Source organism: Lactuca sativa, chromosome 5 (genome assembly GCF_002870075.4).
Source record: "Lactuca sativa cultivar Salinas chromosome 5, Lsat_Salinas_v11, whole genome shotgun sequence".
Taxonomy (NCBI): Eukaryota; Viridiplantae; Streptophyta; class Magnoliopsida; order Asterales; family Asteraceae; genus Lactuca; species Lactuca sativa.
The window spans coordinates 356588253-356660341 of record NC_056627.2 but is presented as its reverse complement, the minus strand read 5'-3'; the positions used below and the strand labels follow the sequence as shown (position 1 = coordinate 356660341).

The 72089-nt window shown below is 35.9% G+C and overlaps 2 protein-coding genes and 1 pseudogene across 2 annotated transcripts; all 3 read right to left on the bottom strand.

Annotated features, from left to right (window-relative positions):
* Positions 1 to 29362: 29362 nt before the first annotated feature.
* LOC111880978 (protein FAR-RED ELONGATED HYPOCOTYL 3-like) lies at positions 29363 to 30873 on the bottom strand. The gene is made up of 4 exons (XM_023877382.1): positions 30708 to 30873; positions 30198 to 30629; positions 30055 to 30119; positions 29363 to 29863 (listed from the first exon to the last, which is right to left on the bottom strand). The coding sequence occupies exons 1-4, from the start codon at positions 30871 to 30873 to the stop codon at positions 29363 to 29365; spliced, it is 1164 nt and encodes a 387-aa protein (XP_023733150.1).
* A 147-nt stretch (positions 30874 to 31020) lies between these two features.
* Positions 31021 to 32320, bottom strand: LOC111880977 (uncharacterized). Its single transcript, XM_052763926.1, has 4 exons — positions 32233 to 32320; positions 31444 to 31925; positions 31136 to 31212; positions 31021 to 31036 (listed from the first exon to the last, which is right to left on the bottom strand). The coding sequence occupies exons 1-4, from the start codon at positions 32318 to 32320 to the stop codon at positions 31021 to 31023; spliced, it is 663 nt and encodes a 220-aa protein (XP_052619886.1).
* Positions 32321 to 37874: 5554 nt separating this feature from the next.
* Positions 37875 to 39470, bottom strand: LOC111880975 (photosystem I reaction center subunit IV A, chloroplastic-like; annotated as a pseudogene).
* Positions 39471 to 72089: the final 32619 nt, after the last annotated feature.

The window sequence follows — 72089 nt, the reverse complement described above, 5'->3', positions numbered from 1 at the left end:
TGGACAAAGAACAACTATTGAAATGTAAACACAAAATCAAATCTTGTTCACATAAATCATATATGATTAAATATATATAATAAAATGTGATTGAGTATATAATCACATGTGATTAAATATATGAGAACAAGTATTGAATCGAGAACGTGAAAAAAAAAGAATATTGTCCATATAAATCATATGTGATTATATATATATATATATATATATATATATATATATATATATATATATATATATATATATATATAATTGATGGGTTTTATGTACTCTAACATCCCTATGGTGCACATACAACCCAAATGCTTTGGATCTAAGTTTTTTCTAATTATACATGAAATATCGTTTTTCCCAAGCATGAAGCCTAAAGTAGCATACAACTTGACATATGAATCATAAAAATTAGTTAGAAGATTACCTCTTGTTGTAGCTTGTTTGTATTTGGCCTTTAAGAGCTTAGCACCCCAAGTATGATGCCTCAAATGTTTCACAACGCACTAAGAACAAGAGGAGGCTTGTGAGAGAGAGGCTAGGAAGTACAAATCGACTAGTATTCTCTTTTAGAATGCATGAACCAATTTTAGGGAGTTAGGGGTTACTTTTATAACCTAGGGTTTCATCCATGAAAAACCTAATTCACCATGACCCTTCACATTTCATAGGCCTTTTAGGCTAAACCTTCATGGACTCTCATAAAGGTTTAGTCCAATCCTAATCAACATGGATCATTGGTCCACACTACAAGTATTTCTGATTTACCTAATCAGTCCTCGAAAATTTAATCAGTCTCTTTTGATCACAAATTAATTTTTGATCAATACTAATTAAATAATGTGATTTCTCAATTAATATATTATACTTATAATATATTAATAAATCACAAATAACCTCTTTCTCAAATATCCATCCTATCAAATTGTTCCAGTGAATTGCAACCCAAATGGAACATGCTACTTTCGGGTCAAGTACATACCAAGTATAGTTATGGGCTTAGACGCCTAATCCAACAGTCTTCCACTTGAATAAGTCTAATAACTATAATTGCAAATGCAACTTCAAAATCCGATTAGCAATCGTAGCTCTTTAAAGCTGATGTCGAATCCTAACGCACCATTTAGATAAGGGATCATATAATCCTCTGTTTTTCAAGATATCATGTAGACAAATACATGGAACATAGTCATAATTATTGTACAACAGTTTGGTTCCCAATTTCCGATTTGTTTAACATAGAACTTAATTGAATATATCAATTAAGTCCTGATCGGGCCTGTCACATACATTAAAACAAAATCATCGAGGGGCCCAAGATACCACTTTTATTCCTCTTAGGATAAAAGGAACAGATAAACTTCGACTTATATGTTTGTACTAATTGCTTGTTAAATCATACACAATAGCACGTTTGATAACATCAAGTTACTGATGTAGTTTCGCTTTATTAGTGTACAACCAACTCATATATCAACAAATTCCAACTTTCCATTCACACCATAATCATACCATTATAGTTTATTAGGTTAATTAAGGAAGGATATATTACCTTTTCATGTAGTTAAAGGTTCATTCTAGCACTCTTGTGCTCCTATCGCATCAATACGTCCTTTTATATTTGAAATCACCCATATAGAGCTTTAGAGCCACATTGGGGGTGTTTTGGTCTTGAAAATGCACTTCAACAAATTAATATCTATTTTAAGACATGTGAAACCGTGCCGCAGTAGAGGATTTAATATAGCATCCAACTTTTAAATTCATGCAGCAGCCAAAGTTCGTTATCTTTGACTTACGTCAAAAATCAAAGCCAATTACCATCATAGAATACATGTTGCGGTTTCTATAGTTTTGGTTTTTTCCTTTTAAGGATGATCTATTCCCATAATTTGATCTCTATGAATGTGCAGGTTAATAAATCTTATATAGCCACATACTGCCAATGTTTTTATACCAAAATGTTGATATGAAACTAAACATTAACCAACATGACTCCACTTTTCGCATAATTCTTCTATGGTAGCAAAATATGTACCCTTTTATATTAAGACAACATATATACACATAATGTTCATATATCTTTTAATTCTAGGGTAGACACAACATTACCATATATTATTTACTTATATAATACCACATTATATATTTTAACACTAACTTTTCACACAACTAATAACTTTGACCATTTTACCCTTTAACACCATCTTACTTTCATTACAGTAAGCTAGTAAAAATTTCAGGTTGTTATACTGAAGCCGACTAGAAATGTTACATCCCTGTCTGGTGGCGGAAACGTCGGGCGGTGCGACGTAGGGCAAATTGGATCGAGGCATACAGATATATATGTATATTACAAAAGTATATCATAAACGATACTTTTATTTATTATAATTTATTTGGGATTACATTGTTTCTATGTATTTTTGAAAGCCAACAAGCTTCCTTGAAAACCTCCTCCTCGACGCACTCATCTCCCTAAGAATACATGTATTTTTGAAAGCGTCAACATAATGATGGTGAGTGAACATGTTTTTATAGTTTATTTGGTTGTATTAAATTAAGAATCATTTTTCTTTTAGAAAAAACTTTCTCAAAGTAGTTTATCAACCCTAGCTTACTATCTTCTTAGGATATCTAACGATCCTATCTTATTATCTTTTAGGATATTTTATTAATCATAACTTACTATCTTTGTAGGATATTTTGTTGGATTAGTGTCTAAGTCCATAGCTATTTTTGGTATGTACTTGACCCGATGGTGCATGGTCCTTTTGGGTTGCCTTCACCAAAGCAACTTGATAGGATGAATTATGGAGAGAAAGGATTAAATATGATTTATTAATATATTATGAGAATAATATATTAAATGAGAAATCATATTGTTTAATTAATATTAGTCAATAATTAATAAGAATTAAGTTTGTGGCTAAAAGACATTAATTAAACTTAAGGGACTAGAACTGTCAATTGTGTGATAGTTGAATATTGAGCTAATGGACTCCATATTAAAGGGGTGGATGAATTCTATGGGGAAACCCATTAGAAATCGTCCAAAGGCCTTTAAGGAGAGAGCCCATGGGTTGCTTAGGGCTTAAGCATCCAAATTAGGGTTTCCTTGTTAGATAACCCTAATAGCCTCACTATTTAAGGAACCTTATCCCCCAAAAACGTGAACTAATTGGTTAGGCTTTCCACACGTTTTTGGGTAGCCTCCTTCTCTTCTCCTCTTCATCCTTTTGATCTTGGTGTTTGTGAACCATTAGAGGAGTGACATTTGTGACTTTAAGCTTTCTAAAGTCAATACAAGAAGGATTTGAGATTGTTATTGCTACATAACAATCAAGGTATGATCTAAACCCTAATTCATATGTTATATTGATTATCATATATTAGATATAGGGTTTATAGTCTTGGATGAATTGCATGTACAATAGAGAAACCTAGATCCAAGCATTAAGGTTTGTATGAGCACATAGGATGTTCTTATGGCTAAAACCCATCAGTGGTATCAGAGCCATGACTGGTTTATATTGTATTAATGCCTTGTTTGTTTGTTCAAGCTTCAAAAATCGATTTTTTGGACCCCAGTCTGATGAACTCGGCGAGTTCCAATGTGGACTCGGCGAGTAGCTTCAACTCGGCGAGTCCATATAGGAACTCGACGAGTTCGAGCGTTAGAAGGAGGCTGTTTCGGGATTTTTGCCTATTTTGACTTAGGATAATTGTCATAATTGTTTAAAATTAATAAAATTAATAAAATTCGAATTTTATTGATTCCTTATGATTATCCTTGTCAAAATAAAAGATTTTGGTCATCTAATTAGACAATTGTTACCTTATTTGATAAATGTTAAGTTATGGAAATTATTTGATCATTATCTTGCAAGAATTTGAACTATATCTAATTAGATAACCACCAATTATAGTTAATTGCCTTATTTGAATTATGTGATCTAGAATATTCTTGACAAAGTTTGGAAAAGTTTCAAATTAATCCCTTTAGGTTTTATAGTTTAAATTAGAACTCAAAAGTTTTGTTTTGAAATTTAAATAGTTGAAACCCTAATGTTTTGAAAAAGGTTTCAAAACTTGCCCTCAAGTTTTGGAATTTAAATTTTGATTGAAAAGTTTGATTTCGAAATATTTAAATTCTAAACCCTAATGTTTTGAATTGTTTCAAAACTTGCCCTCAAGTTTTGGAATTTAAAAGTTGATTAAAAGTTTAATTTAGAAATGTTAAATTCTAAAACCCTAGTATAGTTTTGAAAAAGTTCAAATCACACCCTTATGGTTTTATTAATTAATTAAAGTGTATAATTAAAAGAGATTTAATAAATCCATAATGTTTTGGTTTACAATTTAATTGAATTAAAAGTATAATTGTTAAATTTGACCACCTAGTATTTTAAAAGTGTAAAATACACCTTATATTATATATAACATTAAAAGTCTAACATTATATATATGTGTGAGTAAAAGTCAGTCTTACCGTTAGTAGGCCTCATTCACGAAGATGGTCTATAAGGGGTGTTTAAGGAAATTGCCTATAAAATGAGGATTGAATGGGTATCCACTCTTACCCACCGCACTCTTGACTAGTGGAGGGTCGTTAGCCGAACGGGTAGGATAGGACAGAAACCTTCCATTATAAATATAATGAAATATAAAAGTAACTAAATGTTTTCATAAAATTCCCAATCTTAGTTACTTTAGGCAAAAGTGAATTGATGCTATTCCATGAAATTACACTTTGTGCCCTTGCGAAGACGTTAGTGGAGCGTGTGTGGTTAACCGCAACACTAAATGGTTCCAAGCAAAGGTAGCAAATGGTGACTTAATGTTTGTCATAGTTCGGTGGAGCGTGTGTGGTTTACCGGCACATTGAATATGTGATTGTAACATGTGAGGGCACCATGTAGATTTGCATGGTTATTCACACCCGCTTTGTGATCCTCGGCATCCCAGTCACAAACTAGAGGGGCATATCGAGATTTAAACATGCCATTGAAAAGTTCAATGAATATCAAAGGATCTATGAGTTTTCACATTTAAAACTTCATTTTTTTTCGTTTTTCATGGTGGAAATTAGCGAATCGTCATTCGCTTACCTTCAAATATTCTACAACTAGATTACGGCATCCCTTTTCTAGGTTGTAGTGTATTATGTTGGGTCCTAGCCTTAATATCTCATTTGGGTGATTTATTAAGGACTCAATCAATCAACTAACTTGAATTTGTTTTCTCTCGTTTTGTAGATGTCGAAGTTCGACAACTATGGTCTTCCCTAATCCCGTGGAACAAGCATTCCACATGAAGATGATATTCCACGATTCGATCGAGGAACAAGAAATCATGTTTCACTTCCTCCTCCTCCTCCCGTTGTTCTCCCTAACCCACAAGATCGAAGAATTGAAAGGTTCAATGTTACTAAAGCCCTATTGGAAATGAAACATGAAGATGGTAAACCCGTGTGTGCCCATGTTCTAGGAATGAAATCACACATCGATAGGTTGATAATGTTGGGTGCGTCATTCCCAGATAAGTTGGTTGTGAACTGGGTTCTGCAGTCACTTCGTGAATCATATAATGAGTTCAAAAGAAAGTATTATATGATGGATCATGACGAAAACCTCATTGACCTAACTTACATGCTCATTGCTGCTGAATCAGAAATGATTTGGCAAAGCAATGGGGCATATTTGTTGGGAAAGTCAACCAACCATGCTTCCGAGGACGTTCTATGAGAACCGACTTGCGTTTGCTGCCAAGAGAAAGGGCGTTGGATGCAAGTCTTCCCTAAGAGCCTGAAGAGTCCAGAAGATGGGAGAGTCAAAGAGTATGGTTGTGCTTCAGGTAAAATCCACTATCTAACTCCATTAAGTTCCTATTCATTGATTCTTAATACATAATGTGATAAGATTGCATTTGAATGTTTTGCAGAATCAGTGAAAAGAGAGGAAGCTTGATGAAAGAGCATGATGAGTCTAATCACGAAGAAATGGATCTCGATCGCATGGATTCGAAGATTAGATTTTGAGCTTAGAAAGTTTTGATAGAGTAGTTAGGAATATTTAATTACAGAGTTTTCAGTTGATTTTGCATTATAAGGACAAATGTTTTCCGCTGCTTTTAATGAATAAAATAAATTTTGATTTGACTCATTCGTTTATTTATTTATTTCCTTGCAATGAAATCATTATGAAAAAATGATGTTTGCATATTTCTACAACGAATGGATGTGATTCTTAATCATGTTAATTGCGGAAATGTCAAGAATTTACCAAATAGGGAGAGTTTCTCATCGCCCAAGTTTCAATTGGACAGAAACTTGGAATCATGCAACTTGGTTGCACGATGAATGAGAAATTTCATATTTGGAAATTAGACTAAGTCGTTGACAAAGTGTCAAGTGAAGGACTAGGAGACCGAGTACACAAAGTTGTGTGTTGATCAAGTCCACCACAAGGGTAACAAAGATATTCGTCATGATTCACTAAAGGATTAGTAAATATGATTATGCTTATAAGATTAAGTGTAATTCTGAATTGATTAAAAAAGGTTTAAATCAATAGCAGAACGAATAAGAAGAATCAAGTAGGCAGAAAGATAAAGTTTCTCTATTCTAAGAAGAAGGGAGAGTACCTTTTATGCTTTATGATATGACTTAATGATTAAGAACCATATCTCAATTGATCCTCTAAATAAATATTAGTACAAGTGTATGTATAAGAAGAGGAATCAAGAATTGAAGAAATGGTTAAATCAAGAAGTCAATCATACTTCATTCCAAAACAAGTCTTAGAGTTAAGATTGTGACATTAAGTGACAAGTCTTAGAAAGGTTTATAACATTCATCAAATGTAGAATTTGGAAAAAAAAAGGCTTTCCTATTCTCACACATTTGAAATTGGAAAATGTGATGTCTTGGATAAGACAAAGACCAACTAGAACCAATTTTATGAAATGTTTTATCTTGATAAAGGCTACACTAACTCTTGAATATTTGTTTGTCAAGAAATGTTTATTGACAAGAGAAACTTATATGTCAAGGAGTCAGTGGGAGTCTTAATGGTCTTGAAAGGTTTCAAGAAAAAATCAAGAATAAACCTTATCGATCATTACTAGCACACGAGTAGAGGCTTACAACCAATCGTGTTGACATTACCTTGTTTCTGTGTCGTTCCAATTGAGTTAATTATGCATGTGAGCCCTATGAGTTCTCATTTGAATGCATAAAAGGCATGGACCTTGATCAATTGAAAGTATATTGATAGGAAAGGGTGAGCTGCTTAACTACTTGGAAGACATGGTAGGCAGTCGTGTTACCATAAGGCAAGAAATCAAGATTGAGAAGGTTCGGTCCATATGAGTTTGGATTTGTCGCAAACTTTGGTTTTGAAAAATTCACATGGATAGGAACACATACACCATTAAAATCTAAGTGTCATAAGATTCCCTCCTTCATGAAAATGACTGTGAGGAATTGTTTTCACTAAGGAAGATTTTAAGAAGATAGTGATTGTGAAAATTGTATTCTCGAAATCGATTATGGTTATGGTATCCCTTTCCATGATTTGAATTATGAGATTTGGCAATTAGTCTGAATTGTTTAAGACACACATATGAGCTATCTAAGGCAAAGGTGTATAAGTTTAAGAAGCATTGATAAAAGATTATCAAGGCATTGGGTATTAGAAATATGAACCTAAAGAAATTCAATAGGCATTGTTTTTCTGAAAGTTAAGTTGTTTATGAATACATGTCAAAGCTAGTAGGAGCATAAGTGTTATGTTTATAATAATCATCGTGATAGTAGGAGCATAAATGTTATGATTGCATGATTATTAAGGCAAGTATTGCAAGTTAGCAATATTAATTATAGAAAACAAGAGTTATACTTTGCAAAGTCACAATGGTTGTAAAGTTGTTTTGCTATAATTAAGGGAGAGAATATTATGTTTCATTTCAAATCTAAAGGCTTAGGTTATGGAATGTTAATAAATTTAGTTAATGAAACATAGTGCGTTTTTTTGAAATTCGATTATGATTACGGCATTCCTCTTCATAATTCGAATTGTGAGAACGTAGCACATAAAATATTATGGCAGAAGATTGATAAAGTATCGAATCTTTATGTAAGACATTATGCATCGTGTCCCATACGCTTCGGGTATAGGATCGATTGAAAATGCTATAATATTTGACCATTCTTAAATTTTCCAAATGTCTAGTGCATTTAGAAGGAAAAGGACAAGAATCAGTTTTGACTAAGATAATTAGACAACTATCAAAGGACAATCCAAAGTTCGCCGAAGTTTGGTCGCTTGTGAGTAGTTGGAAGCATGATATTGGATGGACCATATCGACATTATTATGAATAGATAAGATTCTATTGAGAATGAGTTGTCATATGGTAAGTATGGAAAGGTTTCCATATTGGGAGTTGGATATTAAGAGTCTATGTCTAGATTAGAAATTTTATGCAAAAGGATGTTCAAAGGAATGTACTTTGAGTGAGAAACATCACGTCTATGGAATTGTATTGTAACAATCTCTGATAGAAGACTTTGTAATTCCATTGGCAATAGTCATTGTGACTTTTGTGCTATGGCATTACGAAAGGATCATTGCATAAAATGTTAGAATCTAGCATATTCCATAAGTGGCAAGAATTTGATATTCTTTCATTTGTGAAAAGGATTAGGAGTTGTGAAATGAGTATGATTGGAAATGTGTTCATTTGATGTATTTCACAAAGTAAGAACCATAGGTTAGCATTGTGTGCATGCTGAGAGCATGGGACAAGTGTAGTTGTAATTCAAGTAAGAAGTTGATTACCAGAAACAACAAATAAGGAGTAATCGATATGGTGATAAATAAAAGGTGTTTTATTTATACTCAAAGGTTTGAGGCCATATGGGATTAGTATTATTCTTGTGCTTCACTTTGCATGTTTTGACTTCCTGAATAATTTAATTGGTTGAGAACAGTCAAATTATTCAAACGGGCCATAGTCGTTCATATGTTGGAAGTAGATATGAATGAAGACTGTCGTGAATTGGTGTGTGGATTGTCTAAATAGCATTAGACATAAGCAAATGTTTGCTACAACGTTCATGAGTGCTTATGAATATGATTTGAGCATTGGATTAAACCCACGCTCACTTGGATCACTTCATGGATTGTATCACGAGTGATTGGTGAGACGATAACATCTTATATTCTTGAAACCGAGATGTGTGAGTTGTATCTTGCAAGTCGGTTGCACATTGATAATATGTAAACGCGCCAGTAACTTGGTGTTATAAAATACATTGTTGTGTGTGATTTGGTGAGTGAGTGCAAGCGAGCATTGAGTCAAAGTTTATCCGTTCCTTTTATCCAAAGTAGGAAAAAGCGATATCTGTGGGCCCCTCGATGATTTAGTGATGGCATCTAAGCGCTTGGCCAAGCCGGGACTAAATTGATGTGTTCAATTGTAGTCTGTTATCAGTCGTCATAAATCTGAATTCGGGAAACAGCACATAGATAGAGAGAATGATTTAGATCCATGTCTCAGTCTATACGATATCTAGAATGGAGGAATATATGATCCCTTATCTAAAGGACACGCGTATCTGATAAGATCAGAGCTGACAGCGGCTTTAGAAAGCTATGATTTCCAATCAGGATCTGAAGTCATACGCAGAATAGTTATTAGACTTATCCAAGTGGGAGACTGTTGGATTAGTGTCTAAGTCCAAAACTATTTTTGGTATGTACTTGACCCGATGGTGCATGGTCCTTTTGGGTTGCCTTCACCAAAGCAACTTGATAGGATGAATTATGGAGAGAAAGGATTAAATATTATTTATTAATATATTATGAGAATAATATATTAAAGGAGAAATCATATTGTTTAATTAATATTAGTCAAGAATTAATAAGAATTAAGTTTGTGGCTAAAAGACATTAATTAAACTTAAGGGACTAGAACTGTCAATTGTGTGATAGTTGAATATTGAGCTAATGGACTCCATATTAAAGGGGTGGACGAATTCTATGGGGAAACCCATTAGAAATCGTCCAAAGGTCTTTAAGGAGAGAGCCCATGGGTTGCTTAGGGCTTAAGCATCCAAATTAGGGTTTCCTTGTTAGATAACCCTAATAGCCTCACTATTTAAGGAACCCTTATGCCCCAAAAACATGAACTAATTGGTTAGGGTTTCCACACGTTTTTGGGTAGCCTCCTTTTCTTCTCCTCTTCATCCTTTTGCTCTTGGTGTTTGTGAACCATTAGAGGAGTGACATTTGTGACTCTAAGCTTTCTAAAGTCAATACAAGAAGGATTTGAGATTGTTATTGCTACATAGCAATCAAGGTATGATCTAAAACCTAATTCATATGTTATATTGATTATCTTATATTAGATCTAGAGTTTATAGTCTCGGATGAATTGCATGTACAATAGAGAAACCTAGATCCATTTATTAGGGTTTGTATGAGCACATAGGATGTTCTTATGGCTAAAACCCATCATATTTAACTTATCCTAACATATTTTGTCTACCACTCTATGGCGTCCCTAATGGTAATCAGATCTATAAGGTGGTTGTAATGTATTACCATGAGCCCCCATAATCGATTGTTTGACTAGTGATTACCCCGCGAAGATGCTTAATCGGACGTCGAATAATGAATAAGAAGAAAGTTATCATGCCAGGATTATAGCTAGCAATCGTAGGTGGGGTGTCAATCTCCGTATAGATCTATACATATCTTCCTAGCTCTCGCAAGATTAACAATTATAGGTATCGGGGTAGCCAAATTAATCAGTCTAAGTATGAATATTATAAGCTCACTAACGTATTAACCTTAGGTATTTATCTTTTATATTTTTTAGTGATTTCCTATAACTATCATAATATAAACCCATTTAATTTTATATTTGATATTTATATCTTTTAGATCTCATAATTATTTTGTGTGTGTGTGCGTGTATATATATATATATATATATATATATATATATATATATATATATATATATATATAATTTTGCAATACATATGAACAGCATAATGATTAGGTACAGTGCATATTCATATATTTGACCAACATTACTTCTAGGTACTATGTTATCCTAGGGATTTGACCATTATAACAGCTAGATATTATCTCTTCCTAGACTATTGGACATCATAACTCTTAGACATAATATCATAGCTTACAACTACTCATAGTATCTATCACTACATTATTCTAAGTTTTCTAGCTTTATAAAATGATTGATATTTATGGAAATAAATATATTTTGATAAAGCAATTTGATAAGCATTTAAAATAGTGAAATTGGGGTTGTGAACCTACCCTAGTCACTTGAGACTGTAACGACCAAAAATTTCAACCAATTTAAAATTTTCAAAAACAACCCGATTCCATTAAAGTTTATTACAAAAAGGTTTTCAATACAATTTATTTTAAGTATTCCCATAATCTCATCACAATATAAACACAAGGAGCGGTACGATCACGCCTTCGCCTTGCCACGGTCTCCTGAAGAACCTTAAAAACATTAAACCACAACTGTAAGCCCGAAAGCTTAGTGAGATACCCCCAAAATACCAACCACATATACCATACACGCATAACATGCCATAACATATCCGATTACAGAACAGCCATGCACTTCAGGTCTACTGTGGGACTGGTCCGCCGCACCGGCCAACAGTCCACCTGATCCACCCTCCGAGTCTAACCACATACATCGAGTCTGCAGTGTGATTGGTCCGCCCGCACCGGGCCTTCAATCCACCTGGTCCACTCTCTGAGTCTACAGAATGACTGGTACGCCCGCACCGGACCTTCAGTCGGCCTAGTCCACTCTCCGAGCCTCGGCACGTCTGGTCCGCCCTCTTGGGGCCTACAGCCTATCTGGACCGTTCGTTGGGCCTTCGGGACAACCGGTCCGCCCTGGGTATCTTGGCCTACAGCACAAAGCAGGACCCGCCTCAACCCATCTCCAGTCCAAACAACCATGTGCATATATACATACAATCATATAGCAATTCACAGTCAACAAGCAGATCAAACAGATCACATAACGTATCATCATCCTAACCAGGATACCGACCTAACCGGTCACTAGCATAGCATCACCCTATCTCTCTGGATACCGATCTCAATCAGGTCTCTAACATATACCATCCTAGATACCAGGACGCAAACATATCAAAGCAATAACATAACAACAACTACCCGGATCTCAATCCGATAAGGGCCGGCCTTGGTGCCTTAGACCCTGTTGATATAGTGAGGATAACTCACCTCGAAACTGTCGGCTGAAAGGATTAGATCCCGCTACTCCAAACTCCGACACGAACTCCTCCACTGAACAACAACAACAACAAAGCACTGAACTCATTAAATACCCATAATTACCAAAATACCCTGGAAGACAACTGATCAACCCTTGGACAAATTCAAAGTCAACCCCTGACTGACTCTACTCGTCGAGTCAACCCTATCTCGCCGAGTCACCCCGAGACTCGCCGAGTCCAACAACTCTGAGTCCACTCGCACACAGCTCACCGAGTCATCCCTTGACTCACCGATTCTCGACTCAACCAGAAAATATTGGGACTCTTCGACAAGACTCGCTGAGTCCAAGAATAGACTCGCCGAGTCTGAGGCTATCTTCAACCAACTCGCCGAGTTGCTCTTGCAACTCGCCGAGTTCTAGACCATCTTCATCCAGCTCGCCGAGTTGTTCTTCCAACTCGTCGAGTTCCAGCTCATCTTCAAGCAACTCGTCGAGTCTACCCATGTGACTCGCCGAGTACCACCGATCTGAATCCATACATAAGCATTCCAGGCCATGCAATTGATCCAAAACGTAGATCTAGCCTCCCATAACCCATCCATCACGTAAAGTGGCAAACTTTACGTGAATCCAAAGAGATCTAGGCCTTTTACACTTTAGGGCTAGGGTTTGGGACATGATGGCTTCACTAAACACTCAAACATAGGGACTTTAATGCACTCTAGACCTTCTCCCTACCAGATCTGAGGTAACAACCTCAGATCTATCCTTCAATCCCAAGATACCACAAGCCAAACCTCTCACCCATTCCAAAAATGAAGAATCTATATGAGTAACACCCCAAGAACGAGATAATACCTCAAAAGAATGCCCCAACAGCAAGGAAACTCGAATCCAAGCAAAGCCCCTTGCTCCAAGCCTCCTACCCTTCAAGATTTCCTCAACAATTGCTTCTCCAAGCTTCCAAATGCAACTTGATCCACTCACACACGAAGGTTAGGGTTTCTGGACTTGAGGAAGAGTAAAGAGGCTGGGGGAATGGATGTTATGATCTTTATATAGGGCTCAACCCCGAGAATTAGGGTTTTCTCCACTCAGCGCCTACTCTCCGAGTCTAGCCTCTGACTCGCCGAGTCGGCCACTTAACACACAACCCATTCGCGACCCTACTCGCCAAGTCCACCCATGGACTCGCCGAGTTCCCTTTTTCAATTTACTCTTTTAGCCCTTCAACTCTACTCTTGATATTTCGGGATGTTACAATTCTCCCCCACTTAAATTAGGCTTCGTCCCCGAAGCCTACAGCAACTCATCTCCAAAAATACCCCCACAACGCGCCACCTGGCCTTAACCGGACCAGGTTCCTCAAGGCATAACCATCGAAACTCGAACTCACCTTCTCTTTCCTTGCGGTGTCCTGACTACCGTCTCAAGCCGACCACCGGCTTAATCCTTTGAAAATCACACTCAACCATCGGGTACTACCCATGATGCAATATTGCTTAGATCACCATAATCACTCGACCCATAGGAGCTAGAAATAACCATGAACCACCGGATTCCCGATCCGAATCCAACTATATCCACTCCGTGCTGACAGAAAGACACATTCTTCAGTCATAGAGCAACTCCCACGAGTTCTCCTCTTGCAATCACATGCACATGCTGAACCAGCCCTAGCACTCTCGGGTTGGAAAACTCGTCACACTGACGACATCTCCAACATCCCCAGGAGGAATCACCACCACATACACAATTCCTTGATCCGAATCAAGCTGGGAGTCCCAAACTCCATCCCTGCATCCATTCTGAGACTCTTGGCTCTACACCCGCGGAATCCCTCCCGCGTCCTCAGCAGACATCCCATCATGATGTCATCCAATACCACCACCGCAATTACGTTGCTCAATGACCACCGTCGGACCACTCTGATCACAACTCTACACTGCCACTTTCACTTCCGTGAATTTACTCTTCTTCTCGGAGCTACACTCCTCTCTCTCTTTCCTTACCAAGGAAATCCACTTGGCCGCCTTGTCACCACGACAATGCCATGGTGCTCACCCAACGCTGCACCATTCCTTTATAGCATAACCGCTATCCATGCAACATACATGCTCTGACTCTGATCGCAGGGACTCTCAAGCCCATGCACTATCTCAACTAATCAAGATCACTACCCGGGCCAAACCTTCAAATGCTATCACACCGCAACATACACAAACCATATCCTCGAACCGATTCAACAATACCTGCAGAGTCTTCAGCATGACTGGACCGCCTCACCAAGCCTTCAGTCAATCTGGACCACTCTCAGAACCTTCAGCCAATCTGGACCGCTCTCAGTGCCTTCAGTTTAGCTGGACCGTTCTCCGAGCCTTCGGCCTGGCTGGTACGCCTACCGGCCTTCAATCTATCCGGACCGCTCAACTAGCATTCATCATTCCGAGCTATCTCTCTGGGAAATCCTCCCATGCATACTGTTCTAGCCCTTTAGGGGTTCCGAACTCTATCTCCGTCACTCATAATCGATCTCGGCCTGATCCCAGGCCCTCCACAATCAAATGCCTTAGGTCTGTATCCCACCCCGCATGCCCGACGCTTGCTCCTACCAGCCTACACTCTGGGCTGACAGAACACTGCTGAATCCCAAACAGCTAAGCACCCTCATATGCTCATCGATCTTCTGGAGAATTATCCAATTCTCCCCCACTTATAGCACTAACTATCAAACACCGGTCGCCATTACCGACCACCCAACACAACCCTGCACCACACCACTCTTACACGCGGACTGATTTCCCACTAGCACTAACAACATTCACAAAAATCACATTTCCACACTGATCAACCCGCTCGAAAGAAACTCAATCTGCAGCTAACCACTCCTCAGAAAGCAGATGCTACCCGGCCTTCAGACCAATGCCAGGTTCCCACTAACAACCCCTCATAAATGATAACCATGGAATTCCCACACTAACCCATAACCATACCATAATCCTCAAAGAACAACGGATACCAAACCGAGAACCACACAAAGATACTAGCACATAAACAATACTCCACAATAACCATAAGATAACAAGACATCAAGGAAGAAACATACCCGCAGCTGCATCTAGCACTGCTCCGATCTCCTTTGTTGCAAGCTGAAAAGTACGACCCTGAGCCCTTGGGGGCTCCGCTCCACCCTGGCCTCCACCTGTGATCCTTAAAGTGGCCGGTGCTGGAGCCTGCATCGGTCCTGCGGCGAGCTATGGACAGTTGACCTTCAAATGTCCAACCTGATGACAATGGTAACAAATCCTCAAATCACGAACCGGCACTGTCTGCCGACAATCCCTCGCATAGTGCCCCTCCTTTCCGCACTTGCGGCATGCACCACCGGACCTACAAACTCCCGTGTGACTCCTTCCACACTTCCCACAAGTGTGGTTATTCAGATCCCCCACTCTAGAATCACGGCCTTGGACCGTTTTGGCGCCGGCTGCAACTGCACTGGAGCCTGCCTCAGCTCACGCATCTGCAACTCAATCTCTAACTCGCGCCGCCTGGCGGCCTCCTGCAACTCCAACAAGGTCTCGCACCTCTGCGTAGACACAAACTGTCTGATATCCCTCTTGAGCATGCTCAGATATCGAGACATCTGAGCCTGCTCCGAAGCGAACTCAGGGCAGAACATCACCCTCTCAGTGAACATCCTGGTGATCTCAGTCACTGACTCTGAATCCTGCTTCAGCTCAAGGAACTCCTGATCCAATCTCTCCCTCTCAACATGCGGAACATAGCGAGTGCTGAACATCTCCCTGAACTGATCCCTTGAAACTGCAACCCTCTACGCATCCGAATATGACCCCGTGGTCAATCTCCATCAATCCTTCGCCCCGAGCCTCAACAGGTTCAGAGCACACCTCACCCTCTGCTCAGCAAGGCATGAACACGTGAAGAAACACCCCTCCACGTCCGATAACCACATCATAGCAACAATCGGGTCCTAAACTCCATCGAAGGTGGGAGGCTTCGTATTATCGAAGTCCCGATACTGAAAGCCCCGACCAGCTCCTCCCCCTGCCGCTGCTACAGCTGCTGTAGCCGCCGCGGCAGCCGTCTCTGTGAGAGCTGCATAGCGCTCATCAAAATACTCAATCATGGTGGTCTTGATCGACCCAAACAGTTCCGGCAACTCAGCCCGGAACAACTTAGCAATCTCATCACGCAGCATCTCACGAATCCTCACATCCAACTCGCACGTTCTCATCTGACCAATAACCTCGGGCGGTACTGACCCACCCGGAACTCCCTCTCCTGCTCCCGATCCTGATCCGGATCCATTCCCAGCATGCCTCGGAATCTCCATACAGAAAAACACCACATAAAATCTCAAACTCTTCCCACTATCCCGGGAACCAAATCTCTCAACCCAACCCTAGAGGTCATGGTTTCCCTGATACGCGTATGGGTCCTGTGCTTTCAGTAGTACGGGCCCATACTACCTTCCACACCTACCCATATTTGTATGAAGTACTACCACAACACCCTAGTGAAAACATGCATAACAACGCTCAACCCTCACAACTAGAGGAACACTGGAAATCTCTCACAAGGAAACCCTAGGCTACAGGCATCACAAATCAGGCAACATTATCATGAAATCCTAAAGATCCCTAGCCTAGCACTAGCATGCTGTTCTAACAAAGCTCAAAAACAAATATCATCTATGGTATTTTGGGGTTACTTACTGGCTCCGGCTGATCGTACCTCCGTGTCCTCCTTTACTCATTTTCAAAACCATTTTAAATACTCTTTTGAAAGCTCTCCTCGATTTGAGACTGGAGTCACACGAATGTTCCTTCAATTCACTCAAACCAAGGCTCTAATACCAACTTGTAACGACCAAAAATTTCAACCAATTTAAAATTTTCAAAAACAACCCGATTCCATTAAAGTTTATTACAAAAAGGTTTTCAATACAATTTATTTTAAGTATTCCCAGAATCTCATCACAATATAAACACGAGGAGCGGTACGATCACGCCTTTGCCTTGCCACGGTCTCCTGAATAACCTGAAAAACATTAAACCACAACTGTAAGCCCGAAAGCTTAGTGAGATACCCCCAAAATACCAACCACATATACCATACACGCATAACATGCCATAACATATCCGATCACAGAACAACCATGCACTTCGGGTCTACTGTGGGACTGGTCCGCCACACCGGCCAACAGTCCACCTGATCCACCCTCCGAGTCTAACCGCATACATCGAGTCTGCAGTGTGATTGGTCCGCCCGCACCAGGCCTTCAATCCACCTGGTCCACTCTCTGAGTCTACAGAATGACTGGTCCGCCCGCACCGGGCCTTCAGTCGGCCTGGTCCACTCTCCAAGCCTCGGCACGTCTGGTCTGCCCTCTTGGGGCCTACAGCCTATCCGGACCGCTCGCTGGGCCTTCGAGACAACTGGTCCGCCCTAGGTATCTTAGCCTACAACACAAAGCAGGACCCGCCTCAACCCATCTCCAGTCCAAACAACCATGTGCACATATACATACAATCATATAGCAATTCACAGTCAACAAGCAGATCAAACAGATCACATAACGTATCATCATCCTAACCAGGATACCGACCTAACCGGTCACTAGCATAGCATCACCCTATCTCTCTGGATACCGATCTCAATCAGGTCTCTAACATATACCATCCTAGATACCAGGATGCAAACATATCAAAGCAATAACATAACAACAACTACCCGGATCTCAATCCGATAAGGGCCGGCCTTGGTGCCTTAGACCCTGTTGATATAGTGAGGATAACTCACCTCGAAACTGTCGGCTGAAAGGATTAGATCCCGCTACTCCAAACTCCGACACGAACTCCTCCACTGAACAACAACAACAACAAAGCACTGAACTCATTAAATACCCATAATTACCAAAATACCCTGGAAGACAACTGATCAACCCTTGGACAAATTCAAAGTCAACCCCTGACTGACTCTACTCGTCGAGTCAACCCTATCTCGCCGAGTCACCCCGAGACTCGCCGAGTCCAACAACTCTGAGTCCACTCGCACACATCTCACCGAGTCATCCCTTGACTCACCGATTATCGACTCAACCAGAAAATATTGGGACTCTTCGACAAGACTCGCTGAGTCCAAGAATAGACTCACCGAGTCTGAGGCTATCTTCAACCTACTCGCCGAGTTGCTCTTGCAACTCGCTGAGTTCCAGACCATCTTCATCCAACTCGCCGAGTTGTTCTTCCAACTCGTCGAGTTCCAGCTCATCTTCAAGCAACTCGTCGAGTCTACCCATGTGACTCGCCGAGTACCACCGGTCTGAATCCATACAGAAGCATTCCAGGCCATGCAATTGATCCAAAACGTAGATCTAGCCTCCCATAACCCATTCATCATGTAAAGTGGCAAACTTTACGTGAATCCAAAGAGATCTAGGCCTTTTACACTTTAGGGCTAGGGTTTGGGACATGATGGCTTCACTAAACACTCAAACACAGGGACTTTAATGCACTCTAGACCTTCTCCCTACCAGATCTGAGGTAACAACCTCAGAACTATCCTTCAATCCCAAGATACCACAAGCCAAACCTCTCACCCATTCCAAAAATGAAGAATCTATATGAGTAACAGCCCAAGAACGAGATAATACCTCAAAAGAATGCCCCAACAGCAAGGAAACTCGAATCCAAGCAAAGCCCCTTGCTCCAAGCCTCCTACCCTTCAAGATTTCCTCAACAATTGCTTCTCCAAGCTTCCAAATGCAACTTGATCCACTCACACACGAAGGTTAGGGTTTCTGGACTTGAGGAAGAGTAAAGAGGCTGGGGGAATGGATGTTATGATCTTTATATAGGGCTCAATCCCAAGAATTAGGGTTTTCTCCACTCAGCGCCTACTCGCCGAGTCTAACCTCTGACTCGCTGAGTCGTCCACTTAACACGCGACCCTACTCGCCGAGTCCACCCATGGACTCGCCGAGTTCCCTTTTTCAATTTACTCTTTTAGCCCTTCAACTCTACTCTTGATATTTTGGGATGTTACAGAGACCGTTGATGTAGGGTTGAATCGGCCTCGGGACTCTGGGGACTGCTCCAAGGTCAACAACTTCGAGATTTTCAAAGAGAGTAAGAATGGAAGGTGTGATAAATGAGTTATGCACTTCCTTCTATTTATAGTCATGAAGTTGGGGTGCGCACGTCGCGCATGAAAATTGTGGCTTCATCCAGAGAAGGCCACGTGTCACTTCCCAAATTGGCCATGTCACTCGCAATGCTGCTCGAATCTGGTTTCAGTTGCACGACGGGCATAGGCGCACCTCGCTGTCACACCCCGAAACCGATGGCGGAAACGTTCCGAGGCGGAGGACGTCATGAAGTATCGCAACCAATGTACATAGTAAGCATAGTAAACACAAAACATTACGTTACATAGATTCATTACATTTGTTTGAAAGTAAAGTAATACAAGTTTTGTAGTTACATCAGTTTAATCAAAAATAAGACGAGACTTCCATACGCTCCGTCTTCTACAAAAGAACGCGGGATACCTGTCTAAGGAGAACCTGAGAATACAAGCAGTTTGAAAATCAACATAAAGCTGGTGAGTTCATAAGCTGTTTGTTTTAGGTAAAAAGATCATATTTCCTTTGGTTTTTTGAAAAGTTGTTATCCAAGAAAATCCCATATTTTCTTATAAAGACAATTTAGTTAAACTTCTGAATTCCGTTCGGTACAACAGTAGATAGTTTAATACGTAAAACTATATATTGAAAAACCCTAGATTGAAAACCCCTGGGAACACCATCCAGTACAAAAGTAGGTAGTTTTATTATATAAAACAATAGATTAAAGGAAGATATAAAATCTGTGAACAAAATTTATATTAATACGTATTATGAGTCAGATAACCATGCTAATATGACACGAGACCTCCTTGACATTCTTCAGGCGTCAGACGATATCCATAATTTGTCACCCCAGGCATGCCCGCCTAACTGTAGCTAATAGTTAAGGTGTGGGATTGTCAGTCCCGAATAGATCTATTCACAAATTCCACGCTCTCCCTCCAGGAAACTCTGGTTATACTTCTGGGGAGGACTTACTGATAACCCGAAGGGTTTAATGAAGACAAATCTCACAAGCTAGTATTAAATTATTCACGGTGTACTCGGTCGTTATCAAACATCGTAATCGTTTTGAAACATCATACACTAAAAACAATTGAATACGAAGAAATTATCTGGCATGATACTATAAATTAAACAGAGTGAAACTGAATCAGACATAGTTTATCTATTAACCTTGCATGAAATCTGTACTCGTAAAACATGAACTGGAGATCCCAAATTATTCCCATAATAATTTGATTGTTTTGATTGTTTCTTACACTGTAATTGAAATCTACTTAGTTATGTTCAGAAAAACATCCCTTATGCTCCGCATGATACAAAAGGGGTAAAGATATCCAAAAGCTTGTCAGATATTTATAGACTTACATCAGTTTTATGTTTATCAAAACATTTATAATTTGCTTGTATTCCCCCCCCCCCTGAAAACATTGAAAAACACGGAAAAAGGCGTAGGGGTATGAACTCACCGGTCGAGAAATGTGTCGGCTAGGAAGCTAAGTGTCAATTCGAGGCTTGAAAACACGCGAGGTTCCTATGTAATATGAAGAGATACATAATTTGTATCTAATTAGACCTTGATCTATTAATTAAATAAGAATAAACACTTCTAGATGCGAAAACACTTCAATTCAAGTGTTTGGAGTGACCCGGGTGGCATCTACGAGGGTATAAGGCCTAGATATGGAGTTTTCTCTTCAAGAGTAAACTCCTAAAGGAGATTACCGCCCATATACCATATACCCATGAGTTTACGGCCGTAAAATCACGGGTGGGGTGTTCTTGGGTGCCTAATGGTCTTATAACACTTGTGGGGTGATGATAGGATCAAATCTAGGGCATAGGAAGTTATTTAACTATCAAAGGGACCATTTAATGGAGTTTACGGCTGCGTAAACTCTCTCATACCCAATCTTTATGTGTTTTAGTGGTCCAAGATTAATCACATGTGATTCTAACTCATTTTACAAGTCATAAGATGAATTTAAGGCACCATTTGACCCATTTATAGGAGTTTACGGCCCAGGAACCTTTCCTTGGGGGGTTTACGACCATGAACTCCTAAAGGAGTGGTTTTTATCAAGTTTAAGTTCCCTAACACATTTGTGGTTGCTTCTAGACTTTATTCCAAGGCTCAGGAGGTGGTTAAGGGGCATTTTAACACCTAAAAAGGGGTTTTACGGCCTATGAAAGGGTGTTTACGGTCTAAGCATGCTCTTGGGCCGTAAACTCATGTTTACCCCTCAAATGATAAGTCTTTGGTGTTCTAAGTCCAGTCTTGAAAGCCCCTAAGTCATATCTAAGCTCTAAAGGTGGTTTAGAAGGGTTTTGAGGCTCAAAAACCCCATTTGTATGTGTTTGCGGCCTAAGGCTGTTCCAGGGCCGTAAACACATATTTATGGTCCTTTTTCATAATTTAAACACGAATTTGAAGGCTAAAGGTGTTATAGTATGAGCTAGAATGGATTACATACCTAATTGGAGCTTGAAAGGGGGTGATTTTTGGATCAAAAGCTTAGATATGTAGAGAGAGTAGAGAGAGGTTGAAAAAGCTTCAAATGAAGTTCTTTGAACTTTATATATCGGTCGAGTTTGAGACACGGTGGAATTCTACCCGATACTGACGTTTACCGAGGCTTTTGGTCGTACCAGATTAAGTGTTTGTAACCCAACGTGGTCGTAACTAAAAATTATCCAATTAATTATCGAAAGTGTTTTCACGTGTTTCTAACGTGTTTGGATACTTACGAGGTCATAATAAAAGTCTTAAATTAAATGACCTAATCCAAAATGTTAACGGGAAAATTGAAAGACAAACGGGTTTTACCGACGGGAATGGGTTACAGCGACGGAACAATTTACGGGTTGTCACACTCGCGCACATGAAAAGATTTTGTAAAAATTATAACTTCTTCGTGCGCACTCGGATCTAAGCCCTCTTTATATCTATGTGATGATCTCAATGAGTACTACAACTCTCATTTAGGTTGTTTTAGCTAGTTTTGACTTTCATTTTTGTGGCTAACGGGATAAAAATATATGATTTTACAAAAATCATATATTTCTCATACGGATCCCATTTTCGGCACTGTTTGTCCTAATGTTTATATCTTAAGGAGTACTACAACTCTCCTTTTTGTAGTTTTAGTCACAACTCCACCAATCTCTAAGTACCGTTTATATGTAATTAATTTTAATTACGCAGTTGATTTCTATTTTTATAGAATCCATAACTCTTTCCTTTGGAGTCAGATTTTTATCAATCGTTGATTGTTTTATTTTTTAGTTTAATAAAATTTCTAAATTTATGGTTTTTACCAAGTATTGTCTTAAAATATGGTTGTGATTTAAATAAACTGTATGTAATTTGACTCTTATACTCTTACAAAGAGATTATTATGATTATATATTACATGTTATTCCATTTTAATGAAGTAGACCCTAAAATCTAAAATCATATTGATTCCTACACCTAAATAATATATGTCATTTTTAATATAACATACCACACACACACACACACACACACACACACATATATATATATATATATATATATATATATATATATATATATATATATTGTTAATATCACTATAGCGCAACCAACTATCACTTTCTGTTTTAAAAGATCCTTCGTGTTATTTTTTTGGCATCCTAGGGGTGAAAGCTTGTCTTTACCTGCTAAATTGGGGAAGTCACCTTATGTTACATGTTTTAAAAACCAAAACATGATAGATGATGAGTGACATGGTTGATTCAATGGAAACATAATCCCCTATGGCAGTTCATTAGACCAAACTCAGTCTTTAAGTTAATGTACTTTAGGAACATTGTGACTGCCGCTATTGATTGTCTCTCACATGATTCTCCCTCACAACAACTTATGCCACTTCTGTAATTTTCAACAATAGCACGACATGTGGAAAACCCACACATCAGTCAATAATTGTGGTTGTTTCCCCCTGTTTAATCAATGACACATCCCATTTAATGATGTTTGATGGAGTATAGTCTCAATCGTTAGCTTTTTGGCCACTTAGTATCTCGAGCAACACGATTCCAAAGTTGTAATCATCGTCTCTCACTTCAAGAATGACATCGTCATACGTTTCTTAAAGTTCAAAGTTAGATATTCGAGCACCCCAATCGGAATGTAGAAGAATATTCGAACTTTTCACGTTACAGTGAGCTATCGGGGTTAGATTCCAATGTGGAAAAATTGGAGACCTTTTGCAGCTTGCATCGCGATTCTTAACCCGAGTAGTCAATTCAACGATGGGAGGTCTCCGTGAAGCGTCCCATGAAGCATAAGTTCATAAACCAATAATCTTTCTCCTGTTTATGCACAATACCCTAACAAGTTTATATCGAATGCTACAAAGAATCTCGAGCTCCATTTCGAATCTCAATGTTATGTGGATGATCGTGGTGACGTTTTCTTGTTTCTCGGCCAATCAATGATCGTACGAAAACATAACTTTGTAAATGAACTCATAGGTGCCTCTATCCAACACGTTCAACTCTTTGAATCCGTTTATTGTGCAACAGAGACCAACGATTGGATGATATTCAGTTCGTCAAATCCTTTCTTGCAGACAAATGTTTCTCTTAAACGTGGCAGATGAGTGGGCAACTATTATTAAATGACATGACATTGTTACTCGTTGACTAGGAAGAGGTTCACCGGTTGACTCCTTCGTTTTTTAAAGAATGACCTTTTAATAAATTTTAGTTTGTAGAAAATTATAGTTTGTTAGGTTATACTGACATTAACTCATTTTCTGTTTTTTTCCTAGAAACACACATCTTATTAATTTTATTGTTGTCTGAGATACATAATCATAAATAAGCCGATGAGATGAATATTAAATTGTACAGTAAATATAACGTTATATATATCATTGTATCAATCTTATCAGCTAATTTAATGACTAGGCGTCAAAGTCAGCAATGAAACGATAAAATATATGTTACATGGAGAAAAATACGAAATCATCACTAAATTGTTAATTTGTGACTTATTCATAAATAATGGTAAAAATTAAAGTAATAGCACTTTAATGAAACCAGGTAAGTAATGACCCTGATAAACCGGAAAAAGTGGGTCAAATAATCATTTTTACCGGTAATTCATGTTTTTTCTTTTATATATATATATATATATATATATATATATATATATATATATATATATATATATATATATATATATATATATATATATATATATATATATATATATATGTGTGTGTGTGTGTGTGTGTGTGTGTGTTTAATTTGTGTGTGTGAGCAGTAAATAGGAAAAGGACAAAGTGTGAAATAAACGGGGAGAGTTAAATGCATCCCACTATATATGTTTTTTCCTTCACTTTACTTGGCCAAAATAAAGAACAACCCACATGATCTCCCATCTCTTTGACCAAACTAAATTGTAAGAAGAAGGCCCAATCTGAATTCTTGACCACAACTTCATTTCTCAAATAACATAGTGCAATCAGATGCCATTTGTGACCGCTAGTGTCTTAGCATCAAGACAGGGGTGCGTATCCGGTTGATAAGAAACCATTTAATCTAGAACATGGTATTGGCATGTTTCCTTTGGCTAAGCCTAGCTTCGTCACTCAAGATATGAGGTCACACAAAGTTTCACAAATTCTTTCATGAAACTAATTAATATTTATGAAATTTTGGTTTTATTATTAGATAAATGATCAAAACAGAAAATTTTATATGGGTTAAACATGCTAGTTGAATTTTTTTTTTTCTTTTTAATGGCTTTTAGTGGTAAGAAATTGAGATCACCAACTTAGTAGAATTCGTCAACATTCGGCAGAACCACCAATCTAAAAGTCAAAGCCTCTACAAAATCGACTAAACTCATATTTGAAAACAAATTGATTGTTTGACTCTGACTCTATGTTTTATCATTTTTTTTTTTAAATTATATAATTAACTATTATTTTCGGTAATATCATAATAAAAACTAATTAAATTAACATTAAGTTTTTCTTGAATAAAATAAGATATGAGATTATAAAAACATAAATATGATTTAGGTTATTTTTAAAGCATAGAATTATTTGATTCCATTATTTGATGGTTCTTTTTGTTTTGTTTTTTTTTTTTAACTTTCTTTATTAACTAAATTATGTATCTTCTTTATTAAGGGTATAATTGTCTAACTAAAACAAGGTAAATAAATATTATTATTATTATTATTATTATTATTATTATTATTATTATTATTATTATTATTATTATTATTATTATTATTATTATTACATCACCTTTTATTTTCAAAACAATTTAAATAAATCACCTTTCATTTGTAATATTCTATATTATTATTATTATTATTATTATTATTATTATTATTATTATTTTAAAAAACAATTTAAATAAATCACCGTTCATTTGTAATATTTTATATCATGTGTATAGAATATAAAAGAGAAATCTCCAGAAAAGACCAAAAGTTTTAGGTCAATTTATGATCTAGTTCTAAATTAAATCATTAACGAAAGAAAACAAGAAATCGGTTATTGTAATCACTTTGGTCATTTTTACCTTTTGAGCAGGTAACCCCTTAGGCTTTAACCCTTCTTCTTCCCCCAGTCTTTCTGTAACTCTTCTGCAAAATCAAATTCGTTTCCTTCTCTCGGCTCGAATTTAAATAACCAGTTTTTGTGTGAATAAAATCGATGGAGCAGCAAACTTAACTGCTTCGACTCTTTTGCAAAATCGAATTCGACATTGAATTGAACTTTTCAATTCAATAATTTCTCAAGTCCAATGTGAAAACTCCAATCTAATTTATTCATCGATTGATCGAGATAAACTTTAACTTTTCATATACAACCAAATCGATACTCATTCCATCTTATGCTTTCGGCGATCGAAATCTAATTTAATCATATGAACATATGGGAAAACCAATTTGTATGAATTGTATGATCGAACACTACTGAACACCAATTTTGACTTGAATACCAATTTTGACTCAGGTTTTGCATCATCAAAATTCAGTCTGTCTGCTTCAATACTCAACACCGCAAATGCTTTCAATAATTTTTATTTTCAAGACAAGTTCCACAAACACCAAATTTTTCATTCAAGGAACCTTTTCAAATCAAACACACCATTCAATGAAAATTTCATGTTCTTGATTTGTTCTTTCAACAACTCACTCCAAAACCTTTTGGCAAGAATCATTTGGTGGCATCAAAGGAACCGGTGAACGTCGTTGTGGCAGTGGTCAGCATCATTCGATCGAGCGAGAAAGGGGTGAATAGGATGCGATTTCCTGTCCTTTTTCGTTAAAGGTAAAAAAGGATTAAAGTGATTACATTAGACGTTTTCCTGTCCTTTTTCGTTAATGAAATTTACTTTAGATCATAAATTGACCCAAAATTTTGGGACTTTTCTTGATATTTCCCAAGATAATATGCATTAAATATATCATGTCTCTCATTCTCTTATAAAATTTTATTGGTCTCAAATGAAACTTATATATATATATATATATATATATATATATATATATATATATATATATATATATATAATGATGTAAATCTTACCTTTCTAAAAATAAACTAATAAAATATTAATATATTTTAATACAGTCCATGTGCTTAAGCTTCAAATACAATCAAACAACAATAAAATAATATTGTAATCTTAAGTTGTACAAACGTTTAGGCTAAACTTACAATTTTCCAATGCATATGCTTGCTTATCTATAAGAGAAATTTTGCTCTTGTATCTTAATTATCTGAAAGTAGCTTCAACTAATCCTCAAAGATTGAATACATAAAAAAAAGGTATTGAGTTTTAAATACCAAACTTCCCATATTCATGACTTATCCACCACCTTCTAATCTTAATCGAACTAACCCAACATATACAAACCAACATCATCTTTGAACACCTTCGACACAAGTGATCTAGTTTGCCGCTTCTCATCCTTTCCATCACCTGCCTCAGCTACTAAACCATCTCCTTCAATAGCTAATGCAACCACCATCACCACAGCTCTTCTCATTCTCTCTTCCTTAATTCTTGATGTTCACCACCACATACCATTGTCTCTACCACCGGTAAAAAAGTGTTGTCGCCACCTCTATCCACTTATGTCATCACCATCTATTTGACACTCCTAGAAGAAGAACCAAATGTAGGTCACTATCTCTCCCCTTTTTATATCCCTTCCATTCCATTTCCATGTTCTGATATAGAGGTGGCAATTATCGAGTCAACTCGTAACCCAACACAAAAATAAATGATTTTGGATTAAGATTTATGACCCGCCAACCATTGGGTTGGGTTAGCTATTTGGAATCACAGGTCAAGCCGCCAACCCGACGATATATATTATATTAAAAAAATTATTTATAAATATATAGAATATACAATACAATTTCACTTTGCGTAAAGGTTTTCAATTTCATTTGGTTTTTTATGAGTTTATGAGCTTATGACTTTATGACTTTATGACTTTATGTTGGAAACCTTGTTTTTTTCAAATAGATGTTTATTAAGTTATTATGTTAAATTCGCAGTTGGTTGTTCATTTCATTCTAGGAAATGTAAATTGCTAATTATTAATTAATTTAGAGGCATGTATAATTTGTATAAATTTGATATGTGAATGTAACACTTGATTCTTCAAGTAAATTCCATCCCTTTTTGTTTTAAGTATTATATGTTGGAGTTATATCTACGTAGGGCGTAGATAGCCTCTACACGCTGAGTAAAAGGAAAAGTTTTGGCGAGGCTACGTGGCCAGAGTCCAAAACCTAAATTCAAGATTTTGAGCTCTATTTAAGGACCTTAACCTTCATGAACCTCTTCCATTCTCAGCCTCCATTTCTCCAACCGAATCCCTTGAAACCCTAACCCCATTTTGGTGCATTGTGAGCTTAAAATAGTGTTTTTGTGTGCTTTTGAAGAAGAAAGAAGATGACAGTGGTTGATGGAAGCTTGAATCAACCTTGGATCCGTAAGTTTTAGTAGAAACAAGTTAGTTTATTTCTGTCATTTTTTTATATTCAAATATTTTCAAATTTTATTTCTGTTTATTCATAAATGAATACGAATATGATATATTCATTTATGATTATATTCAAAGCAATATGTTAGTATAACAAAGTTCAGATATTAACATAAAAAAGTTCAGATATGAATATAACTTATTTATTAGTATAACAAATTTCACATATTTATATTCATTTATATTAGTTTACATACAACTTCAACATATGTCTTGATTTTCAATCTCGCAGATGTATAATCACGCTCACTCTCAAATTCCTTCAACATCATCTGTTGTTTCTCATCAAACAAAGTCAATTTCTTTTTGCCATCTTACATATTTGTATTCAATTATGAATATAACTTATTTATTACTATATGAATATAACAAACTTCATATATGAATATACATATTTGTATTCATTTATGGTATATACATTTCTCAATTTTATTTTAGTCTAATCATAATTGAACACAAACATGGTATATTCATTTACCTTTAATTTGTAAATAATATCTTCAATAAATGAATCCACATATTATTGATATGGTAAATTATTCATTTATGAATAATTTACCATATCAATATAACTTATTTTATAGTAATTTAAAAAACAAATATCAACATATCAATTTACTGTATCAATATGAATGTGTATTATTCATACATAAATATTATTGTTTATTGTTTTTATCTGCAGATACTCATAAATGAATAAAACCAAAAAACATAATTAAAAAAAAACTAAAAAATTCCTAACTATCTCTTGCTGATTTAGCAGCTCCAACTCTTTCTGGACAAGTACGTAAATTGTGTGGAACTCGTTTTTCACATCCTGAACACATTCTATGTTCTTTTTTAGAATTTTCATATGTTACTTCACCTGCACTTGGATTTTTTTCTTGATTCTAGTATCTTTATTGCTTTGAAGTTCATGAACATGAATATTAATCTCTTCTGGAATAGGAATAATAACACCCAAAAGCTTGCATACGACTTCACCATCTGTCTTGCTTTTCAATCCAGCAGATATATAATCACTCTTAAATTCCTTCAACATCATTTGTTGTTTCTCAGCAAACAAAATCAATTTCTTTTTGTCGTCTCTTATAATATCCAAACATGATTCAAAACTATAATATGAATCATTCACTAGCTTTACATTCTCACAATCACCTGAATCGGATTGAAGAGAACTAAAACAATAATTTCTTGATATCACATCCTTTCTCCATCTTTTCAGAATATACATTTCAGGAATTTCTTTAACACCACATCTCACCATTATTGTAAAAGCATGTCTGCATAAAACACCCATACACTTAGAATATTCACAACTGCAATTTATTTCTTTCTCTTCAGCTTTTATTTCAACCTGATACAAAAACAAAATTTACACATGTACATGCATATAAGAATACTCATATCAACACTCATATATTCATATATATGAAAATATGAATATTCATATATTCATATATATTCATATTCATATTCATATATGAATATTCTCATATACATATATGAATATTATTACATTTTTCATAAAAAAAACTAGTAAATTACCTTAAATTCATTTTTAAATTCGCCTTTACTGTTGTTGTGCTGCACAATGTAAACTTCCCAACCATCTTCAATACCAACATATGAGTATGTACAGAAAAAACATGCTTTATATATTTCTTTTTGCACCTCAAAAAATAATGTACATGCATAAACCTTTGATGCTTGCAGCTCTATTTCTCGAGGTGTTTGCATTTTATATGATGCTTTCTTTGATTCCTTATCAAGATCTCGTTGAGTATTCCTTTGCTTTTGAATGGCAGTGTCGTAATTCATCATGAAATTTAAAAGTAAGTTCCCACTTTCTGAGTATGTGTTAAAGAATGAATTCATACTCTCTGACCTCGACGTAGTCTTCATCAAACCACACATTGGAATATTACTAAAATATTTAGGTATCCATGAATCACGTATTGTAAACATGTCTTTAAACCATCTTGTGTCTTCAAGATTGAATTCCTTCATAAGCAAACCCCACTTCACCTCAAAAACATCAAGTTTCATATTAATGTCCCAAACAAGCTTCGAAAAAGTTTTTCTAAAATCTGTGTTCGTAAATAAATCATCTGATATTTGTACTAAAACAAAAATATTCATAAATGAATAAATAATAATAAGTAAAATAACAATCAATATTCATTATATTAAAATAATACCTTTTTTCAACTTTTTCATTATATGCCACATACATAATCGGTGCTTTGAATTAGGAAACACATTCTCAACAACTTGTTTTATTGCAGCATCTTGATCGGTTGAAACAAGTGTTGGTTCTTTCCCGTGAGCTTTAAGAAATGCAAGAGTAAGACTCAATGCTTTCATTGCTTAGCAACTCCGATCCAACAATAACTGATTTTTTATGATGGTCAATAGCAGTAAATGGAACAAAAACCATTCGATACCTAACACACACAAAAAATGTTCATTAAAGTCAATTTTTGATGTATTTATAAGTGAATATAAAAATATTCATCTATGAATACAACTACAATATTTCAATAATAAATACTGAACATTAAACATAAAGTTAAAAATATTTATATATGAATAAGATATAAAAAAAAAAGTAGATAGAATAACTTACTTGTTTGTTCGGAAAGTCGCATCAAACGATATAACATCACCAAATTCGGCATAATATGTCTTCTCCATTTCATCAGCCTAAAACATTATCTTGACAATTAAACTCAAATGAGTAATTTGGATAGTGAGCTCGACGGTCCTTCATTGTGTTTACTATCATTTGGGCATCTTTATAACCAATAACCCTGTTGATATCTATCCTTAAATTTTTATAGTCAACTACTTTAGGCTTTACAAACTCATACCCACCCCCCAGACTTGCCCTCAACTTATGAGTCATAGTTGGACCTATTTTTGATGTGGAAGCACGCACAATAAACTCTTTTTCTGAATATGACATTTTCCTCGTTTTTTTAAATCGCTTCTCTTCTCAAGTGGATGGTTGTGAAGTTCATCAAACTGAAAAACTTTATAATGTGGAGTTCCATACACAGATTCAAATATAATCTTTGCTTGACAACCAATAGCTCTTGAATTTGAATTTCGTTTCCTCCTAACACCACTTGTACCCAATGTGTCACAAGATTTCTTTTTATGTTTGCCACCACGATTACATATAACATGTTTCTTCTTTATAATCTTGTTATCAAACCTTGACTGCGTGCTCAGTCTCACATCAAAACCACCAATTTCAGCATACTCAGAATACATTTTGATATCCAACTTTAATGATTTCAAGATTAAACCCTTAAATGGAATAATTTGAACAAGTACATTTGGCTTACAGACATGTTCTCCAATTATATCATCACAATATTGCGCATCATGAACTGAACTCGAAGATTCACCACCTAAAAAATTATAAATCTAAATCAATTCATGAATAAAACAATAATATATGAATAAAACAAATCATATATGAACACATAAAACTCATATGAATAAAACAAAAAAAACATTCATATATGAATACATAAAATTCATGAGCATTCAAAATATATAAAACAAACAGAACTTGTTCATATATGAATAAAACGAAAAATATAAAAAATTCGAAATTACAATTATCACACGTTTATTCATATATGAATAAGACAACAATTTATTAAATGATAATCAACAAAATTAAAAACAACAAAATAATTCAATAACTGATACCTTCAAAAAATGAGTTCTCAACATCTTCTTCTTCACTCTCACTCATAGAAGAATACAAATCACCATCAATAACAGTAGAATTCGACATAATAAATCAAATGATCTGTATAAATAAACAAAAACAATCTTAATATCGAATATATCTAACAAAAAGATTCGTAAAGATGAAAACCTGGTTAATTTCGAATATATCTCACCTCAACGTACAAAATATCTGAAAGAAACTTAAATCAGATCGATCAGATGATGTAATTAAGCAATCTCTCTCAGTTCAGAGAGTAAAAACTACAACGATATATCCAATTAAAAATTAAATCAACTCCAATTCGAAATAAATATCTAAAACTACATAAAAAAAATCCGATGAAATAACTCTAATACATATTTGAAACTTAATAATCCTGATAATGAACTCCGATTAAACAAATCCAAAACAAAAATAATACGCGTAACTCCAAACAAATTATATAAAGCAATAATCTTGATAATGAACTCCGATCTATCCGAATCAAACGATATACATACCTGATCAAATCGGAAACTGAATACGAAGAAAAAACTGAAACATAGATGCGAAACTTCACGATTAATGGAAAAAATACGTATAATTGCTAACGAGTTATATAAAGAAAAGAATATTCATAATGAATTCCTCATATCTGATTCAAACGAGCTAAAGATATCATCAAATTGGAAACTGATAACAACAAACAGATAAGTTCTATGTAAAAAAGTTGCTAAATTACAAAGATACCCTTAATAAAAAAAGGGACGTCGTGCTTTTTTTTTTAAGTTGAACATGTTAGATAAATGATTGGCTGAGAATGATTCCTCAATTCTTAACCTTTTTTATTTTCTCATTTGAACTTATATATATATATATATATATATATATATATATATATATATATATATATATATATATATATATATATATATATATATATATAAAGTAATGTTTTACGTTTGTAAACTTATATATATATATATATATATATATATATATATATATATATATATATATATATATATATATATATATATATATATATATATATATATATATATATATATATAAAGTAATGTTTTACGTTTGTAAACTTCATCAAAACTTTTTCTTTAATACGACTTTTTAGAAAGTTTAAAGCTAAAACATTTTAAAAGCTCGTTATCAAATACACACTTGCTCAAAAAAAGTTTGAGTTATGAAGTTAAATAAAGTGCTAAATGACGTTTATTAGATGATCTTTACACTACATTTAGGGTTAACTCCTAAAACAAATAGGAATGGTCAACTCAAGCGAATGCATTTTGCAAAATTGTTTTGCGATTATTCCTGTTAAAAAAAGCTTGAATTTTTCTGCAAAATATTTTTGCATAAAAATGTCACTTCGTCAAATAAGCCGTGCTTTTATAATTGAACCCAAAAATGTTATCTTGTGATAGAACTCGAATTAGCCCAATCCCAGGTTGAGGTAGGTGATGACCAGGGCAACACCATCTTCTGGGCCCGATGGGCATGATTTTTAGCCCAATGTCATGTGTTATATTAGTGATTTTAGCCCAATTTATTGTAATTCCAAATCACTATGGCGGTAACCTACTCTCCCATATAGTAAAGAATAATTCAAAAGACATAGGGCATGGTGCTTCTAACTTATAGTTTTTAGGAAAAATTTCATTCCGACAGAAGCATTTAGCTTTTAAACTAAATAAAACGTTTTAAAATCAAAAGCTACATGGAGTAGCTTTCAACAAAACGTTCCAAAATCAAACGCTATCCGCTACCTACTACCAACTATCCGCTACCAACTACCAGCTAGTTTTGTCAAACACACCCATAAATGTTTGCCTAAAAGACAAAGGACACACTTTAAGCTATAAGGAATGATCCATAAGGATATTACTCAAAAAATGTATAACTCAGGTGACGTACGTCAGCTTCACCATATTCCCACTACATCATTACTAACCTTAGTAAATACTCATCATTCCATATCTTCTATAGTTCTATATATTTTTCATTTTTACATACATAATTTTAATAAAGACACATCATTATCTAAAACAAAATAAAACTCGCATTAAATCAAATAAAAATTACATTACTAAAAACGGAAAATAAAAAATTACATTAAAAAACCTTAGTAAAAATTAAAAGAAATTTTATACTAAAATTAAAAATTATATTATAAACTAAAAATTATAATCTTTATATTTATCCTTCATTTTGCATTGAGTTTGTTAAAATGCTTGAGTTGGCCGGTGGAAGATCCGGATGGGACGCGTGTTTTTAATTTTTAAGGCGTTGAACATTCGTTTTTCTCTACTCAAGTTGAAGTCTTTATATCTAACTTTTTTTTGAAGAAAATAAGATGATCGACAAGCTTTTGCGAAAGTACTTGCACAACATTCGTTTCAATGACGTTTTTTCCTTTGTCCTTTATCGATGATGATGTCAGTCTTTTCATTTTATTCCTTCCCATCGTCCATTGTAGGGTGACTTCCTGCGGCTTCTCGTTGTCATCGTCGTCGCCGATGTCATTGAGGTCAAAATCCAAAACCACATCCGACTCCGAAGTTCTCGCTTATTTGTTGGAGTCGGTGGATTGTGAGTGACCAAGTGAGATCGGATCAAGGACCCACTTTTGATCTTCTCGCATGTTACGCCACACTTTTTGATGGCCAAAGTGTTTAACAATGGGTGGTTTTGTATTCTTGAAGAATGGTGCTTAAAATGTTAAAATCATTGCACCTACTTCGACGCATGTTTGTGATATTGATGTAGATTCAATTAAAATTTGTACAAGTAACTCTTAGCTCGTGTCATTTGCGCCGTTGATAACATCATAAGTTCGGTATTCAAAATTTCCCATTTGTGAGTGGAAGTGTGCTAGAACACGATTCCAAATTGTCGTCCTGGTTTGGGTGTTGCCAGTCATCCCATCTACAGATATTGAAATATAAACTTATGATAGCACCACTTCCTCATCTTTGTCCCAATATTTTTGAGTTTTTTTTCCTTTTTCTTTGGTGTGCCTTCTTGATGCTTTTGGTTGAGTTTTCGACACCCTTTCGATATCATCATTGTGGGGAGATAGGGGTTGGGAAGGTTTGGTTTGAGTTTGTTGAAATTCGTTTGGTGTTTTGTAAGGGTTTGGTTGTTGGAGGTAGTTTTATTGGAATGGTTGTTGGAAAAAATAGTTGAATATGCGAGTTTGTTAGAAGTAGCATGTACATGAACCCTCTGGTTGGTGATTCAAAACATAGGTATTAACCACGTGTTGTGTTATGGACTAGGTAGTTACGATCCTTAGGGGTGCATGGAGTGTTTGAGGTATCTGGATTTTGATCTATTTTCTGATGTTTGGTGAATAAAATTCTTTTTATAGAGATAATGATATGAGTGTAATGTGTTATGGACTATAGTGTATAAAGTAATTAAATAGTGTTTATAAATAGAATATTGCATACTTTTATTCTAATATTACCAACGTTAAAAAAACGGTCAAGTGATACTCTCTCTCTCTCTCTCTCTCTCACACACACACACACACACATAATGAAGTGTAAGTCGTCCCACACCACTAGGTAGTTACGACCCTTAGGGGTGGTGTTCACATGTGGCTTGGCATTGCCAAGTCCTCTTACCGGTGTTGTCACGAAATCATTCCATGTAGCCTTAATTCTTGTTCTTTTATTTGATGGAAAACTTGAAATATATACATTTGTTCTTTACTTGTAATATTAACGAGTTTTTTTTCTTTGATTTTGAATGTTTAGGAGATTTGAAATTGAGGTTGGACTGCTAGAGTAATTATCAAGAGCAGGGGCGGACCTAAGAATTTTTCGAAAAAGGGACAAATTTTTTCTTTTTACAACTTTTTATGGGGGACAAATATTTTTAAAGAGTCAAAATATATAATTTTGAATGATTAAAATATAATTTTTTTTTAAAAACCTATTTTTTATTAACCTTTTTTTTTAAAAACCTCATTAAGAGGAGCAAGGCATGATTGATGCTCGATCAAAAGCTCAAAGTCTCTCACATTGCTAGCCGCTCTAATTCCATTTCTTTCATTTTTTTTAAATTTCTTTTAATATTTTAGAGTGCGTTTGGGATTGCTTTTAAAACGATTTTTGACTTTTTCAAAAAGTAAAAAAAGACCCAAAAACTGTTTGGCTAATAAAAAGATCTTTCAAAATAACTTTTTGTGTAGAAGGAAAAATTGTTTTTTCAAAAACCGCAATTTGTGATTTTGAGACCTTTTAATTTGAAAAGTTGGTTTTCCCTAAAAGCAAATACAAACATATTTTAAAAACTATATTCACCAGTCAAAAAGTTATTTTACCAAAACCTTAAAAATTAATCTCAAACACCCCTTAATATGTTCATTCTCTAGATTTTCAACATATCTAACCATTTCTGTCCAAGTGGTGTGGATCTTGAACCTCCTATATTTTAACTAGAACCTGCCCTTTCTTTCAATTGTTAATGTAGTTTCATACGAGAGAGAGGCCATTTAGAATTTAGTTAAGGTTCACGTTGCCTGCAATGAATGTAATGTAATGGGTTAACTGCAATAAAAAGTAACATACTCGTGGATGTAATGTAATGGGTCAACTGCATTAAAAAAATAACATACTCTAATTGATGTGCATTGTAATATCATACTATTTCCCTATATTAGAGGAGCATACATTCAATTTTTGTTATTAAAGGTATTTCGAAAAATATATCAAATTTAGCGTTGTATATTCTTTTCTTTTCTTTTTTAACTGAAAACGTTATATTTTGCAATTTTTATCCCACTATAATAATAATAATAATAAAATATTTGTATTAGGATTATATTCAAAATACAATTGTTTAATTGAAAAAGCAATTTGAAATATGATAACATATAAAACAAATTAGCAATTTAAAATATGATAAAATATAAAACAAATTACTGAAATCGTCGGTCTATCAAAATTTCATGTTTGGCCCTTTTTTTTTTTTTGCACTTGGATGTCCCCAAGTTTTGATTTTGCTAAGGATTTAGTCCCTATTAGACTTAAAATGACTATATTGCTCTCATCCATTTTTTTTTTGTTTTATTTATTTTCTGTCATTTTTAATTTTTTTATTGCATTTACCATAGATTAAATAGGCCCACCTCTACCCCTTTAACCTTTCTTCCCCACTCCGATGTTGTATCTTTTTTCCCAACATTTCTGATCTCGTTGGAGCCACCACTGTCTCATTGTCGGAAAATCCTCAGAAATGGTTCCTATTATCGGAGTCACCGTCAGAGCTTTATGTACGCCACCTGTAACCACTAAAGACCCATGGATCGCCATCTACTCCGCCTCGTCGGAGCCATCTACTACATCGATTTCTCTTTATGACGCTGTTTCTCTTTACCCTTCACCAGCTTCATCTTCTCCAGATGTGGATCTGTCTGCCTGAAGGAGACATATCTGAAGATGATGGAGAAGGCAACGTCGTTGATTCATGTCGACGGGTAGTTCACGCAACGCTGACCTTCCGATTCAGCTTCAACAACATTGGAGGCCATAGAGTTTTACCGGAAAAGACAATAGAGAGACAAAAGGGTCGTTCAAGCAGTGGAGAGGCAAGGGGGTGGTTGAACTGGTAGTCAGTGATCGGTGGTGGTTGTCGGTAACCAATGGACATACAAAAGAAAGTTGTTTTTTTTGAGAGGTGAGTGGTAGTCGGTGACTGGTGGTGGTGGTGGTGGTGGCTGGTAACCAGTGGTGGCCAGTGATCGGTGATGGAGTGGTTGAACCGGGAGTTCAAGTGGGTCGCACTAGTCAATCAATCAAATGATTCATTCTCTTAAATTAAAAAAACTGAAAAATGAAATGTCAAGGGCATTATAGTAATTTCCTATTAGGCATGGACTTACTCCGTAACAAAATCAAAACTTAAGGACCATCTAAGTGCAAAAAAATAGATATGTACCAAACACGAAACTTTGGCAAACCACAGAGAGAATTCCAGTAATTTTTTCTAACATTTAATTCTAATACTAGGTATAAGACCCATGTATTACATGGGTTCATTTAAAAGAAAAAAAAATATGAAATTCTAAACATTTGAGAAATTTGAATTTATAAAAAAAATAGAAAAATATTGAATTATTAAAATTAAATTGTTTTTTTAAACTAAACAAATAATTTAGATAAATAAACAAAACAAACTAATGAAACTTTAATTTAAAATTTTTGAAATTAGAAGGAAGTCAATTAATGAAATTGATATGCATTTATTATTATATTTATTGTGATTATTATTACATTTAAATATTATGTGGAAATTAATAGAATGAAAATAAACCACAAATGTCATGTGGAAAAAAATTAATTGAAAATAACCACAAAATGACACGTGCCCAAATCAATGAGTGTGACATGTGGCAAAAAGTTCTTTATTTATTAGGGAGGATTATGTGAATTTGATGACTATCTAGAGTCTTGATCTAGCACATAAGAGAGTAAGAGACTACAAGTTGCACATACTAGAATCTAGTTCATTGCAATGAATATGGGCTTCTTTTATTGATCAACGTAACAGATGAGGCTCGATTGAACAAAATATGAGCTCTTAGCTTCTTCGATCTCATCTAACCTGTAGTTGTTTGTTGATACATTTATGTAGTTGAGTTTGTTAAATCGCACAACAAGTGCATATCGGGCGTTAAGATCCTGCAACTCACAATTAAGAAATCAACATAGTGTACTTTAATGGACACTAATAAGAATGGTGTGTTTGACTTTACCTGATCAACAGTCACAACTGATCCAACACCAGTAGGATTCCTTCCTTAGAATTCTAACCTGTTTGTGGATTATCGTATTATAAACATGACATTCTTTAAGTGATGAACAATTTTAACCAATTTATGCGAAACTTCTTATGGTAGTTAACTTATGAGATGAACTGATGGTTGAAAGTAATATATGTTGTTTTAATCAGAGCATTTACATAATTATGTTCCTCTTTTGGGTCCAATCGGAGGTGGTTTAGACTTGTCTTCATCGATATATGTAGCACTGGCGGCCACTGGCGTCGTAGCTTCTTTAGTAGCCTTCACAACCAATCGTGAACTTCTTGTGTTCTTGGAAGGAAACATTACCATTGTGGACTTGATTGATAATGTTTCAAAGGTGTAGCTGATGTTTGATTTCACCACAAATCCAGAAGCAGCAAATGTAATACTGCATAATGTCATTTCGCTCCAAATGTGAAGTATTAGATTAGGAAAATTGTGGAAGTGTCAACACTCAACAGGTACTGCAATTGAATTTTAGAGGGTTATAGTTAATTGAGGGTATGTTCTTCTTGGAGTTGCGTTCGATCTAAACACTATCGTGTTGCTATGTGTACATAAAATTTTCCTTTTGATAACGTTCGCCTCCATTTCGTTTGATAAACTCGTCCAATGGGCCTATTGAATTTGGGTACAAATTCTTTAATTATCCATTTGAAATGTTACAAAATAGATGTTAGTATTTACATAAAAAACATACCCTTTATGACTATTTAATAATTTAGAAGTTAGGATCAAATAATAACTTTTATACAACCATTATATATCAACAGTATTAAAACTGATTTTCAATGGTCATATTAGATTGCCTATATATTGATTATTTATTAATTTTGTATAACCATTTATTTGTTCTTTTTGTTATTTTTATTATTTTTATTTTTTTTTTATTTTTTTAAATGAGTGCTTTGATTTGATTCAAAATCTTTCAAATCGGTTATAACTTTTAACCGAGTCCACCGCTTTTATTTTTATCCTGTCCAAGAAAAAAAGCTCTGAATTGAGTTTTACTCTTTAGTTTCGGACTCGGTCCTTAGTCCAAGTTTTTATTATCCATTCTTGCTTCTGACTCGATCCAAGCCTCTAACTCAATTCATTCTAACCCAATTAACAACTATCAAACAGTTACTTAATTTATTTGTTGATTACTTATATAATCATAACGCCACAAACAATTACTTAACTTACTTGCTAACTTAATAATCAAACTCCCCATACCGTTACACAATTTAAGGCCTCTTTGACAAACTCTAAATAATTCAGATACAATAATAATTTAGTGGGTCTAAATAAATGTGTTTTTAAATAAAAATATATTGTTTGGTAATCTTGTAAAATGGTTAAGATGAATAGTAGAAATTACTATTTTATCTTTCTATTTATAATTGCACAGCAAACCAACTTAAAAAGGAGTATATATATATATATATATATATATATATATATATATATATATATATATATATATATATATATATATATATATATTGGGTCGAATGTATATTGTGAGAAGTCGAAAGTAGTCAAAGTTTGTAAAGTGTCGAAATCAGTATGGTTTCCACACTTAATCTATTTACAAGGCAGTTCAGTTTCGATACTTAAATATCTGGTCCTTGTATTTTTTGTTAGTCTGTTGTACCTTATAAATAGGGTAATTACATAGAGTAGAGGGTAATGAAATTAGCGTCATTTTTCTCATATATTGTTACGCCCGCAGATTCAGGCTAGTCAATTTAGAGATAATAAGCGTCAAAAATGACTTTTTGATAGAAGATTATTTAGAATAAAAATCTTAACCAAGTTATATTATATGTCACAAGGGTTCTGTACATATGAAGAACGCTGAAATCTGAGTTATAACAAATAAGTTATGACCTATCGAAGTTTTACGGCTAAACCGACACGGCACCGCGTAACGTAAAAAGTGAATTTTTGATAAATTACTTTTTAGCCTTAGCAATCTAAATGAAAGTCATAGTATACATTAAACCAAGAGCATGCATAAAAAGAACGCCCAAATTTGACTTCGTATGAGGAAGTTATGAATTTTTTAAGATTTGACATAGTAATGTGCAGCCCGAAATTCGAATTTTAGATTGATTGATGTTTAGCCAAAATAATCTAAACAAGAAATGAATATATCGTTAATAGGAGCTTAACAATAAAAAGATACTCGAAAACGGAGCTCGTATGCGAAAGATATGGACGAAACTTAGTCCCTACTCTTCGAGCGCGGCGAATTCAATAAAGTTTTGTAAATCTGAGATAGAATCAGAATTAGCTGACGAGGTTTAAATGAAATTTGTAGTACTCGTACATACCAACGCGTGGATATAAAGAATGTCGATAAGAGAGCTTGTATGTTAAAGATATGGACGAAACTTAGTCCCTACTCTTCGAGCGCGATAAATTCGATACACTTTTATAAATCGGAGATAGAGTGAGAATTAGCCGACGGGGTCTAAATGAAAGTTGTAGTACTCGTAAATAACGATGCATGGATATAAAGAACATAGAAAACGGATCTCGTATGCGGAAGATGCGGGCGAAACTTAGGGTCTACTCTATGATCAAACCCCTATAAATAAAGGATGAATTCTTCATATTTTCTTCACACCATAAGCCTTTCTTTCTCTCTCTAACTTCTCTCTAGACTCCCAAAACCCCTATAAATCCCTAGTAACCTCAAGGTGCTAGAGGAAAGCCCTGGAGCGCCCAAAGGCTCCGTGAAAAAGAGCTTTTCGGCTCAGAAGCCCTGCTCCAGCGGAGCCCATTTTTTAGCAAAACTCGTTGTAGGTGAGATATGCCTACCCTACTTTAAATATTGTTTATATTTAAATATAATATCGTTATTATGAACTTATAAATAAGATTTATCAGTGATTCAAAGTTGTTATACTGATTGAACAACTTACGGGGGAGGTGTCTAGAATGGTCACAATGGGTTTGGTAGTTGGATTTCAGAAAAGCTATATGCCGAAATGGTCCTGCCTCCCAACTGTCATGCATGGCTGATCCTTACTTGAGAGATCATGAAGTAGAATCTGAGTTAATGATGAATCTAGACTAATAATTAGTTGCAATAAATATTAGACTAAAATTTAGTGGTAATAATACTAGGTTTCGTCGAAGGAAATTATTTTTAAGAAACGAAGCGCTGTCTGAGTTTGGAATCACCACATTAACAAGTTAGTGCATAGTTACTTTCATCTTACACATAGATATGAAGTATTTTTATATAAATTACGTGCTATGTGTGCATATTATTTGTTTACTTGATATCTATGCTAGATGAACAATCTTCTACATGTTTTAAATGGTTTAAACTGTATATGTATTTTATATCTACAAAATATGTTGGGTAAAACATGGGTAGATGAATGATTAGGTATGAAAGCTGATATAGAGGAACATTGGCAGTTATGGACATAGTGCCCTATAGGTGAACATTAGCAGCAATGGACTTAGTACCCTATAGATGAGCATTGGTAGTTTGCCACAACCTGTAGATGTTTTGATCTATGATGTACTCTAAACATCCTAGAAATTGAGCTAAAAGGGTAGTATCGGTAGCTACGCCTAATAGAGAACATCATAACCCTGACAGTTGCGCCCAAAGGACAATATCGACAGTTGCGCCTAATAGAGAATGTCATAATTCTGGCAGCTGCGCCTAAATGATAATATTGGCAGTTATGCTTAATAGATAACATTGAAAGCTATGTCATTAGGCAAACGATGGACATCGTGCCTATTCCTTAGGAAAATCCTTAGGAATGAATGAATGAATGATAAATGATTCTTATGATAGATCCTTAAGAAATAAAGAAGATAATGGGGATGGATAATTGGGTTGATTGTTTAGTGAGTAAACATAATTATATTATTGTAGGTTGAAAACCCTATGTACTCACCAGGTTTCCTAACCTGACCCACTCAAGTTTATTTGTATCACAAGTGTCAATACGAAGGTACATTACACCGAGAGATTAAGTAGATGTAGATCACTAGTGTAAATAAATGTAAGGTCTGTTTATGCTTATGTTTCCGTATTGACGATGACATCCCAAAGTTTTAAAAGAAATGAAATACATTTCTTCGAAAATTCTTTGATAACACATTTATCATGTTTTTCTGGGAACAAATACACTTTTCTTTAAAAAGGTTACTCTGATTTTCAAACAAAGCATAAACAAATCGGTATTTTCTGGTCGTGAAAATTAGGATGTCACATATACTCAAAATTCTCTCTTGTACTCTTTAGATTATAATCGAGCCAAACAGATCTTATTTAGATCTCGTGTCATTTTATAGCTTTTATTGAATCAATTATGTTCTTAATCAATTTTTAACTCACCACAATTAGTATCAGAGCAGGATTCACTCAATCGATTGAAGTTTTCTCGTAATTTTTCATTTTTTTAGTTGCTATTTTCAAAATCTTCCAAAAATTGAATCGGGAAACTGGTGTAAATTGATTATGCACTCTATGTGTTAGATCAATTGATTTCAGATTAATCTATAATTGATTTCTTTCTTAGATTTCTATTTGAATAAAAAATCTCTTTCTACAACAATGATAAATTCCAGTATAAACACGATGACTAATTTTTCTCACTTGCTCGGATCACCAAAAAAGATTCTGATGTTGATTCCAGAGTATTATGAACAATGGGCTGACATGATGGAGGATTATCTGAATGGGATTGATGAAGATCTAATGATATCCATCAAAAATGGACAATTTTTTTAGGAAATGTTAGTCAATGTTGGTACGTTCTGTCACACCCCAAAACCGAGAACGGCAGAAACGTTCTGGGGCGGAGGACGTCATGTGAAATATCGTAACAGTGCAAAGTAGTAAACAAGAAACAACATCATCCATTGCATTAAAAGTAAAGTTTTAATACAAGTGTGTTCTTTCATAGTAATAAGACACCAAAATATGTAATCAAAATAAAAGACGAGTCTTGTCTGTGCTCCGTCTTCTCAAAACCTGGTCATCGTACCTGTCTACTGGTGACCTGAGAATACAAGTTATTTTGAAAGCGAGTATCAGCCAAAAAGCTGGTGAATTCATAAGTATTAATGTGTCTTTAATTTGTAAAACTGTGAAGTAAAGACTTGTAAACATTTGGAGAAACGTTTGTATAAGTATGAAAATATTTGTAAGTAGTCGAACAACGTTTGAAAACCCTAGAAAAATCCCTATGATTTCTACTAGTATACAAAGTAGTCTTCTACCAAGACTTAACTATTTTGAAAGTAGCCTTCTACCAAGACCCGACTGTTTTGAGAGTAGCCTTCTACCAAGACCCGACTGTTTTGAGAGTAGCTTTCTACCAAGACCCGACTGTTTTGAGAGTAGCCTTCTACCAAGACCCGACTGTTTTGAAAGTAACAAAGATGGTTTTTCCCTTGTATGACCTACTATTAACAATATATATAGTCTACCTCGTCGTTTATGTGAATGTATCACAAAATAAAAGTAATAGGGAAAATATAGCCATATAAGTATTATCTTTTGTATTAGGATAAACCGACATCGCGACTGCCGAATAGTATTAACCTTGAACATCCGTAGATGTTCATTTTCCTCTGTAGCTAACAGCAGGTTGTAGGAATGGTTAGTCCCGTAAAGGTACCCTAGTATAAGTATTAACCGTAGGCATCCGTAGATGTTCATTACCTCTGTTGTTAGCAGTTGGGTTCCGAAAAGGTTAGTCCCGTATAGTATCCTTTTGTACTAGGATAGACAGAACTAATCTACACGTATAATATGTAATAGTATCTCATCATATAGTATCTAAGTACAAATATCCATGTAAGTGTATCCCTGTAAGAGGATCCAGGTAAGTGTATCTCTTCATATAGCATTTATTATAGACTCATGAATGAACTGACTCTGGTGTAATTCCTTGTAATAGGAATAATGTTTTGTATCCCCTAAACTATCTCTATAATAGTTTACTGGAATGTAATTGATGTCCAAGAATGTTTATACACCCTTGCTACCCAAGAGTGTGGGAACTGAACGAAGAATGAATGCTCTCATATCAATACATACATACATACATACATACACACACACACACACACACACACATATATATATATATATATATATATATATATATATATATATATATATATATGAACATAAGTGTATAGATATAGTTTTGATCAAGAAGATGAAAGAGGTTTTGTAAAACCTTTGAAAAGATTAATATCTAAGAAAGATCGACTTGATGTTAGTTTATAAAACGGTTTGAAAGTATTTGTTTGATAACACAGTTTAAGTATAAAGAAACCTTTGTTTAAAACACAATTGTAAAAGAGTTTGAAATGAAACATACAATGTATAATAAACAGTTTAATAAAGAGTTTTAAACATATAAAACGTTTATGAAAATCATTTGAAGAAATCCGTTTGGTAAAACAGTTAACGTATAGTAAATCCATTCGCATGTTAGTTATTAATCACATGTGATTGATATAATAACTAGCATGATTCAACTTGTATCCCCCCTTAAAACATTTAGAAACATTTAAAAGGTTAATTCAAGGGGTATGAACTCACCTGCAACGAGTGGATCGGATGGAAGTATCGGACAAGAGCTTGGTGTCAAGTGAAGACTTAGACACACACAATGATCCTAATTACATATGAAGACATATGTATATAAACAATTAGTGATTATAACACTAATTAAACATGTATAAACATCCTATTGTGAGGAAAACACTTTGGTCAAGTGCTAGAAGGCTATCGGGTTGCAACAAAGGAGTGTAAGGCCTTATACGAGAGTTTATGGTCAAATGACCATGTTTGTTGGAGATTACGGCCTAGGGGGGTTTACTCCTGGCCGTAAACTATCAATTGGTCACCAAAAGGGGCTTAAAACTCTAAGGGATTAAGTGGTTAAGTGCTCCAAAGCTTAAACAAGTGTTTGGGTGGGTTTAAGGTCCAAGAATGGCCTTGTATGGTGTTTACGGCCCTGGGACCACTTCCCCATGAGTTTACGGCCGTAAACTCATGGTAAGAAGTACCATTTCGTGAATTGTGGTCCTTAGGTCAATGGTGTAAGGTTCTATGTCACTAACCAAGGCTTACTAAGGTGTTAGGGTGTCATTTGCATTCTTAAAAAGGGGTTTACGGCCCAAGAACATGTCTTGGCCGTAAACTCCTTGAATCCTATGATTTCATATGTTTTCTAAGCTCTAAATATGATAAACCTAGTGTAAAATTAGTTGGATCAAGAGTACTTACAATCTAGGAGCTTGAATGGTCGGTTTTAGCTAAGAACACTAGTGTGTGTTCTTGGTGTTCTTGGTGAAACTTGAAGATCTACAAAATGGAATGATTTCATGGATGAAATCATGTAAGATTACTAGTTCATGCAAGATATCAACTAGTTAAGACAACAAGCTTACGATATTTGAAGATCGGGGACGAAGATCGGGATGATACTTGAGAGGATTTGTGCCAAATGGAAGGGAGGAATGAACAAATGACCACCTATTCATCATATAAGCAATAGTTTACGGCCCAAATGGATTTTACGGCCGTAAACTCCCATGTGTTGGCCGTGAACTCCTTGCAGGGGTGTTTAAGGTCATTTCTCTGAGCTACAATTTCAGCCGATAAACCCTGATACTTATTCCTTAAGTGTACGAGGCTCAGAACGCTCAAATAAACTCCTAATTGTGCTAAAGGATAACAGAAATGAGTTTGACTTTTAATGAAGTGTTTGACTGAACTGGAAGGAAAATTTCGGGTTATCACATCATCCCCCCGTTAGAGGGAATTTCGTCCCGAAATTAGAATTTAGGTAAAGGAGTAGGCATGAATAATCGAGTCAGGAGGTGGGGATACTTCCTAATCGATTGATTCTCGTGCTCCCAAGCGAATTCAGGTCCCTGGTTGGCATTCTAGCGAACCTTCGCTACTGGGAGGCGGTTTTGCCTTGTTCTCCTGACTTCTCGGTCCTATGGTTACTACGGTTCTTGTACGAAGGTGAGGCTCTCATTGATCTCGATCTCGTCAAGAGGGATTATGAGAGTCCTGACGGAAAGGTGTTCCGAGATTTCTTTGGAAAGGATTAGAAACATGAGGTACTCCATGAATGAGTATTTCGGCGTTCTGGAATGACAGCTTCGTTAGCAAGACGATTTCGGAGAAAGAGATGTGCGCACGAAACTGGTATTGCGAGGATTGAATTGACTCAAGTTGTATGATAATGTCGGAATCATATGGAAACTCAAGACATTAGATTTGAACATAAGGCGTTACAGACAAAACACAACAGTGCAACCTATAACAGAGTTAATGTACTTTAGATTTATTACAAGACTTTTGCTGCGAACAAGGTATACTACAAAAGACAAGTATACGCAGCACAAGGGTCCCTTTACTGACGGGATCTCACAAAAGATAAGACTCTAGTTGCACTAGTTTTTGTTGGGTCAATATTTTGGTTTATACTTTGCTTTTCTAGGAAATTGTATTTTTATGTAATATCTTATGTGTTTACGGTCAAGTTTATGGCCAAGGGGGTGTTTACGGCCGTAAACCCTATTTACGGCCCATGTTTCCCGTGTGTATATATAGGGGTGATGGGTGTGAGGAAGAGAGTGATGAACACCAAGGAGCTTAAGTGTGTGCATTTGAAGGTGTTTTAGAGAGAGAGAAAAGAGAGTGTGTGTGTTAGTGTGTGTGAATCTTTGTATCCGGATCTTCATTCGTAATCATATCATACATAGATTCATCATCATCATCATCTTCTTCTTCTTCTCTTCTATTTGATCTGACATCATCCGTTTGATTGGGATTCCGCACCATCAAACGAATCTGATTGATACACATGCATTTTTGGGGACTTACAATTGGTATCAAATCTTGGTTGTATCAATCAATTTTTGTCAGATCTGGAGCCGATTTGATCTTATTTTGGAAATATTCTTGCGTTTTATGATAGATCTCGGAAAATTAGGGGGGGTTTGTTCTTAGCGTTTTTCCTAAAAACGACTTTTTGATCGAGTTTTGGAGCAAAAAGGATAAAAAAAACCGCTGTTTTTCGTCAAGAACAACGATTTCTGGAGAGTTTACGGTCTTTGAAGGGCTTACGGTCCGGAGTTTACGGCCGGAAACAGGTCGCCGGAGTTTGCGGCCGGCGGTTTACGGCGGCAGTGTGTGACCTCGGCTCGGCAGAACGGCTCGGTGGATCACGGCTTGGAGGACGGCTCGGCTCAGCAGCAGGCTTGCATCAGCGCGCTTCATAAAAAATAGGAACAACTTTGAAGGCTGCAAGGATCAAACCCACGACCTTCCATTAACTAGTTAGCGCCTTTTCCATCTCCACCATCAGACCTCTTGTGACTTAACTCCGAAATATTAAACTTAAACACTCCCAGTCGCATCCAACCTTCGAAATTTTGTCAAATTCAGCCCAAAAATCAATTTCTTTCATTTTTAAATTTCTTTTTCAACCAAAAATTTTAATTTTTAATTTTTGAATTTTATTTTTGACTTTTTACTTAAAATTTTGACTTTGACTTTAAAGCTTGACCTTTGACTTTGAACTTTGACTTTCTTGTTTGACTTTTAAATTTTCAAATTTAGCTTTCCGGTTTGACTTTTACGTTTGACTTTTGAGTTTGACCTTTTAAATTTGACTTTTGAGGTTTATAGTCAAAGGGCATTTTTAAATTTAAGTTTGACTTTTGACTTCTAGTTGTGCTTTTAATAGTTTTTGAAGTTTACGAGGAAATTGAAAACATGAAAGAGAGTCGTCAGGAGACGTTAAGACAAAACTTCAACATGTTTGATTATATCCCTGGAGAAACCCTCGAAACTCAGTTACAGCGATTTACTACACTCACTACTGAGATGAATATAGCTGGGATCTTCTTGTCCAAATCCGAGATAAACAAAAAGCTGTTGAATTCACTTCCAAAATCGTGGGATATGAACGTGGCCATCATCAAGAAGACAAAAGATCTCAATCATCTTAGTCTTGCTGATGTAGTTCAAGAACTTGATACTTTGAAGTGTAGAGAAACAATGAGTTCTGAAAACATTCCGGTCACTGAAGTTACATGTACTCCAACTTGTGAAGCCACGATTAAATTTCTTCGGGAACAAATTGATTTATTTAAAAGAGAAGTTTAGGACCTGAGATATGATGGATATCAACTCAGGAAAGGGCAGAAACCCCTGAAGGTTGAATTAGAAGCAAAAACCAAGGACTTTAGGAAACTTCAGGAAGAGTATAGCAACAAGTGTGAAAATTATGATTATATTAAGAGACAACTTGCTGTTGTAACTAAAGAACTTGACGCTTTAAAAATTAAGTGTGGAAAAACAGATGTCAGTTTCAAAAATTATATTGCGTCAAGTCAGACAGTCGAGTCCTTATATGGAACCCAATTAAAATTCAAAGAAAATCAAAACAAGGGTCTAGGGTATGATAGTGTACCTCCTCCTTATAATCATAACTACACATCCATCCCTATGACACAGGACGAAACTGACAGGGAGCCACATCTTCGATATGAACGAGCTGGATTTGTGTCAGGAGGAGTTATTAATGTTGAAAATACTAATGTTTCCACTTCATGTGCAGGTAAAGTAGCAGAAGATGAGAACAAGGAGAAAACCATTGAACAAACCAACATCTCTTTGAACTCTAAATCTATTGCTTCGAACTCAACTGCTTCTGATCAACCTGCCGTTGAGAAATACAGGCCACTAATTCCAACGCAACAGAGTCCTTGTTGCGAGTGTGCATGTGGGAACAAAAAGAGACAAGGCAAGGATACGCCACCAGGGGCAGGAAGAAACAACTTCATAGTGAAGAAAAAGACATGTATTCACTGTGGAACACCTGGACACATTGCCAGAAATTGTCCAAATCGTGCATACGTTCCCTACTATGCACAAGGCTGGCAGAACGCACCAAGAGGGAGATACTTCAAAAGAAACCCCTCGAGATCATTATCAGACATTGACGACTGGAATGACAAGAAGGCCAAGAATTCAACTCCCAAGGCCAAGAATCAAACTCCAAAGGCCAAGAATCCGAATCCCAAGGCCAAGAAGGGAATGTCGGCCAAGAAGTCCAATCCAAGAGATGCTCCCGTGAAGCCAAAATCAAAGTCATCTCAACGGTCGACATCAAGTTCAAAAGCAAGTACCGAGCCACCCATTAGATCGAAAAAGAAATGGGTTAAACTCAACTACAAATGGGTTCCAAAGGCTCACTCTCCCAAATCTCATAATGCTTCTAATGTTTCTACATCTTCTGTTTGTGATAAACAGGATATGTCTTGGGAGAAAGTACCGTGCAAGGATGAAAAAGGTCAACCCAGTTTCAAAATGGATTGGGTTACAAAGACCAACTAATCCCGCTCTGTGTCAGAGCAGCTATGGAGGCATATCATCAGACTTCGGTTTGTTGGTAGTGGCTGTTCCTGGCACTTGATAGGATACATCTCTCAACTGTACAACACTCAGAACATTGTTTGGGAGAATGTGTCCTTTGCGGGAAGGGAAGAAAAGAAGAGATCACAAACGGGGTTAGTGCTTAATGACATGAAGAATTTTTGGATCTGTTCTGAGTTTATGCGTGCTGTTCTCAGACCTTCTGGATGCAAATTCAATCGGTGACTAACGATTTGAGTTTTCTTCTGTATACTCCTGAGTTTTTCTTAAACTGATTCGCTTTAAAGACAAAATTTTGTTTTAGGATAGTTTAAATTTGCGCATTAACTTTCGTTTCTCTCCTATGCACAAATTTAGGGGGAGAAATAAAAACAAAACAAAAATTAGAAAATTTTAAAAAATCCAAAAACATTAGAAAATCAAAAAATCAAAAAAAAAATGTTGGTTATGAAATGTGCTTGAGGAAGATGTTTTGGGAAGTGATATGATCATGTGATAACAAGCAACCTGAGTCTGCGTAACATACCCAAAGTTGAAGGGTCTATGCTCTGGTTTGATGCGTCGGTAGGCACGAAAATTTTTAAATGGACATGACTAGGCATAGTTGAACTTAGGAAATTTATAGACTTGACAAATCTTGACCTAGTTAGATCCATTCAGCCTGACAATATGAAGCTTGGATAGGTTGAGCAGGGAGATATATATGGGAATCCACTCGTCACATTAAATGAACCCGTACTTGGAACCGTGGTTTAACTTTTCCTCGATGTGCGGATTCTGTCCTTAATTCTAGTTGGATGGGGCGACTGGTAAATTCCGATAAATTAGGTCTGTAGAATATCATTTTCTTTCTTTCCATCTGTTAGTCTTATGTTGTTTCCTTTGCGTGACTTCCAATCCGACCTGGTACACAACATATGCAACTCTATTTCTCTGCATGTTATATATGTGAAACTCCTTTTATCTGTTAGCCATATGTTGTCTCCTTTGCGTGACTTCTAATCCGCCCTGATACACAACATATGCAACCTTCTACTTCTCAACCCCTCTAAAGTAATAAGTAATAGAAATTTGAATCTATCCTCTATCTGAATGGTTGTCTGCTCACCCGGTGTAAGGAGTACTCTGGAAGTTCTTGATGGTTGGGGATATCAGGAAGCGGGAAACACGTTCTAGTACACTTAAAATTGAACACATGAAGATTGTCTATAGATCTCGCTGCTCAATTTAGGTGGACAACAATATCCCTGGTCGTCGTCAGCTGAATGGTCCTTAAGATATAGTATCTAGGAACTTAGGATCAGATATAATATCTAGGAACTTAGGATCACTCTGCCTTACAATTATTAGTATGTCCTAAAATTGTCACAATTTTTCGTGTTTAAGTGGACCACAATACCGACGATCGACCAGACAAAGACGTGAAGATAGAAGGTACCGACAAGTGGATAAAGGCTGTCTAAAAACTTTGACCCCAAATCATTCTTAAAGTTAGATATCATTTTATTTTTGTTAAATTTGTCATAGTTTCTTCTAATTTAAATATTATGGGAGAATTAAGAATTAAAAAAAAAGCAGAATAATTCAAAAATCAAAGAAAAATCAGAAAAATTAAAAATCCAAAAATAATGTTATTTCTGTTTTATTTCTTGTTCGGAAAAATCAAAAATCCAAAAATATTTTTGTTTCTGTTTTAATTTGTGTGCTAAGTTGTCTTTTAGTTTTGTTTTGTCTTGAAAAGTGATTTCAGGTATAGATAAGACTCATGAAGTTTGTGTTGAAGATTTCTGAGCCAAAGCCTCGTCCGTGAGCATTGAAGAATTTGCATTCGAAGGAGCAAGAAATGAAGATTATTCTTTCGACATTCAATCTTTCAACCCCAGAAGCAAGGTGAAGCCGAAATTGAAGAATATGTGACGGATTGCATTGAAATTCGAAGCCTCCTCAATCAATCTGCTGCTATCTTAACTCTGCTGAAGTGATCCAGAAGATTTGTTCTCTCTGATGTTCTCTATGAAGATTCTCAAGCTGAAAGCGCTATCTTTCAAGAATCAGTACGTCAAGCCTCCTCACCCAATGTGCGTTCAATGCCAAATTCTGAAGAAATGCCCAACTGCTCAAGATGAAGTCAATTATTGAAGATTCATCATGTTCATCTTGAAGTTGTGAAGAATTCGAAGATTAACGCTGAAGCCAAAGCTTCCAATGAAGATTATCAAGAAAGCCAGCTACTTTTTAGGGGAGCTTGTTGGGTCATTTAAGAAAAGAAAAGAAAGCTATAAACCAAGGGGGAGATTGTTGGGTCAATATTTTGGTTTATAGTTTGCTTTTCTAGGAAATTGTATTTTTATGTAATATCTTATGTGTTTACGGTCAAGTTTATGGCCAAGGGGGTGTTTACGGCCGTAAACCTGTTTACGGCCCATGTTTCCTGTGTGTATATATAGGGGTGAGGGGTGTGAGGAAGAGAGTGATGAACACCAAGGAGCTTAAGTGTGTGCATTTGAAGGTGTTCTAGAGAGAGAGAAAAGAGAGTGTGTGTGAGTCTTTGTATTCGGATCTTCATTCGTAATCATATCATACATAGATTCATCATCATCATCTTATTCTTCTTCTTCTCTTCTATTTGATCTGACATCATCCGTTTGATTGGGATTCCGCACCATCAAACGGATCTGATTGATACACAGACATTTTTGGGGACTTACAGTTTTAAACAGTTTATAAGTCTGTTACAACGAAACACCTTAATTACTTTAACGTGTGGCCGGAGTATACTCTCCTGCGGCAATGATCCTTAGTATTTTCCCGTCTGCGCCAGAGTTCTTCGCTATTGGACAATCCTTCTTAAGGTGCCCAATTTCACCGCATTGGTGACATATCTGCCTGGCACTAACATTGGTGGTGGAAGTGATGTGTTGGGTCGGAGTTACGTGGACGCGGGTGCTTTGGTTTTTCTTCCTTTTTGGGCAATTCCTTTTATAGTGTCCAGTCTCACCACAATTATAGCAACCCTGGCTGGCTTTAGTGTGGGGGTGGTTCCATAGGAACGGGCAACGTGCCCCAGACTGTTGCAATTGATGCATTGCAATACCCGGCAGGCTCCATTATGATGATAGCTACACCTGTTACACTTCGGGAGTGTTCCCTCATATTGCTTGCGTCCCTTTTGGGCTTGATGCTTTCGTTTCTTGAACTCTGAGTTGTGGCTTTGCGAGCCTGCGACTGTTATCATTTGTTGGCTCCCTGGATTGATACTACGATCGGGATTTTCAACCCCTTCGTCAGCATTGCTTGCGTTGATAGCGTTACGGTTTGCAAGGACAGTTGTCACGGCAGCCATCACGGCAGCTGTAACTGCGGCTTGGAAAGTAGCGGTGTCCATAGGAAAGGCAGGGGTTTCGTTATTCGACTGACTGTTTCCGGACGACAACATGATTCTGCTACACGGAAAGAGAATGAATTCGTGAGCGAGTATGGTTGAACCTAGATGTAGTTAGATCGTTGAAGTAAGGAGTAACGATATGTTCTCGAGGGTTTTGACCTACATCCCTATGATGCAGCCCTAGTACGGAATAGAAGTATGTTTGTAGAATGGTCTCAAGACGTTTAACGTTCAAATCGGGGTATCATTGGTTGGTAAATAACATGATCCAACCCTTGAAAAAGAATTGGGAATGATCCCTGAGCTAAATTTCCTAGTTCAATAACTCGACTAGGGTGGGCTTCAAATAGACTCCCATGATAGCACGATGAAAGTATTTGAATAAAGAATAACACAACAGTTAGCCGACTGTCAATATCTTTGATATTCATGATGTAATAAGTTCGGGAAAAATTGACCTTGTAGAAGGTCTTACACCATATCCAGAGTAGAAAGGTTTTGGCCGCATAAAGGCCTAACTAAAAGTACCTACAATACAAGGCAGTTTCATAGAAAAATTCCACATAGGTCATAGATAGGAAAAATGATTCCTTTCAACAGGGAAAGAAAGCAGGGCATCTGCTACTGGTGACGGTCATCCCTCTGGTTAACCCTTAGTTCAGCCAGTTGACGTTCCACATCAAGTAGGTGTCTTTCGTACACCCTCTGGCGTATTCGGAGTTCTATGACTTCGGCTCATGATTCAGCCAATGCTTGAAGCAGGGTTTCATGGTCTCTCTCAAGTCTCTCACGAGCATCTTCCAGACGAATGGTTCGGAGGGTATGTATTCTCGCATTGGCGACAACTTCTGTGATTTGATGTAGGGTTGTCCTACCTTGAATCTCATTTCGGGCGATTCTACGGATCAGAATAGGTAGAAATCTGTCTGCTGAGAACCCTTCATTTACGTTGTAGAAGCTTCGGTCTCCATTAAATGACATAGGTTGATCTTGATCTTCGCTCCATGTTTCCAAGCATTCTACCTAAGGAGGCATCGGGCCATGAAAAGTCGGACGAGGGTTAGGATTTGGAATGGGAGCTACCGGGGGTAGGTTCTCAACCTTGGGTTCGAAGTTATCATCATCCGCAAGGTCTTCAGCGTGGTGATCATTCAAAGGGATAGGATGATCATTCTCTGGTTCTTCTCCAAACCATCCAGCAATGACTTCGTTCGGAAGGTACGGGTTGCCGTGGGGATGGAGTTTAGCCATGTTATCTACGCGAGAATTGGAGTAAGAAAATAATTATTAGACGAACTATATAGATAATTATTAGAAAATCTTCATTAGTTACATCACTATTTGTAAATTGCATACCAGTTATATGTAATCAAAACATGATAGGCCTTCGAATAAGTGACATTAACTCCAAATTCACAAGGAATAGGGATAAAGCAAAAATTTCATAGATTCTAAGTCTATAACATCCTGGTCACATATAGCCTTAGTGTATCCACTTAGCAACTATCAAATTAGTAATGAAGATCCTTTTAAGTTCTCAAGTATAAAGTACTTATAGTAACACCAAATACCTCTATGGTATTTCATTGTGGTAGGGTTGGTAAGTTTTTAGACTTGTTTCCATATCACAACCATTCTTGGGCATATGCTAATCACTACTCGGACCAGCATAGTTGATCAGGTTATGCCACTCCCAAGACTGACCATACATCCCCGAGCTTACCTGTGATATTCAACAATCGTAATACTTTTGTTCTTGTCATTGAGACACGGATTTTAGTATGAATGCAGGCACGTATACTCAATCAAATATTTTATTATTTAAAGTATAAACTCTTGGTCAGAGTATTTTTAATCCCATTGTATTTATAGTTAGTATATCTTTTATGGGTTGATATACTTAATTCACTATAAACAATGCTCTGATACCAATCTGTCACCCTCCAAAACCGAGAACGACGGAAACGTTCTGGGGCGGAGGACGTCACGTGAAGTATCGTAACAGTGCAAAGTAGTAAACAAGCAACAACATCATCCATTGCATTAAAAGTAAAGTTTTAATACAAGTGTGTTCTTTCATAGTAATAAGACACCAAAATATGTAATCAAAATAAAAGACAAGTCGTGTCTGTGCTCCGTCTTCTCAAAACCTGGTCATCGTACCTGTCTACTGGTGACCTGAGAATACAAGTTATTTTGAAAGCAAGTATCAGCCAAAAAGCTGGTGAATTCATAAGTATTAATGTGTCTTTAATTTGTAAAACTGTGAAGTAAACACTTGTAAACATTTGGAGAAACGTTTTTATAAGTATGAAAATGTTTGTAAGTAGTCGAATAACGCTTGAAAACCCTAGAAAAATCCCTATGATTTCTACTAGTATACAAAGTAGTCTTCTACCAAGACTTAACTGTTTTGAAAGTAGCCTTCTACCAAGACCCGACTGTTTTGAAAGTAGCCTTCTACCAAGACCCGACTGTTTTGAAAGTAGCTTTCTACCAAGACCCGACTATTTTGAAAGTAGCCTTCTACCAAGACCCGACTGTTTTGAAAGTAGCCTTCTACCAAGACCCGACTGTTTTGAGAGTAGCCTTCTACCAAGACCTGACTGTTTTGAAAGTAACAAAGATGGTTTTTCCCTTGTATGACCTACTATTAACAATATATATATATATATATATATATATATATATATATATATATATATATATATATATATATATATATATAGTCTACCTCGTCGTTTATGTGAATGTATCACAAAATAAAAGTAATATGGAAAATATAGCCATATAAGTATTATCTTTTGTATTAGGATAAACCGACATCGCGACTGCCGAATAGTATTAACCTTGAACATCCATAGATGTTCATTTTTCTCTGTAGCTAACAGCAGGTTGTAGGAATGGTTAGTCCCGTAAAGGTACCCCTAGTATAAGTATTAACCGTAGGCATCCGTAGATGTTCATTACCTCTGTTGCAAACAGTTGGGTTCCGGAATGGTTAGTCCCGTATAGTATCCTTTTGTACTAGGATAGACAGAACTAATCTACACGTATAATATGTAATAGTATCTCATCATATAGTATCTAAGTACAAGTATCCATGTAAGTGTGTCCCTGTAATAGGATCCATGTAAGTGTATCTCTTCATATAGCATTTACTATAGACTCATGAATGAACTGACTCTGGTGTAATTCCTTGTAATAGGAATAATGTTTTGTATCCCCTAAACAATCCCTATAATAGTTTACTGGAATGTAATTGATGTCCAAGAATGTTTATACACCCTTGCTACCCAAGAGTGTGGGAACTGAACAAAGAATAAATGCTCTCATATCAATATATATATATATATATATATATATATATATATATATATATATATATATATATATATATATATATGAACATAAGTGTATAGATATAGTTTTGATCAAGAAGATGAAAGAGGTTTTGTAAAACCTTTGAAAAGATTAATATCTAAGAAAAGATCGACTTGATGTCAGTTTATAAAACGGTTTGAAAGTATTTGTTTGATAACACAGTTTAAGTTTAAAGAAACCTTTGTTTGAAACACAATTGTAAAAGAGTTTGAAATGAAACATACATTGTATAATAAAGAGTTTTAAACATATAAAACGTTTATGATAATCATTTGAAAAAATCCGTTTGGTAAAACAGTTAACGTATAGTAAATCCATTCGCATGTTAGTTATTAATCACATGTAATTGATATAATAACTAGCATGATTCAACTAGTATCCCCCCTTAAAACATTTAAAAACATTTAGAAACATTTAAAAGGTTACTTCAAGGGGTATGAACTCATCTGCAGGGAGTGGATCGGATGGAAGTATCGGACAAGAGTTTGGTGTCAAGTGAAGACTTAGACACACACAATGATCCTAATTACATAGGAAGACATATGTATATAAACAATTAGTGATTATAACACTAATTAAACATGTATAAACATCCTATTGTGAGGAAAACACTTTGGTCAAGTGCTAGGAGGCTATCGGGTTGCAACAAAGGAGTGCAAGGCCTCATATGGGAGTTTATGGTCAAATGACCATGTTTGTTGGAGTTTACGGACCAAGGGGGTTTAATCCTGGCTGTAAACTATCAATTGGTCACCAAAAGGTGCTTAAAACTCCAAGGGATTAAGTGGTTAAGTGCTCCAAAGCTTAAACAAGTGTTTGGGTGGGTTTAAGGTCCAAGAATGGCCTTGTATGGTGTTTACGGCCCTGGGACCACTTCCCCATGAGTTTATGGTCGTAAACTCATGGTAAGAAGTACCATTTCGTGAATTGTGGTCCTTAGGTCAATAGTGTAAGGTTCTGTGTCACTAACCAAGGCTTACTAAGGGGTTAGGGTGTCATTTGCACACCTAAAAAGGGGTTTACGGCCCAAGAACATGTCTTGGCCGTAAACTCCTTGAATCCTATGATTTCATATGTTTTCTAAGCTCTAAATATGATAAACCTAGTGTACAATTAGTTGGATCAAGAGTACTTACAATCTAGGAGCTTGAATGGTCGGTTTTGGCCAAGAACACTAGTGTGTGTTCTTGGTGAAACTTGAAGATCTACAAAATGGAATGATTTCATGGATGAAATCATGTAAGATTACTAGTTCATGCAAGATATCAACTAGTTAAGACAACAAGCTTACGATATTTGAAGATCGGGGACGAAGATCGGGATGATACTTGAGAGGATTTGGGCCAAATGGAAGGGAGGAATGAACAAATGACCACCTCTTCATCATATAAGTAAGAGTTTACGGCCCACATGGAGTTTACGTCCGTAAACTCCCATGTGTTGGCCGTGAACTCCTTGCAGGGGTGTTTAAGGTCATTTCTCTGAGCTACAATTTCAGTCGATAAACCGCGATACTTATTCCTTAAGTGTGCGAGGCTCATAACGCTCAAATAAACTCCTAATTGTGCTAAAGGATAATAGCACTGAGTTTGACTTTTAATGAAGTGTTTGACTGAACTGGATGGAAAATTTTGGGTTGTCACACGTTCGCAACTTTTAAGGACATGATCAGAAGAGGAACCAGGATGAAGGAAAACAAGAAGAAAAGTATGCATGAATTACATAGTGCTCTTCCACCACTAGTTTACAATTATGTTCGAGGATGTGAAACTACAAAGAAAATTTGGGATACTCTAAAGGAGAAGTATCAAGGTAATGAGAAGACAAAGAAGAGTTTGGTTAAACAATGCTTGCTAGAGTTGGGATATTTCAAGCGCAAGGAAACATAATCGATCGAATTATACTATGATCAATTGAATGAATTGATCTTCAAGTGTTATCGCTATGGAGTGACACGTTCATCACTAGAGTTCAATCTCACCTTTCTCATGGGTTTAAGAAAGGAATGGAGAAATATCAGTTTGATGATCAAGACACAAGAAATATTTGATGGTTACTCTTTTGCAAATCTGTACAATATCTTGAAAGTACATGAAAGCGAGATTAATGTTATTGCTGAAGAAAGTAAATCGATTCTGGGAGGACCATTGGCATTGGTGTCAAAAGTTGCTACAAAGAAATCTGAATCCAAAGAAGAAGTTAAGGATAGCGAAGAAGGATTCTTATTTAACTCCGATGATGAAGCAGTTGCATACTATAACACTAATACACTGGTATTTATCTTATGGCCCTTGTATTTTTGAAATTATGCATTTTAGTCCCTGAAGTAGTACTTGGGGCATAACACTTGGTACGCTTAGTGTACTAGTTGAAAAGCCAATACGCGGGGTGTACCACTAGGTAAGCTTAGTGTACTGAGTTGATGGTGAGGCGGGACCCAAGTCACGTATGTTGGGCGTATGTATGTGTATGATGGGCGTACGTGGACTTTAATGAAACCCTATTTGTGGGGTTTTGCACCCGATATAATCATCCTTATTCATTAGGGTTGGCCTCCTTATCATCCTCTAAAGCCCCTAGACCCTAAAAATGAGTCTTAGCCTCCATTGTTGAGTGTTTGAGCCTTTGGTGAGAATTTGGTGTTCATTTTGTGCATTTTGAAGGAGCTGGAGAAGTTTGACATTGCTTAGCTTGGAGAGAAGATCTTGGATCCAGAATCACCACCCTTTTTGCAATGCTTTTGAGGTATCAATTTCTCATCTTCACTTCTAGTTGTTTAGATCTCTTTCTGGGATGATTTGTCATGTTTTTGGCCATTTTTGGGTGGATTGTTGAGTTAAGACGTCCTAAGGACTTATCATTTAAGATCTAGGTCTATCAAATTCTCCTTAAGCATCAAGGTGCCAACTTTATGGAGTATATGGCCTCATGCATTCATTAAGTCACTTATTAAGTCCTTGTTGAGCTAAAGAGCTTCATCTAACCATGCATGGGCGTGAAGTTAGCAACTTTACATGGTAATCCAGCTCAAGGAAGTCAGATCTACATTTTGGAGTGAAGTCTTAATGGGTTAAGAGCTGAAAAGTAGAAGGTGGCTAAACTAGAAAATGTCACACCCTAAAACCTGAACGGCGGAAACATTCGGGGGCGGAGGAATTCATGTATAGTATCACAACAATTGCATAATAGTAATCAATGTACAACAACCACACATTTATAAAGTATAAGTTTTTACATATGTGTTCAAATCATTTGTATATTGACACCTGATGTTAATAAAACTTAGATCGATTAGATCTTTCACATGTAAAATATAAAGATCAAACGAATACAAACACAATAATGTAATGAACACAGAATGGAATCAACGTTGTGCTTATGATTCAAATATAGTCACGCCTTAGCAGAGCTCGATGAAGAACTTCCACTGTAGAGGCGATCCAGGGTTTTCAAAAACTGAATCAAGAAAAATAATAAAAGCCTATCTATTTAAAAGACTGCATGCATGCAGCTTAAATACTAAACCCTAGTACAAAACATGCACGGATGGACAGGCCCAAACCGGCAACCAAAACTGGGCTAAGGACCGAGCCCATGACGCAACACTATTAGCCCAAAAACACCAAAATGTATAAACAAAAGTTAAAAGACATGGGTCTATAATACTCCGTCTTCTCAAAAGCTCGTGGTTATACCTGTTTTATTGGTTCCTCTTTTAGGTTGTGTCGGCTAAAAATCGCTTCATCTATAATTAAATTTTCAGGTTGTACACTGCAGTGCTTATTCTTAGAAAAATCATAACTTCCTCATACGAAGTCGCATTTGGATGTTCTTTTTATGCACACTCTTGGTTTATCGTATACTACACCTTTTATTTAGATATCCAAGGCTAAAAACCATTATATCGTAAATTCACTTTTTACGTCGCACAGCGTCATGCCGGTTCCGTCGCGAAACTTCGATAGGTCATAACTTCTTCGTTATAACTCGGATTTCAGTGTTCTTTATATCCCCGGAATCCTTGTCAAGACCACTACAAGTTTCTTCATAGATATTGAGTTTATCTAACATTTTAATTTTGACGATCATTTTTATCTTGATTTATACATTTTTAAAAATAAATAGATGCACATAATATTCAAATAATTTCTCTTTATTACTTTAAAACTAGTTACAATGGTTGACCTAGACTATTACATTGACTTGAAATATCGGGTTGTTACAGAAGAGTACGTTGGGCGTACAAGTATGTATGTGTAGCGTACAAGCCTTTGAGCCAGTACGCTTAGCGTACAAGCTGAGTACTCAGTTAGGTGGCTATGCGATTTTGGGCTTTGAGTTTGGGCCATGTTTTGGTCTTAGAAGGTTGGGGTTTAGGTGGGCCATCTAAATTTGGGAGTTTTGGGCCAGGAACATTATTGGGCTTTGGGTTAAGGCCCATGAGAAGATAATTGGTCCCAATTGGAAATTAGGCCATATTTGGGCCTTGGTGGTATATTTGACTTTTGGGCCTTTTAGATTGTGAGATTGTTCCTTAATCTTGAACCAATCTAGGTTAGGGGTAAAATGGTCTTTTTACCCCAAGTATGGATTAATTTGTTATGATTGGAACCCAAATGCTAATTGGATTTTATTTAATATTAATAGCTCCAGGATTTGTCGGACCAACAGCCAGGGATTATCTGTTTGATTTAGTAGTGCGAGGTGAGTTTCCTCACTAGGTTAAGCAGGTCAAAGGCACCAATGCTGACCCATGATCATGCTATGTTAGTATCCTAGTTATCTGTGTGACTCTTGCATGTGTTATGTGCTTATATGATTACTAGGCAAGGCCCGATGATGGGTGGGGCCCGATGACCATTTTTTATGTTATGTATCTTTGTGATTATTTTATGTGTATGTGTTTACTTTATATATGTTATATGTTATATGTATGTTGGGCGGGGCCCGATCTGTTTATCGAGCGGGGCTCAATGTCGGGTAAGGCCTGATGTCGGACGGGGTCTGATGGCGGGCGGGGCCCATTGTATGTTATTAGGCATGGTATATGCTACTTTGGGGAACTCACTAAGATTTGTGGTTATGGTTTTCATTTTATGTTTCTGGTACTTCCGATTCCAAGATAAGAGCTCGGGTTGACTGCCTCGTACACACCATATAGATTTCCGCTTTTGAGATATCACTCTAATTGTTTTGATGTTGGGATACTTATTTTCTTTTGAATTGTATGAATAATGTTTTATTTAAATTAAAATTGAAATTTGTGGATCATGTTTTCGGGACTTTACACATACTATTCAAACAATAAGGTCAATAAATTCTTTCAGAAGCCATTTAATGGAAAGTTCAAGATTAATTATGACGGCAAGGGTGTATCATCGAATGGGAAATATGTGGAGGAATAAGTAAAGGTAGAAAAGAAAGAGGTGGAGAGTTTGAATGAGAAGAAGAAGGAATTCAAGTTGAAGGGTGATTCTGGCTATAATTGTAACTACTGCAATGGTTACAATCACTTAGCGAAAGATTGTATGCTAAGAAAGAAAGAAGAAAAGGAGGGAGTTAAGGACGAGGATTATTATGTTGAGAAGCTTGAGGATATTCGCTCTTGAACAAATAATGTTTCACTGATTGCTAGAGGAGATGATGAAGAAGAGGGCACATATCAAATTTGGTCTTTAGGATTAGATGATGAGGAAATGTGTCATCCGACACATGGTGCATTGTATGTGAAACTGAAGGGGATTGATGACGAGAGTGAGGATGATGACGAAGAAAGAATTATAGGGAGATGCTTTATTGAAGGACGATATCAAATCACCAATGACTGCAAAGGTATGTGATCTTCTAACCTCATTTAAAATTCTTTCATCTTCTTTTAATGATGTTTTATCTGACTTTGATAATATGTGTTCTTATCTTAATTACATGTTAATCTCCATGAGTAGTGAAGCAGAAAACTCCAAAACCCTCTATTATGAAGCTAAGAATAAACTAGAAGAAAAAAAAAGGGTTTAGTAGAATCTCTAGAGTTAAGGATTACTAATCTTTTAATAGATAGAGACTCTATTCAAATGGAAAATATTATGCTTGTAAAACAACGAAACATATATTGTAATATTGCTAAAAGGTTGTATGCGAAATTAACTGAACTTTATCATTATGCTGAGATTTGTGATGAACAGCATCGAAAGCTACTTCCTTTTAAAAGAGAACAAATAGACAAAACCACATATGACTGTAAAAGCAAGATAGCAAATTATGATAAAATCCCAAATGATTCATATGCATATGGTATTGTAGATTTTAATGAATGTATTAATGTTGATGATCTTGTGAAAATTATGAATGAGACCTTAACCAAAAATGAACAAGTCAAGATTTTGAACATGACTGAGAAGTCGACACCTGGTTCTCAACAAAATTTTGTTGATATCGAAGATAATTCTGACAATATCAGTGAAAATAAGGAAGAGGAATGTGTCGATTGCTCACGATTGTCTGTCATTAATGTCAATTCGATGACTAAAGGAAAAGAATGTACTGATTCAATGTCAAAATTAAACAACGATCAATCCTCGACATCTAAAACTAGTAATTCTCATGATTATGTTATGGTTCAGGATTATGTGAGTGATGAGGATGAAGTTTTGAATGAGAAACCAATTCCAAGAGTTATGGTAGATCAAGTCTTTGAAGATTCAAAGGAGTACATGAAAGTGCTGAAAGAAAACGGAAAACATTATCTTGAATCAAATGTAGTGGTTTATCCTAGGTTCAAGGATTCAGAAGATGTTTTGTTTCCAAATCAAGTCTTTGTTACCAAAGGAAATGGTGATAATGTAGCTGCTGAATTGAACAAGTTGGTAAATGAAGACAATGTGATTGTGACGAATGACGGATTTTATTCGAATCAAAACACAGCTGAAATGGCTTGAACAAAAACTCAAAAAAGAATTCAACAACAAAACAAAACAAAACGTGTTTGGTCTATGAAAACAGAAAAATTTGTTGTTGATAATAAAAATAAAGAAAAATTTGTTGACTCTCTACCTATTAATCCAAAACATCAAAAGGTGAAAACACAAACTTTCAAAAGAGAAGTAGAGAATTTGGCTTCTGATAAAGGAATTTCAAAATCAAATACACAAAATAAAGCCTATTGGAAAAATTAAAAACTTTTCAAAAACAAAAAGGTTTTTAAACAAAAATTACCTGAAATAGCAAAGAAGTTTTCACAAAATGCAAAGAATTTTCAAAAAAAACAAAATGATTTTTCATAGGAGTCTAAACTTTGTCCAAAATAACTTTCGTCAAAATGGTTTACAAAGAAATTTTCAAAGAAATGCTCAAAATCATGGACAAAGGAGTTTTGCTCAAAATCATGGAAAAAGGAGTATTGGTCAAAGTCATAGACAAAATATTTTTGGTCAAAATCAAAAAGGTTTACAACAAAATGGTGTTGGTTATCAAAATTGTTTTCCAAATCATTCACAAAGGTCATTTCCCAAAAGACAATTTGAGAAATTAGAAGTTAAAGGAAGGAAGAGTGTAAGTCCCCAAACTGCTTGTGTATCAATCAGATCCGTTTGATGGTGCGGAATCCCAATCAAACGGATGATGTCAGATCAAATAGAATAGAAGGAGAAGAAGAATAATATGAATCTCAATGTATTGATGAATAGAATGATGATCCTTTACATGAGATTCACACACACTAACACACACTTGTTCTTCTATCTAGTTTCTCTCTTTAGAACACCTTAGAATACACACACATAAGCTCCTCTAAACCGTACACTCTCTTCTGTTCATCAATCTCTCCTCAACCACCTAACACCTATATATATACTTGGGAAATATGGGCCATAAATGGGTTTACGGCCGTAAAAGGGCATACGGCCGTAAACCTGTTTACGACCGTAAACACAACCGTAAACACTTATATGTCCGTAAACACAGAGTTGTTTACAGTCCTATACAGAAAAATACATTTCCCTAGAAAAACAAAGTATAAACCATAATTTTGACCCAACAATCTCCCCCTTGGTTTATAGCTTTCTTTTTTTAATTGACCCAACAAGCTCCCCCTAAAAAGTAGCTGACTTTTCTTGTTAATCTTCATTGGGAGATTGGCTTCAACATTTATCTTCAATTTCTACACAACATCAAGATGAACATATGAATCTTCAATGAATGACTTCATCTTTAGCAGTTGGGCTTTTCTTCAAAAATTTGACTTTGAACGCACATTGGGTGAGGAGGCTTGATGTACTGATTCTTAAAAGATAGCGCTTTCATCTTGAGAATCTTCAGAGAGAACAAATCTTCTGGATCACTTTAGCAGGTACAATGATAGCAGCAGACCGATTGAGGAGGCTTCAATGCAATCCATCACAAAATCTTCTCTTTCTGCTTCACCTTGCTTCTGGGTTTGAAGGATTGAATGTTGAAAGAATAATCTTCATTTCTTGCTCCTTCGAATGAGAATTCTTCGATGATCATGGATGAAGCTTTGGCTCAGAAAATCTTCGATACAGTCTCCATGAGTCTAATCTACACCTGGATTCACTTTTCAAGACAAAACAAAACTAAAAGAAAACTTAGCACACAAATTAAAACAGAAACAAAAATATTTTTGGATTTTTGATTTTTCTGAACAAAAATAAAAATATTTTTGGATTTTGAATTTTCTGATTTTTGTTTGATTTTTGAATTTTTCTTTAATTCTCCCCCTAAATTTGTGCATAGAGGAAAACTATGAACAAATTTAACAAAAAGAAAAATATTTGGGATCAAAGTTGTGAGACAGCCTGAACTTGTTTATCACTTCCTTCACCTTCATGAACAGATCTGGTCAATTGCCAGTATTGTGGTCCACTTAAACACGAAGAGTATCGACAAACTTTTCTAAATAAACCATTTAGCTGATGATGACCACGGGTATTGTTGTCCACTTAAATTAAGCAGCGAAATCTACAGAAAACTTCTAAATTGTTCAATTTTAGTTGCACTAGAATGTGTTCCCCACTTGCCGATATACCTTGGTTATCAAGAACTTCCTAAGGACTCCTTACTTTAGGTGAGTAAACAATTATTAAGGAGGAAGTCAGATTTAGAGATAGATGCATATGTTGTGTCCCAGGTCGAATCCATTCCAATCACGCAAAGGGGACAACATATGACTAACAGAGATAGAGGGTTATAGAGATAGTAGGGTGTTGCATATGTTGTGTCCCAGGTCGGATCTTCCGATCATGCAGAGGGGATAGCATATGGCTCGCAGATAGGAAGAATTGCAGAGATAAGTAAAATGCATAGAAATAGAGTTGCATATGTTGCAAACCAGGTCGGATCTCTTCCAATCACGCAGAGGAAGCAACATATGACTAACAGATAGAAAGCAAGAAAATAATTTCCTACAGACCTACTTTATCAGAACCCCCCAGTCGCCCTATCAGAACCAGAATTAAGGACATAAGTCTGTACATCAAGGAAAATTTGAACCACTGTTCTAGATGCGTATTTATTTACTGTATCATGTAGGTTCCCGTGTTTATCTCACTTCTCAATCTACCAGAGCATCGTATGGTCAGTCCAAACAATCCTATCTGAGTCCACACTGTCAAACGCTTTGTGCCTACGAGCACATTAAACACAAAGTCTAGACAATTCAGATTCAGTCCCTTACACTGGTTTTAGACTGCCCGTTATCACTTTCTTGATATCACTTCCCAATATTACCTACTAACGAAAAACTATAAGAAAATGAAAAAAAAATGTCTTTGAAAAGAATCAGTTTAAGATAAACTCAGGACTATAGAGAGCAAAATGCAAACCGTAATTCACCGATTGAATTTCCATCCAGAAGTTCTAAGAACAGCACGCATAATCTCAGAACAGATCCAAAAATTCTTCATGTCATTAAGCACTAACCCCATTTGTGATCTCTTCCTTTCCTCTTTTCCCGCAAAAGGACACATACTCTCAAACAAAGGTCAAAATGTTATACAATTGAGAAATGTCCCGTATCATGTGCCTGGAACAGCCATTATCAACAAACCAAAGTCTGGTGATAAGCCTCCATAGCTACTTCAGCACAGATCGGGATCAATTGGTCTTTGGAACCCAGTCCATTTTGAAACTGGGTCGACCTTTGTCATCATTGCAGGGTACTCTCTCCCATGACATATCCTGTTTATCACTAACATAAGATGAAGAAATATTAGAGTCATTAGTTGATTTGGGAGATTGAGCCTTCGGAACCCATTTGTAGTTGGGTTTAACCCATTTCTTTTTCGATCTGATGGGTGGCTCAATACTTGCTTTTGGACACGAAGCCGATCGCCGAGATGAGTTTGACCTAGCCGGTCTTGGTTTCGCTGAAGCATCTCTTGAATTGGACTTCTTGGCCGGAATTCCCTTCTTGCCCTTGGGATTTTGATTCTTGGCTTTGGAAGTTTTATTATTAGCCTTTTGCGCGTTCCAGTCACCATTGTTTTAATGTGACCTTAAGAGGTTTCTTTTGGAGTATCTCCCTCTTGGCGCGTTCTGCCACCCTTATGCATAGTAGGGAACGTATGCGCAATTAGGACAATTTCTGGCAATGTGTCCAGGTGTTCCACAGTGAAAACATGTCTTTTTCTTCACTATGAAGTTGTTTCTTTCTGCCACTGGTGGCTTATGCATGCCTTGTATCTTGCTTTTCCCACACGCACAGTTAGAACAGGCACTCTGTTTCACTGGAATTAGTGGCCTGTATTTCTCAACAGCAGGTTGATCAGAAGTAGTTGAGTTCGAAGCAACAGATTCAAAGCTCAAGGAGTTGTTGGTTTGTTCAATGGTTTTCTCCTTGTTCTCATCTTCTGCTGCTTTACCTGCACATAAGTAGAAACATTAGAATCTTCAACCTGAATACCTCCTGACACAAATCCAGATGGTTTGCCATAATGAAGATGTGCCTCCTTGTCAATTTCTTCCTATGTCATAGGGATGGATGTGTAGTTATGATTAAAAGGTGGAGGAACACTATCATACCCTAGACCTTTTTGCTGGTTATTTTTAAATTGCAAACAATGGTCTATCATGTTTGCAACTACTTCGCTTGACACATCAAATTTTCTAAAATCAAAATTTGTAGTTTCAAATTTGCCTTTTAATGTGTCAAGCTCAGCAGTTAATTCAGCAAGTTGTCTCTTAACATAGTAATAATTTTCACATTTGTTGCTATAATCTTCTTGAAGCCTCCTAAAGTCTTTGGTTTTTGCTTCTAATTCAGCCTTTGGGGGTTTCTGTCCTTTCCTGAGTTGATATCCTTCATATCTCAGGTCCTCAACTTCTCTTTTCGATAAATCAATTTGTTCACGAAGAAGTTTAATCGTAGCTTCACATGATTGAGATCATGAAAGTTCATTGACCGGGATGTTTGCGGAACTCATTGTTTTTCCACACTTCAAAGCATCAAGTTCTTCAGTTACATCAACAAGACTAAGACGATTGAGATCTTTTGTCTTCTTGATGACAACCATGTTCATATCCAACGATTTCGGAAGTGAATTTAGCAGCTTTTTGTTTATCTCAGATTTAGTCAAGAAGATCTCAGCTATATTCATCTCAATAGTAAGTGTAGTAAACCGCTGCAACTGAGCTTCCAGGGTTTCTCCAGGGATATAATTGAACATGTTGAAGTTTTGTCTTAACATATCCTGAGGACTCTCTTTCATGTCTTCAATTCCCTCGTAGACCTCAAAAACCATTAAAAGCACAACTAGAAGCCAAAATTAAACTTAAAAGTCAAACTTAAATTTAAAAAAATGCCCTTTGACTGTAAACCTTAAAAGTCAACCTTAAAAGTCAAATTTAAAAAGTTAAACTCAAAAGTCAAACTTGAAAACTCAAACTTAAAAGCCAAACCGAAAAGCTAATTTTGAAAATTTAAAAGTTAAACAAGAAAGTCAAAGTTTAAAGTCAGAGGTCAAATTTTAAAAGTTAAAGTCAAAATTTTAAGTAAAAAGTAAAAATCAAAATTTAAAAACTAAACTGGGTTGAAAATGATATTTTAGAATAAAAGAAATTGAATTTTTGGGCTAAAAGTGACAAAGATGCGAAAATAGGTTCGAAAGGGAGTGGTTTTAAGTTAAAATCGAAAGGTTTGTTACATGTTGCGGGTTGGTTCAACTGGTAAGGCGTGTTGCTGATGAACCTGGGGACCCAGGTTCGATCCCCGGCACCCCCAAATCCGTTTCCCTTTTTATTTCAAGTAAGCCACGGAAGCTGCCAAGCCGAGCCTATCCCACCAAGCCGTCCACCGAGCCGAGGTCCCAAAATCAGTGCCGCAAACCACTGGCCGTAAACTCCGGCCGCAAACTCAAGCCGTAAACTGTTTCCGGCCATAAACTCTTCGCAGATTACGTGAAAAACAGTGTTTCTCACCCCTTTTTGCTCCAAAACTCGATCAAAAACTCGTTTTTATCAAAAACACGAAGAACAAACCCTCCCTAATTTTCAGAGATCTATCCAAAAATGCAAAAATCTTTCAAAAATAAGATCAAATAAGCTCCAGATCTGAAAAAATTGACTGATACAATCCAAGCTCTGATACCAATTGTAAGTCCCCAAATTGCTTGTGTATCAATCAGATCCGTTTGATGGTGAGGAATCCCAATCAAACGGATGATGTCAGATCAAATAGAAGAGAAGGAGAGGAAGAATAATATGAATCGCAATGTATTGATGAATAGAATGATGATCCTTTACATGACATTCACACACACTAACACACACTTGTTCTTCTCTTTAGTTTCTCTCTCTAGAACACCTTAGAATACACACACATAAACTCCTCTAGACCATTGATATTGCCATATTTATACTTATTTTAGGCAATATTTAAGTACATTTTTATTAATAAATTGATAATATGTTTAGAATAATGATACTTATGACTTTAAATTGTTATTTTCAGTCAATATAAAGGATTTTCGAAGAGAGGGACCAAAAGTGCCAAAATGTGGAACATGGGAGGCTTGAAAGATAAGAAAATAATAAATTCACGATAAACACTCAATTCACGATGTGGCGATGAAGCCCACGACGTGGCACGGGTGTTCCAGAAGATAGACATCGCAATGCGGAGGATTTCCTTGAAGGATACAGATTGTTTGAAGCCCACGACGTGGCGCATCTGGCCACGACGTGGCGTGGGTTTTTGAGGATTATTTAAGTCTTCCTGATTATTACGAAAAGAGAAGCTTTTGAGAAAAAGAATAGAGTTCCAAGAGGCGATTAAGAGCGAAAGAAAGGTTCTGGAAGAGGGTTTTCAACACCAAAAGGAGTAAAGGTTTATATTTTAGTTAAATAAGAATATGTCTTTCATTATTTTTAGCTATGTTGGTTTAGTTGCTATGATGAGCAGCTGAATCTAGCTACTCTTGTTTAGCTAGATGAAGCTTTAAATTTATGAATAGTTATATGCTTATGGATTAAATTCAGTTGGTAAAAATTTCTTGTGTTTGATTTGAATAACCTAGCATGCTATTATTTGTTTATCTAATTGCTTGATTGCAAGTTCTGTGTAGCTTAGTGACCATTAAACTGCATGAACCTGTTTACCTAATGATTTAGTGAACATTGAATTGTTAGAGCTAGGATTGACCAATCCTAGTTAGTAATTAGACTAAATAAATCTTAGCTGTGCTAGAGAACGTATGTTGTGATCATAATTGTGTTTATACAACAAAATCTTACATAACATATTTACATTCATAATTAGTTCTGTGTTTAATTATGTGTGAACATACATGGTTTAACATGAATTAGTTAATTATTGGTAAGTTAGAACTAAATTACTAATACAACTAAAAACCAACTTAATAATCCGTAATCATTAGCTACCCATTAGGAAGAAGTGGATTCAAACTAAACAAGAGTGCGTTTTTATTTATTGAATTTGATTTAAGTTCATCTGATCTTGTAAAACCAGATAAAAACCATTTTAAACTTGTTAATAAATTAGGTTAATTTAATAGTAAGTAAATTAATTAGAACACCGTTCCCTGTGATCGACACCCGACTTACCCAAGCTATACTGTAATCTAACTAGGTACACTGCCTATAAGTGCATAGTTAGTTTAGTTTGTTAGGTTATAAATATTAAAATTAGTGAGTACTTTTGTGCACATCAACCATACACTCTCTTCTGTTCATCAATCCCTCCTCAACCACCTAACACCTCTATATATACTTGGGAAATATGGGCCATAAATGAGGTTATGGCTGTAAAAGGGCTTACGGCCGTAAACACAACCGTAAACACTTATATGGCCGTAAACACAGAGCTGTTTACAGTCCTATACAGAAAAATATATTTGCCTAGAAAAGCAAAGTATAAACCATAATTTTGACCCAACAAAGAGTGAGCCTTTTAAACCTAAAAACCCAAATTTTCAAAATCTTGATTTGAAACATAAGATGAAAGCTTCATTTACAAAAGGCAAAAGTGATGTAAAGAACATCAATCATTGGCTTGAGGGAAAAGGGAAACAATATCATTCATGAAAGTATTCTGAAGAGCAAATATGAACTGCTTACGAGAATTACTTGAATGATTCAATTAATGAAAGTACGTCATATTGAGAGTCTACACCAACAATGTGAAAGTGGAAAGAAATTCCAAAGAAGAAAATTGATGTTTCTCAGAAAAAGGATGAAAAGGGGGAAATCAAAGTTGAACCTTCCCCATTGTATGATTATATTTTGATGCCTAAAGCAAATGAAGTTGACTTAATTGAAAATTTCAAATCAAAAGTTTGTA

Coding starts and splice junctions, on each gene's coding strand:
- LOC111880978 (XM_023877382.1), bottom strand. CDS start 30,873: ATGAAAGCATTGAGTCTTACTCTTGCATTTCTTAAAGCTCACGGGAAA. Junction 30,630..30,707: donor AATGAAAAAGTTGAAAAAAG/GTATTATTTTAA, acceptor TTTTTGTTTTAG/TACAAATATCAGATGATTTA. Junction 29,864..30,054: donor AATTTAAAAATGAATTTAAG/GTAATTTACTAG, acceptor TTTTTGTATCAG/GTTGAAATAAAAGCTGAAGA.
- LOC111880977 (XM_052763926.1), bottom strand. CDS start 32,320: ATGTCGAATTCTACTGTTATTGATGGTGATTTGTATTCTTCTATGAGT. Junction 31,926..32,232: donor TGAGAACTCATTTTTTGAAG/GTATCAGTTATT, acceptor ATAATTTTTTAG/GTGGTGAATCTTCGAGTTCA. Junction 31,213..31,443: donor AGAAAAAGAGTTTATTGTGC/GTGCTTCCACAT, acceptor ATAATGTTTTAG/GCTGATGAAATGGAGAAGAC.